Source organism: Magnolia sinica, chromosome 11 (assembly GCF_029962835.1).
Source record: "Magnolia sinica isolate HGM2019 chromosome 11, MsV1, whole genome shotgun sequence".
Lineage (NCBI taxonomy): Eukaryota > Viridiplantae > Streptophyta > Magnoliopsida > Magnoliales > Magnoliaceae > Magnolia > Magnolia sinica.
In genome coordinates, this window is record NC_080583.1 from 27,960,249 (window position 1) to 28,032,337 (window position 72,089).

The 72,089-nt window shown below is 41.2% G+C and overlaps 1 protein-coding gene across 3 annotated transcripts; it reads right to left on the bottom strand.

Annotated features, from left to right (window-relative positions):
- Positions 1-11,710: 11,710 nt before the first annotated feature.
- On the bottom strand, positions 11,711-45,826 carry LOC131218986 (uncharacterized). Of its 3 annotated transcripts, none has more exons than XM_058213922.1 (7): positions 45,590-45,826; positions 21,236-21,473; positions 20,633-20,823; positions 19,203-19,438; positions 14,301-14,544; positions 14,078-14,185; positions 11,711-12,032 (listed from the first exon to the last, which is right to left on the bottom strand). In XM_058213922.1, the coding sequence occupies exons 1-7, from the start codon at positions 45,809-45,811 to the stop codon at positions 11,910-11,912; spliced, it is 1,362 nt and encodes a 453-aa protein (XP_058069905.1). In that variant the 5' UTR covers positions 45,812-45,826; the 3' UTR covers positions 11,711-11,909. The 3 variants fall into 3 exon arrangements, with proteins under 3 accessions (XP_058069905.1, XP_058069904.1, XP_058069906.1); XM_058213921.1 differs by lacking the exon at positions 45,590-45,826 and adding an exon at positions 24,997-25,318; XM_058213923.1 differs by lacking the exon at positions 45,590-45,826 and adding an exon at positions 23,253-23,556.
- Positions 45,827-72,089: the final 26,263 nt, after the last annotated feature.

The following is a 72,089-nucleotide window of genomic DNA, read 5'->3' on the forward strand; positions in this document are numbered from 1 at the left end:
TCCCATTACAAGTGAGCCCTAAATCAAAAACTGAAATGATGAACACCCACCTTCAAAACCACTCCTCCTTCCACATTAGGGTGATCTAGCTCCAAGGAGAAAGAATCAATGGTTAAGATTGGATTTTAGAGGTTGGATGATGGGGTATGAGCTTCAAGGTGGGTGAAAAAATGGAGGAAAGCTTGGACGTTTGGAGTTCTCATGGGGTTGCTTGGGAGTAATGAGAGAGAGAGAGATGTGAGTGATGGGTGAGTGAGTGATGGGAGTACTTGTGTGAGAGAGAGAATTGACTTTGGGGATGGGTAGTTGTACTTGGGGATGGGTGTGAGTGATGGGAGTGATGTGTACTTGATTGATATAATTGATGGGATTGATGTGATGGATTCTCTTGGCATTAGCAACGCGCAGCATTTTCCTCGAATTGAACGCGGACTCACATCTACTGGCCCGAGTATCGCCTTAGCACGCGAGATACGGCATTGGAACCGTGACCACGGTGCAGTCGCAAGGATACAATTTTTGAGTCGAGCCGATTCTGATATACAGGACACGACTAAGGATCGCGCATAAACATCGGTAACAGATCGCGGGTCGCTAGAATTTGACCAGGAGGACTGCGGAAGCCTACGGAACGGTACGGTATAGGATATAGGCCTGACACGGTATGCGTATGATTGATGCATGATTAGACTGTGTGATTCATGCATCTTATATTTTATGATATACCACCGTACGCCCTAGCGACATCAGGGTCGTGGCCTCTACAGGCTTGTTGTGGATGGCCAGATGGGACACCAAAAATGTTTGGTTCTAGCATACGGAGGCTATAGATATCCCCGGGTGAAAATCCTTATACCTCCGTGACCAGGAGACGCCTCAACGTCTAGACTGAGTGGATATACATGAGCGCATGAGGGCCGTATACTAGTAGGCTGCATCTCCCACTGTGTTGTGGTCGGTTGGGAGGGGGTGTGACCTTACCCGCCTGAGTGAGGGGGCAATATCTAAGTTGAGCTTGACCAGCTTGAGGAATGGGTCCGCTATCGACGAGCCAGGCCCGATATTGGCAGGCGGATAGTGAGGTCTCTTCCACTTACCTAGTTGTGCGCTCGAATAGGGGGCGACAAGCTGGCGTAGAGTGTAATAGACCCCGGTGATTATTTCAGAGATGTAAGATACTGATATGTGAACTTATTGAGCAGAAGTTGCATACTCATTCATTCATTCATTCATTATCCACTCGGGCTGGTAGTACGCAACTATTTGTTACGTGTATCTTCGCAATGACCATGATTTCGGTTGGGGCGTGCGACTAACCTGAGATTAGGAGTGTATCACATTGAGTATAACTATCCAAATTTAGGTATAGGACTGGTTTGGATAGAAGTCCCTTGTGATGGACCCCGTAGCTTGTGATATTACGTACTATCATCCCGACTTCACACTCCAGCTTGGTCATTTCATTCGCATCGCATATTGCATCCTCATTACATAGTATTTGGTTTACTATGCTTCTGTATTACATAACCTGATTGAGGTTAACAGTATTCATGGACTCGGTATCTGATATTTGGCTTACTATGTCTCCGCATTGCATAACTGATTTACATTGCTTCCTCAGTATATGATATTGGCTTATTATGTATTTGATTCGCATAACCTGGATAAGGTTGATAGTATTATGGATTTGCCACAATCTGCATTACATACTCTAATATTGTACGATTTATGGATCGCCAGTATTTTTGCTTACTCTGATATCTATATGCTTGACATGAGTATCGCACACACTTACACTACCCTCTAAGCTTTCTATAAGCTTATTCCAAGGCGTTGGTATCCACGAGAGATAGAGGTTTCCAAAGGTATCTTGTCAAGTGGAAGAACAAACCATCGTTTGAATCTACGTGACTGTCAGGTGACGCATTGCAGGGTATTGATCCAGATCTACTTGAGCGCTACAGAAGTGTCAACTCGTCGGAGTCGAGTTTTTCTCACCCGAGGGGAATTGATGCGGACACAAGCGCATTCAAGGTGTACCAACGAAGAAAGCGCCAACCACAAGTGTCGTCCTTTTGGATAGGCGACTATTGAGGAGCTGAAGACCTTTCACATGTGATTGGACATATAGAAGACCCCACTCAGGGAAGACACATGTGAAGGAAGATTGGAGAAAGAAGACCGAGCGCCCAAACTTTCCCGTACTTGTGTTATTTGCGCGTTTTTGACTTAGTTAGGGGTATTTTAGTAATTTTATGTCTTTATTTGCTTATCGTAGGGGTATTTTAATAATTTTATGTCTTTATTTGCTTATTTAAGTGGGCTAAAGCCATAAACTCGAATTTTAACTATTGATTAATGAAAAGCAAACTCTTTGGTTGCCCCCTTCCTCTCTTCTCTCAAATGGTGCTTCTTCTCTTCCCTTGATCTTCTTCTCTTATTTCTTCTTGTGCCCCTCCAACTTCTTCAAGGTAATAATTTTCTTCCTTCTATTTTTTAGTTTTGGCTAATCCTTCTTCGATCAAAATCTTGAGAACCGATCTAAACCTTAAACCCCCAAATTCTCAAATCCCTAATCTGAGAAACTTCTTGGTTCTTCGAACTAGTGATCTTCGTTAATTGATTGGGTGTGACCATGCAAGATCGGGAGGTCTCATCCCTCGCTGGATCCAACCCAAGTAGTAATTGAATTCCATAATCAATAGTTGTGGTGATGCCCGTTCCATTGCATGTTTCCTTTATGATTTTCTTAGTTATGATGAATACTGTTAGAATTTTAGATCATTTGTTCCTTTTATTTTCGCTGTTTAATTGTGTCCGTGAGCATGCATCATAATTAGGGCTGTCCTGCGTCAACCCCCAACCAGCATCTTGCTAGTCTCGAGCAAAGTATGCGAAAAGTAAGTTGAGAATTACAGAACAATTTCTATAAACTCGAGTGATTTTTGCAAAATAATCCAAATACGAGAATTCTAAGATTCATGAATGTTAGGTATTACTTTCTCCTAGACTCAAGCGAACGGTAAACTTCATAATCAAGTTCAAAGTATTAATCCATCAATTAGAAAAATTCTAAGCATTGAGTTCCATGAGTGTATAGTGTAATCTCGGCTTATCATCATTAAAATTCATTTCGCTATTTTATGATACCATTGGTAAGTAACAAGAGTATTTAGAACACCTAAAAACTAAACGTACCACACAGACTATTCTTTCGTCTTTTGAGTCTTTTTTTTTATAACGTCGAGGGGAATCAGATCTTCACCTATAGGGAGCAAACCTATGGTGAAGACTGTACACCCAACCTTTTTTTTACATATCATCCATGGGGAATCGAATCTACACCTATAGGGAGCAAACCTATGGTGAAGATTATTCGCCCAACCCTTTCCAAAGGTATCTATTTTTTTTTTTTTTAGCTAGGTATTTTCTTTTTCTTCAATTGATCATGATGACAAATTTTCCAAGCTGGTTTCTTACATGCTTAGTGATTACCAAGTTAACCCTTCAATATTAAATTGAAACCTTAATGTGAAAGCAAGATGTGACGTGTGAAATCATGACTCAATCAATGTTTATAACTTCTAATTCTAGATTAACAATTCAAACTTAACTATAAAATCTAACAAATACTGAATCTAAGAGTTAGAAATTACTTTTAAGTGCCCTAGATGGCCGTCAAAATCACTTCGAACTCTCAAGAAATTTTAGAAAAATTAAAAATTTTCACAATTTTTGCTTAAGACCAAGAAAATACTAATTAGGAAACCTAATCTCTCACCCCCAACCTAAAATCTACATTGTCCTCAATGTAAAAGATATGAGCATGCAATGCACATGGGACAACGAAAGTAAAAGAAAAGTGATGAGAAGATAGTACCCGGATAACAAATTGAGAGAGAGACTTTCCAAGAGATCGCAGCATGAAAGCCGGTCAGCACGAGAGTGAAGACACGAAAGCAATTATCTTAAAACAACATATCAAGCAAACTAACCTAATGGCATAAAACCGTCTATCTTAAAACAACATAAAGCAAACTACCCTAGTCGTATGAAAGTAGGGAAAAACTACTTGATCATGCCGCAAGGTTCCTCTTCCGGCCAATATCTTGATAAGTTTCTCAGTAAGTTCCTCAACAAGATCATGCAAAAGCCCTTTTTACAATAGGCTTGGACGCCTTGGAGCATGACTTTTTAGATAAACTTATGTACCTCATAAGAAATTTTTCGTTGAATTGCTTGAGGTATCCAGAGTATATACGATTCACCTGTGACAGAAGAAGTTTCAACGTTAGTATCCCATGGTGAATCAGAGACTACAAGTAGATAAAGTTCAGAAAACTTCGCAAGAAGTGATGTAGTCTCAACACATTTCGAAGTGTCAGACTTCGGTTCAATTTTCAGCTCCTCTTCCTATAACGGTAAAAATTCAGGCTCTGGGGAAGGAGGGGCTTCAGAGTAAGGGTTCTCTCGGTCAGTGATGACTACCGAGATGTTGTCTTGCAAGGCATCTACTTTTCCTTTTGTCATGAGATCATTTAAATCTACAAAGTGTACTAAACAATCATTTAAAGAGTTGGGAACTTCAACTGAGAGTGACTTATGTTCCACATTGGAGCTCATGATGATTTGCCCAAGAAATCCATCGTCCTTGAAAGTGGGTAGAGGTACGCTCTCTTGCTCCAGTCCTGTACCGACAGATTGAAGATCAATAGGGGAAGCATCGATGTGATCACTCTGTTCATTGAAACTACTCAGAGGAGGCATTGAATCGTCAACATTCAACAGTTCAGATGGTGGCCTCAACTGGGTGGTTTCAAATTCCAGAGTCATATTGAGTAACTCGTCCATCTCCCGAATCATATTATCATTCAATTCAGGGGAGTGGTCCAAATATATCTCACAAGAGATAAAAGGGTCGGTTATAAGGAGCTCATCCACTTTTGGATCAAACATGTCATGTGAGTGGAGTAGCTCATTATGACCGTTCTCTTCGTGTACTTTTCGATCATTGACCTGGACCAAATTTGAGATTAATTCCAGGGGAACTGTGGCTGCACATTCAGGATCGTCATTCCAATACTTATCGTATTCTAGTTTAGTGCAGTGCACGTTTGGGATGGGATCACTTTCCTCACATTCTACACCTAGAATGGGTTGAGGTTCGCATAAACTAATCTCTTCTTCATCATTGAAATCTAGTGTGTCCTGTGAGTGAAGTGTGTCATCATCATTATATTTGAAAGACACCCATGTCTCTTCCCCATTCTTTTGAACAGTCATTGAGATTGACTTTTCGGAAAATTAAACCACATGCTCGTTAACGTAATTCAACTCTTCATTCCAAATTTCAGAGTTTTTCAAAAGAGAGTGAGGATCACTTTCCTCGCATTGTATTTTTCGATTGGGTTGTGGCTGAGACGAACTTGCCTTCATTAGCCTATCAAGGCATGATTCAAGTGCTTCCAATAATTTCCTCATGCCAGTAACATAGTCTGTGTAACTCGGAGATATCTCCTCTTGGATCAAAAGTGGCTGATCCACGAGGGTTCTTACCATGATGTTTTACTGACTCAACTTCGAAATATTTCTGTTTCCATTGATCATAATCATACGGGTCATATGTCGGGAGTTGATACGCATCATCATTCCAATAATCATGTACTTTTTCTTAACTCGTGAAACGCAATTATTCTCCTGCAGATAATCACCGAAAGACTTCTTAATCGGTAGAGCATCATATTCTGATTGGTTCTCGAAGATATTTTCAGAAAATTTTTGAGGCATAGGTTGTTTTCCATAAGCTATCTCAGCATACGGACGTGCCCACTCATTCATATACATGGTGAAACCTTAACTCTGAATCTAATTCTAAAGGAAAAATCCTACAGCAATAAAGAAAGTAAGTAGAGGAGAAGTTAGAAGGAAGTTACCATATTGGAGTTCCTAAGTTAAAATCCTGCAAAAGGAAATAAAAGAAATTAGTTTCTAAAAATAGAAGAAATCCTAGAATTAGAAAGTTTCTAAAAATAAAAAATAGAAAGTTAGTTTCTAAAAAAAGAAAAATTTCTAAAACTAGAAAATAGAAAGTTACTTAAAGGAAGAGTCTAAATCTAAAGTTAGAAAATAGAAAATTTCTAAAAACAGAAAGCCTAGAATTAGAAAATTTTTTAAAAATAAAACCTTAATTTTAAAAATAGAAAAAATAGAGAATTTAGAAAGGGACTACCAAATTAGAAGCTTATGTCAGGATCCTACAAAATAAGAAAACAGGTTAGTTTCTAAAAAACTTTAACCTAAAGATAGTAAAATCCTAATCTTAACCTAATTCTAAAACTAATTAATCTCAAAAAACATAACCGTCAATCCCCGGCAACGGCGCCAAAAACTTGTTCACTCCCCAAGTATAGGGTTGTGATGTAGTAATAAACTCGGTGAGACCGAGGTCGAATCCCAAGGGACTGAAACCTATACGTAATCTGAAACTAAATTGCACTAAAACTAGAATAAGATGAAATCTAAATCGAATAGAATTTAAGGAATAATGGTGAAATATTAATCTAAAACTTAAAGAATTCAAGGAAAGGACACTAGGGATTCAGAGGATCCACTTGTAAAAATCAGGGAGATCTTATGCCTGTTTCAAGAATTCAACTGGACTTAGAGTCTTATCTTCATCCAGTTGAAGGGTGTAACCATCAAACTGAACTTCCTTTGATATAGTTTTTAAGAGATGAAAGGTATATGAATTATAATGGATTTCATCAGCAAACCATGCCCAGGAGACAAAATAAATAACAGAATTAAACTAATTAACAACCAATCAGATGATTATGAAGGTTAGGAAGGGTACCGACATCCTACCATGCCCAGGAGACGATGGTGAACAACATGGCTTCCTGACGTCATAAACATAAAAAAGGAAAGGAACATGCTTAAAGCTATCGCAGACCCATTGTAATTTTAGTCACAACAGACCATTAAAAACTAAAAACATTCCCATGATCAAACTAATATCAAGTTCAATTCAGTATAAATAAAAAAGCATAAGCAAAGAGTTCTCCCATCATGCTACATGCTTCACCTCTTAGCCCTAGCTAAGAGGTTTAGCCGACCATGATTACGCTATCCTCAAAATTAAGCGTAAAGAAAAACAGTAAATAAAACTAAGAAAAATCTTCTCCAACTCTGTCTCTTCTTGCGTCCCTGCTTGGATCCCCCTTTCCTCTTTTCTCTCTTTCTTTTATAGCAGGAGAGGTCGGTGGGCAGCTGTTTACGCATAGCGTCTGAAGTCGGTGTGGAAAATTTCCGCGCTCCCTGCGTACGTAAGCGTAAACTGACTTGCGCTTGACTAATATTTTTGGACGGTGCACGGCTCACCTTCAGATCTTTCACCATATTTAAGGTCGGCTTGGGCTTGTGCTCCATATGGATGGTCCGGATTTGCCATCCCAGAAAATTTGGTGGGCCACATCTTCCCGAACATTCGAAAATCGCGGGCGTGCGTAACGTACGCACAGGAACTGCGCTGAGCTCTCGGTGGGGCCCACTGAGGCTGTCTTTTGGAAAATCCACGCCGTCCACCAAATTACTCTCGGAATTTCGGTTAGGAAAGGATGGTTTTGGCTGTCCATTGATGCGGCCTACCTGATCAATCTTACAGCCGTTCAACCAGTGTTGGAATGGTTGGGATGCCATTATCGCTGTCTTTTTGAAATTATGTCACCTAGGCTTGGATGATAGGAAGCGTGTACTTATGATGGACAGTCCAGATCAGACTCTTGAAGCACGGTGGTGGCCCACAAGATTCATCTGCAGGCTTTGTTTGTGAAACAGAGCCTTCGTAATGCGTCTTCTGTCATGGCTGTTGGGGCCATGATCGATGTTGGATAGGAAATCCATTTCGACCATTGGATTTTTCTCACAAAACCGGTTGAGATTGTTGCTGTTCGGATCGCATTTGGTGAGGCTCCACAAGAATGTCGTTTTACCGTCCAAACGGCATTTGATCTGTAGTCTTCTGCGTGTGTATGCATGGGTTTGGAAAAACCCCTCTTGTGTGGTCAGTTCTACCTTATGGAACTAATGGATGGTCCGGATCATCCATATAAAGGATGATGGTGGCACACCAACATCTGAACGCAACTCCCTGTTGCGTAAATCCAGATTTTGGATTTTAGTCGGTTTAACAATCCTTGACCGGACTCAATGGTCCGGTGCACATCGAGTGCGCAGGTGCTATGCACGTGTACACTTAGCTGTAGGCTCCATCGTGATGCATATGCCAAATCTTCTCCTTCCATTCAGTTTTTTATCTCATTTAAGCAGTTGGGGCCAAAATTGAGGCATATCCAGATATCAAGTGGGCCCCGAATTGAGGATTTTTGGGCTGATCTGTCCTTTGAGCAACTTCTAGAGGGATCCAATGGCTGAGAATTGACTTGTACGGTTCATTTATAATCTTCAGGCCCTGTATGAAGTTTCAAGCCGAACAGATGGTGGAAACCCTGTGATCTTGCATTGTGGACCAATTTCGGGCCACTTGAGCTTCAGTTTCTTGATTTTCTCGGATCACTGGCGTGTAAATCCATCGACTTGGTCCCCTGGGGTCCTTCCCATTCCTGGGTGAATTCTGAGCGTTAAATCCATACTTTTAGCACCCTTTTGTAGTCCAAGCTCCTAAATGCACCTTGCATCACAAACACGATTAAATTGAGCTGTTAAACAGTACCGTGTTCGTAAATCCCTGTAATAAATGGGGTCTAATATGCAATATTTGACCCTCAACACTTATGCACGATAAATGCGTATAAGTGGTGTTAGGTCACAACAGTGTTGGGCTTGGAGCGTGCAGCTGTCTTCTGAAGCTTTGATTTTTGATATATGTATATTTCCCTTTCGGCACTGTAATCAACTGTTTATATTTGTGGATATGTGATGATGATGTTGCCTTTGTGATTTGGGTAAACTTGTGATTATGCTTCTTATTAAACAAATGTACATTGAAAATCCTCCTTGTAAGATCTTAGGATTGGAATTTGGCGTATGGGCGCTAGAAGCCGAGAATGGGGTACTACGGAGGCTGTTGGCACCGGATTCGACGATCAGAAATTTTGTGGGCCCGGTTTCTGAGTTTGAGGCGTGACACTAGTCATTAGGATCAACCTTTGATGTAGACCATCTATCATGTGGGGCCCACCTTGACGTGGATCATCCATCATGTGGGGCCCACTATTATTAATTTCCCATCACGTGGAGCCCACCTTTGATGTGTATTGTCCATCATGTGGGCCCCACCTTTCATGTGGGTTGCCCATCATGCAAACCCACCTTTGATGTGGACTGTCCATCATTAGGGGCCGACCTTTGATGTAAACCATCCACCATGGGGGCCATCCATCATGTGGGGCCCAACTTCAATGTTCACGGCCCATCATGTGGCTCACCTTTGATGTGAACCATCTATCATGTTGGCCCCGCCTTTAAAGTGGGTCCTCCATCATACTAACCCGCTTTGAATGTGGGTTATTTATCATTATGGGGCTGACCTTTGATGTGGATCATCCATTATTATTAGTGCACTGATTTGTGCACCTATTTGTCAATAGTTTGAGTCAGTGTGTCAGTGTGTTGGTTGAGCCCTTGGAAGCTGAAGATCAAAAACACAAGAGGACATGATGCATCAATGAGAGAAAAATAGGTAAATTGAGGTGCCTTGGTGACCATATCCATAGACCCAAAACAACCTAGCCTCTACATGATCATGCTTTAATAGGTAATCTTTTGTTGATTATCCCTTAGCCTTAAGATCCTAATTAGAACATTATAAGATAACTTAAAATGGGTGCAAATATGTTGTAAATCAAATAGTTCAAAACAACAGTTTTCGAGTGGTTCTCGATCCTATCGACAAATTATTGATAGGTTTTGATGGAATTGAAGGACTGCTCGATGCAATCGAAGAAACGATCCAACAATTAAATATAAAAATCCTGGAGTTTCTTAATGGGATCGATAGTGAGTTTAATCATGTTGAAAGACCTTTAATCCTATCAAAGGGCCTTTTGATCCTATTGAAAGAGTCATTACCTAGCCATTTTATAGCCATTGGAAACTTTTTTTTATAGAATGGACTTTCGGTTATTGGGCATAATGATGAATTTTTGGTATAATAGAAGCCTAGGTGATTTCTCACTTATATTCCTCAAACCAAAAGAAAATAAAATTCAAGTTTTCTTCTTGAGCTTTATCACTCTGATGAGGATTTCAACCTTGAATATGAAAATGAACTTGATTTATCCATTTTTCTAGAGATTAGATATGAACCTATAGTTAAATCATTATCTAAATTTCCTATAACACCTATCTAGGTGATTCTCCTTATAAAACAACCATTCCTTTAGTTGTAGGAGATTCCACTTTATCCCACCACCTTGGTCACCTCATTAGGACATCATATGCAAGGTGTTTGTTCGTGGATTTGAATCATCGACATAAAACAAATGTGAGAGAAATTGAAAAGAAGATTCAAGTACGGGAGAGCATCGAAAAAACATCTCAAGATAACGCACCAATGGGGCTCAATCCGATAATGTTGTCATTTTTAGAGTCCATATACTCTTTCCTTGTGTAAGATTGATTATAAGAGTTTATGACCTAAACTTGAATATGTTCTTATGTATGACCTAGGATCTTGTGTAGGGTTGAATTTATTAGATACAAGTGTGTACACGTTAATCTGTTTGGGGAGTCTCCGATAAGAGTGTACTTAGGGCCTTGGATTAGGATTGTAATCACTAGACATGGATGCGTACGTGTTAGTTTTCATGGGAGTAGAACGTAGGGAATTAGATTAGGACAACTAGTTGTGTATTGGTTAGTTGATAGAAAGCCAACTAAAATCTCTTGCATGATCCATTGACATGGGTGGAAACGTGTTCATCCGATACGGGAGTTTACGTGCGTTAAGTCCTTATGTAGAGTTGTAAAGGTTATGGGTAAACCTATTGAAAATTTCTAAAATAGTGAATACCAGTACACTCGATAAGAGTATGTCTGTCAGAAGTGGAGTAGGAAAACCGAACTACTATATATGCTTGTATTTGTGATTGTCATTTAAATATAATTTTATTTATGTTTATATGTTTGATTAGTTAAATCATATAAATGTTTGAATTGAATTGCATGCTAGTCATTTAATTTGTAGGCACATACAAACTTATTATTTTTTATAAACTAATTGCTTAATTGTTATATCATTTGTAGTATATGTGATTAGAACCACTTTGACTTAAAAGTCTTGGTGTTAATTTACTTTATTAATTTTAATTGATAAATTATTTTAATTAAATAAAAAATTTTAAAATAATCTTATTTACCTATCATTTTGGAGTTAGCCATAACTCTAATGTCCACTAAACTCCCGCATGCGTCTTCCATCTTGTAAGGCCTACCTTTGAGGTGAATTGTACATCATGTGAGCCACATCTTTATGGTTAACAATCCATCGTGTGGTACTTCTTTTGCCATGTACCCTGAGAGAGACTGCTTCCTTTGACATGAACGGTGAGAGAGACTGCTTTTACCTTGAGAAAAGATTGAAAAGTAATGAGTTGAAAAACTTAAAAATAAAAAATAAAAACTTATTATTTTCAACTTATTAATAAATTGAAAATAAGTTACCTTTAACCTTAAAGTGATGCTTACGAAATTAACCTGTGCAAAAAGTAAATTACTTAACTAATGTTAAAAAGTAACTTATTTGGTGGCTTCCAAACAGGCCCTTAACAAGGCTGTTACTCTAAATACTTTTTAACTATATGGATATGCTCATGCATATCGGTACGGGCGCACTCAGTCAAATCCATAACTTCGAATGATGTAATAAACGGTGATCAACGGCCCGATCTTCATGACGTGGCACTTAGGTTCTTGGTGATGGGCAGATTTCCATCATAGGTACATTTTAGCACGTCTGGTTTTCTGATGACACGAGGCCCGATGGGGACTTTGCTTGATTTAGGTCGAATATCCTGCACGCACGCATTATTTCCCTGTCAGTAAGGAGATTTTTGGCGTGGGTGTATTGGGGCAAATTCCCAACATGTGGAAGGTGGATCTACACCGTCCATTTATTGGGTGCTATCAATGGATGGTTTACCGTTGAAACTTGCACTGAACGGACAATCCTATCCACGAAATGACAGCCTTAGAATCAAAGTTGGAGTGATCTGACGGTCAGGATTGTCCATTAAGTTTGATTGTCATTCAGGGGCCATCTACCTACAGGATCCACGAGTTGGACGGCTTGGATCCGAAGCTGGCCACCCAATATCCGCCTGTCAATGCGCATATTTTTTATTTCCATGTTGGCACTTATTCCTAATGTGTGGAATGTGGGGGCGATATACACCGTCTATTTATTGTCCCTGTCTATGAATGGCTTACTGTTGAAAATTGCACTAAAACGGACGATCCTATCCACATCGATGGCAGCCTTCAAATTGATGTGAACGTGAACCGACGGTCTGGATTGTCCCTTAAGTTTGGCTGTCAACCAAGAGTGCGGATTAGCCGTTACAGCTAAGTGGGTGTTACCGTAACCGTGTGGGGCAACCTTGAAGTGTTTTTTTTTTTTTGTATATCTACGCCGTCCATCTGTTTTTACATCTCATTTTAGGATGCGATCCAAATTATAAGAAGATCCATATCTCAGGTGGGCCACACCAATAGCAACAGTGATGTATAGCCATTAAAAACTTTTTATGGGCCAAAATAGTTTTGAATCAATATAATATTTCTATTTTCCATTCATCCAAATCTTATTGACATTATCAACTGGTTGGATTGCAAATAAATAATACAAAAACCTTATTACGTGCCCTCTGGATTTTTTAATGGTGAAGCACTCAATTAACACTGTTTCTTGTGGTGTGTTCCACCTGAAACTTGGATCTGCATAATTTTTCATACCCCACCCTAAAATGGGCTGGAAAAACGGATGGACGGTGTTGATATACAACAGATGATCAAGATGGGCCCTACGGTAGGGGTAACACCCACTAAGCTGTTACCTACGTAACACCTAATTTGCCTCCGTCAACGGATTGGCTACGCCCCCTGCCACCAGATTGGCTGGTGGTCGGTGCTCTGTGGGGTCCACTATGATGTATGTGTCTCGTCCACGCCGTCCATCTATTTTTCTAGATCATTTTATGGTGTGAGACCAAATATGAGGTATATCCCAATCTCAAGTGGATCACATTACAGGAAATAGTGTTGAATGAACATCGACCATTAAAAACTTTTTGGGCATAAAAGTTTTGGATCAAGCTGATATTTACTTTTTTCCCTTCATCTAATCAATAGATAGGACGTCAAATAAACAGCACGGTGGGCCTTAGGAGGATTTTAATGGTGGATATCCAATCACTATTGTTTTCCTGTGGTGTGGTCTACCTGAGACTTATATCCCTCTCATTTTTTGGGATCAAGCCCTAAAATGATCTACAAATGGATGAAACACATACATCATGGTGGGCCCACAGAGAACCGACCACCAGCCACCGGGCTGATGGCAGGGGGAGTAGCCAATCCGTTTCCTCAACCAAGGGCCATCTATGGACAGGATGCATTAGCTGGACGGTCTGGATCCGAAGCTTGCCACCCAATATTCGCCTGTCAATGGGTAGCTTTCGACTTTCAAATTGGTACTAAATTCCCAACATATGGAAGCTGGGCCAGTGGATCTACACCGTCCAATTATTCCTCCATGTCAATGGATGGCTTACTGCTGAAAATTGCACTAAATGGATGACCTTATCCACGTGGATAACGGTCTTCAAATCGACGTCTGAGTGAAAATGGATTTAACAGGAGAAACTGATGTACAGGACTGTCTGTTCAGTTCGGTTTTCAACCATGGGCCATGTACATCCAGGATCCACGAGCTGGACGGTGTGGATCCGAACTTGCCACCTGCCACGTGTCAGCAGTGAGCAACCAGAGAGAGTAGGCCTACCTGTCAATAACATTACCAAGGATACATTCAAAAAACGGCGGGAATGTATATAACTACCTGATCAAATATGGCCGTTGGAATTGCTAGTGTAGCAAGTGCATTCGGCGAATCTACAATCCCTGAGATCCTTCCTTCGCATGGGCAGCACGATAACAGCAGATACATCTGACAATATCAACCGTCGGATCTTTCTGTTAGATTGTCCATTTCTATAATTTACTGAGATTCAGGAAAAAAGTTCAAAAAAAAAAAAAAAAAAAGGAAAAGAGAAATGATGGACCTGTTCTTTGGAGTATCCGAACTTGTAGAGATAGTCAATGGCGTTGAGAACAGCCCGTTTGTATGCAACACTTGCATCGAGATAGTGCTGCCTGCCACTCTCGTCCACACTAATGCCTTCGAAGACTAGCCACTCAGAGAACCTTGGCTCGACGGGGCCTATCTCGAAGATTGGGTTTACATGGAGGGGAGTGGGGCCCATCGGGGTTAGGTATTCCTTCATTCCGCCTCGTATGATGTCACACCTGGGAAAAAAAATTAAGAGAGAAATTAGGGATGATTTGGCAGCTTGTATTTGATATGCAATGTCAACTATCATGGAATTCATGTGAATTAGAATTACTAGTTATGTTTGGCTGCCTATAATTGAAATCCATTGGAATCTGGCAATTCGGTAATCAAATTTACTAAATTATATTTGACAACTTGTATTTGGAAAAGAAAGATAGTGACCTGCGAATTGGTGGTAATTAGAATCCATGTGAAATGAAATCACATATATTTGCTATGATTTCAAAAAAGTACCTTTTCGTATGTTTGATGTGAATTGGATTCCAACACATCAAATACACTAGTCCCAAATGCACCAATTACTACCAATTCATATCTATTCATGTTCCAAAATAACCCCTTAGTTACATGAAATCGTATTGATTAAGAAGAGAAGTTCCTTGTATGGAAGTATGGAACTTTGTTTGGTATAGTTGGAAAACCCATGGAACATTGATAAACTAGAATGTTGAATGAGAAATTCGATTACTAAGCATAGTCTGTACGCTGTACATAAGCGTGTGTGGTGATTGGGACCGTTGATTTTGTGATCCATCATATCCATGCACCATACTAATTTTGTAATCATAGAAAACTTATGATGGGCTGTCCTGAGTCAACTTAACCCATTGAATGTGGACCATTGACTTACTTCTTCCTATTTGGCTCATATTCTGAGCCATCTCATCTACACGAAGGTCAATCAGATCAACAGTCTTGATGGTAGTTATCCAACTCCCAAATTATAGCTGAATGTACTAGAACTAGACGCCTGGGATCGATCATAGAACAACAATGAAAGCCCACACCAGATTTGTAAGAAGGACACAATTCGGTACAATGGACTTTTATGGAGTTCTTAAGAGAGAAGGTTTCATCCATGGAGTCTTTGTAGACGACTTAAATCTTCGACCTATGGCAGGAATACAAATGGGGTGAATTTCATCCCAAATGGAGCTCAGGTTGAAGGAATTTGAATGCAGCAGCCTCCATCTGCCACTGTGGATGAAATCAGCCATAAGTAGGATATGGATTCTTAATTGGTCCCTCAAAAACTGCCAACGATATCTGCAGGTCATACCAGAACAGTGTATTCCAAGGTTTGAAATCGTTCTATTGCATAACATATCCTTCACCACCGATACCACTACGCATCGCCCCATATATCTCCGAATCGGGCTGTTTCAGACAGATATGGGGCCAGCAGTCCCATATCAATCATGGGGAATTCTGTTATGTGTCAGGCGATACTCACCGGTTTCGGACTATACATTAAATCTTGGAGTATTCCTGCCATTATCAATAATATACTTGACGTGAAAACAAAGTAGCATTTGAAGAGTTTCTACACATTTCTTTCCCAAACTACTCTGAAAACTAAGAAAACAACAACTCCTCCAAGAAACTGGTATCAAACTATAAAATCACTCTCATGCCAAAGGACAAGAATACTCATGCATGAGAAAGGTAATCACCAAGACTCAACTCAAGGTGGGGACAAAATTTCAAAACTATTCGCTGTGCATGAACCAACAAATGCTTTCTTTGGTGATTCATGGAGTATTACAGTAGCATTCCTCAAGCTCTGAATTGGCCTTGTTTTGTTGCATAATGCATTACAATTCTCAAGAGGAAGGAAGAGTGAAGAGAGATTTTTAAGGAAATTCCATATGGGTATTTTGGGGTGTTTCGTGATATATGTAGTACAGTTTTGATCCTACTCTAGTTTCATAGTTGGGTGGTTTTGATCCTAACAAAGAGGTTTGCTAGACTCACTTCTCAACCCTCTGCATGCAGCCACAAATGCCAAGCTTGCATGTTTGTTGGACATCCAACCATGTATTAGGTGGGGCCAACATTTACAGACCATTAGAGGGCCTTTCCTATTTTCATCTTTCTCAAAGCTTCTTTCACTTAAGATATTCTAACATTATGAGAGTATCTATGGACTCTGACATCATTTGAGTTTATGGTTCCTTCTATCCTTATGCTCTCAGAGTGATTATCATTTAACAAGTTTTGAAAATTATTTTTCCATCTTTCGTTGATCTCATTGTCTTCTACTAGTCCAATTACCACTCTTAATGCATTTAACATGATCTAAGTCCCTACTCTTCCTCTTTCTTATTTTTGGGAGTTTGAAGACATATTTCTCACCTTCTCTTGTTCCCATTCAATTGTAAAGATCATCATAACCCTTACATTTAGCCTCATTACTTTCTTAGCAATCTTTTTGGCATCTCTATAGTGTTCAAAAATTTCATCTTTTCTAGTCTCTTACTAGGGTTTGAGAACGTTTCTCATAAATAGCTTTTTGTACATCCTTATTCCACTGCCAAGTTTCCTTGTATAATTAGCTTTTTCCTCTAGATACTCCTAAAACATCTTTTGCCACTTTCCTAATGCACTTAGCCATCTCATTCCACATATCATTTACTTCTTTGACATTCAACTTTCCTTCTTCCATCAATTTATTTCCAAATAACATTGTTTTCTCTCTTTTTAAATTCTACCACCTATTTTTGGGACACCTATTAGTTTCACGCCCCTTGTTCCATCTCTTAATGTAAATATCCATAGCCATTAACCGGACTCTCGTTTGGTATAACCTTGTGATCAATACATATTGATCGTTCTATTTTCCCAAGCAAAGAAATCTATTTAGCTTGTATGTAATCCACTTTTGACCATTATTAATTGTCCCTCTCTCTTTTTAAAGTATGTATTTTCTAGAAATAAATTGTATGCCATATAGAAATCAAGGATAATGGACAATCAATGAGTTTACAAAGATAATGGATGGTCTAAACAGAATTGTGAGCTCTTTTAGGCCACCGTTATTTTCTTAAAAGTGTGATGTTCTTGATAGTTGAAAATCATGATCTTTATGCCAGATCATCTATATGTGCAAGATTGGCATGTGTGACTTTGTGTGGAACATGGTTTTTGGGGCTAGCAAATGTCATTTAACAAATTAAAGTAAACCATAAATGCGAATAACATTCAAGAAGGATAATAAATAGTGAGAAAAGACCCACAAGTACTCCCAAAAGTGAAAGAAAATCATGGGTCCAAAGGTTGTCGGCATGGTTAGATTAAGGATATGGTCCTTGATAGAGTGGAATTGCAGAATAGGATTCATGGAAGTGACCCCACTTGGTTGGAATAAGGCTTTGATGATGGTGATGGTGATGATGAAAGGTTAAAAGCCTGAACTCCATGCTCACTTGCAACCACTTCACATCCCTATGAATGAGATGTGATGGACTTGTTGAGGGTGTGTTTGGATGTGCTATGAAATTGAATTGGAATAACACTCTAATAAAGTGGAAATAAACAGATCAAAATTTCCTTAGCATTGATATTGCAAGTCTTAGCATTGAGATTGCAATTACTTGCAAGTTGGACCTGAAAGAACAAAGCTGCAAGTTGGAGGTTGCTTATTATTTCATCCTAGGAAACATAATTAGTTTTACCCATTGTCTCATAATTGAATGGATCTTTTTCTATTCAATTCCTAGTTGAACTGACGAAGGGGAGCACTGTTGGTTGCATACAAAAGTGATGGTCTGTGTCAAAAACTTGATTAAGTACTTGAAAAATCTGACAAGTGTAAACTTAATATATAGTGTTTATAATGCATAGGCATATAAATTTGCTGGATGCAGTATCACACGAGAACCATCTCTAAGGGAAGCAAAATTCCGGCTGCATTTGGTTGCACTATTGAATTGAATTGCAATAATTTGTGTGATAAAGTGGCCTTGGCCAAATTGCAATTACATTAGAATTCATATCAAGGAGCTAGGCTACAAATCAAAATTTTGTTACTTTCAGGTTGGACTTGAGAGGAATTCAGATGGAAATTCGCAGTCCTTGGGAAGGTAGTTGCAATTTGCTCACTTAGGCCTGGGTTTGGATGAACTGGGAATCATTGAATCCTGCTTACCAGCGAATGACTATTTTCTGATGTGTAAGAGTTCATAAATGTTGGTCATTGTCCACTGATCCAAGCCATCAACCTGATAAGATGCACAGTTGATGGAAGTTGGCTTGAAAACATTCAACAAGGGAAGTTCCTAACTCTTTGATCAACAGCCACGAAAAGATCGTTAAGGAGATGATTCACATTCAAAGTAGTTCAGTGATCAAAGCATTGGAATATTCCAATCTGGGAGATTTTCTTGATGTGCCCCATCCATAGCGAGGCCCATCAAATAAATGTTCTAGATAACTGAAACATGTTTCCCCATGTACAGAATCTTTTGAGAAGGCAAACAATATGTCTGCTGATGAATAGGACGCTGTAACTCCTATTGGATGCTCAAGTGAATGGAATGGGCAGAAGTTTATGATGTTTCCTAGTGGTGAGGAAGTAGCCACCAATTGCGGTTACATTTCTTGATGTCTGATTTGAAAGTGATGTAATTGCAATCTGGAGCCTCAACCCTCAGTAGGAATGCTAAGGAAGGAAACTAAAATTTAGTCAACTCCACTTTATCGGACTGAAAATCACAATTCAATTGGATAGTGCATCCAAATGCACAGCTAGTGATTTACCAGCAAAGTTTGCTTTCATAACGCAGTCCTTTAAAAACCAACATGGCCAAATGAGTGATGGAAGGAAATATACTTGAGTTCAAGGAATCCGCTCATCTCTATAGCTCCACAAAATGACACCTCGCCATCGCCCTGAGAAAAGTGCATATCACCCGTGCTAAAATTTGCTCCTTCTATAAACACTGGAAGGTATATTTTCGAACCCCTACTGAGATTCTTGATGTCGCAGTTCCCTCCATTCTCCCTCCCTGGGATTGTCCTTGCAGCCTCGTTTGCAATCCTTTCCCATTCTGGTGTGTCCGCTTTGATCTATAAAATGCAAGTTTATTGGATGCAGAAGAAGTTAAAAAAGAAAAACAAATGCAGGTGGAAGTTATCTGGACACATTAAAAACACGATCAATGAGCTTTAAAAAAAATAAAATTCAAATCTTAGAAGCTAACTGAGACGACTTGGCACCGGTCGCTGTGCTTCAGTGGTAGACTCTTTGGAGTTTCAACACGAGGTCACGGGTTCAAGCACCCCTTGTGGTGCGAGTGTGCGAGAGTGTGTGGGGTGGGTGTGCGTGTGTGGGGGCATGAGTGTGTGAGGGAGGGGTGAGAGTGTGTAAAAAAACAACTGAGATGACTTGATTTCCATGCTGGTGTTGTCAAGAATTTCAAATCAGAACTACAGCAGTAAATCTAAAGTGGTCTTACCATTATGATGTGAATGAATATCCAATTCTATTCATTGACATATAACGACTTAAGTTGGGAATTAAAAAGTACCATGTAGTGTTTGGATGTGGTTCCAAATAGCCAACAAGGTGCAATTTGAATTTGAGCACAGCAGAAAAGGCAACCCACATTGGCGTGCTTCCAGTTTGGGAATCGGGAACTTCCAAACATGCATTTAGATTTGAATTTGGAAAGGGAAAAACTTTGATACTCTGGCAAAGTGTGATAGATGATAAACAGGCACTTAGAAATTACTTAAAAATAGCATACATTGCATACAAGTAAGCCAAATCAAACTGTTCAAATTATGGTTTGCAGTTCAGATGTTTCATTAACCACTAATTATACTTACTTGATTACCTGACTATCAGGTTGGTGGACATTTATTGGACGGCTAAAATTGTAAAACATCCAATGATCTTATTTCAACAAACAAGTCTCCACAAATCAGAAATTAGGATTTTTCAAACACCTGATTTTGGGACTGTGACTCAGCAACAGGGGGGTCTCACAGTCAGTTCAATTCTGAGTGCCTGCCGATCAAGCATCATACGTTGCCTGAGTATAATATAACTCTCCATTCAGAAAATGTTTTTCGATCTACACTCAAAATGCACAGTAAATCAAGATTCTACCATAGGATGTATGTAAGAACACAAGGCACATGTATGAACTATTGTGCATGCAAATGAAAGAAAGAAAATTTGGTATTGTAAATCCATGCAAGAAGAGCTGCTATCTTTCTGTGATAGCTAGAATGTGCTCGGCATGCAATGTGCCCTACCATTCCAAGATGGCAGCCTTTGGTTGTTGGTAGGTTCGCCAATGGCCTTGAATGCAACACCTCACATAGCTTCAAAGTTCCATTGCCAGTTTCTTCTAGTTCTTTCTCTCTTTCATTCCATATTTTTAGAAGTTCCATTGATGGTGCAGTTCCGATTATTCCCGGGTGGGTTATTCCTGGAAATCTTACACCTGCAAAGCAAGTATTAGAACCTCAACAACAGTAACTCGCAAGATCCAATCAATGATAGAATTCATCGATCATGAATGTTTCTGGTGACATTTCCATTCTCTTTATTTGTGATATTATGCACATGAGAAAATTTTCATGAACATGATTGAAGGTTTTCTTCATGGTTCGCAGCCATTCATCAGGTGAGGCCTACTACGTGGGTCCACTCATTAAATAGGCCACATTTGTACATTGGATATGGACTGTTGATCCCTTTTTTTCACTCTAATCATCAAAATTTCTTGTACATGAGTGGCCCACCAGATACGTGGCCAGATTCCTACATGTGTTATTTTGAGGTAGACTTTTTTAGGCTTTGCTCAGGAAGTAGTCCAATTGAAAATATTAGTGAGGCATGTGATAAAGATGTACCTGGAATGTGAGGGGAGTAAGCATATATTCCTTCAAAATACCAAATGGCTTTGGTTGCACATGGGAAGTGGTCGGTCAAAAATCCACCACCATTTTCTCTGTCAAATGTTGCTGTGTAACCCCATTCATCTCCTGGAAGTGGACCCAAGTTGCAGATTTCAACTGAAAGAAGATCACCGGGCATTGCTGGGATCCCATCTTTGTCTGAAACTCTGATTGGCCCACTGAGATAATGCACCTGGGCAGCGTTGGACAGGACATTCTCATTTAGGATTCACATTGCGTAAAGAAAGATGGAACGCATGCCTTCTATGGCGAAGAGAAAGATGTAAAGGTTGAGTAATCCACAATAGAATCTCATTGTATTTATCATTCTAATAAAGTAGCAATACCAAACTGCAATTTTCTTGGCTCTGTATTGTAATTGTGAAACGTTAGTACAAGTTGAGGGCCACTTCCTCATTATTAATAATAGGAGACATGGTTGATTTTTCTCATTTCCTCTTGAGTGAATTGAAAATCAACAGTTGAACTCATTCATGCATCCAAACGCAGCATTGCAGTTTTGGGTCCTATAGAAATAAGGAATTCTTGTCAAGGTGCATTTGGTTGTACTAGGTATCATGAAATTTTATGATATTCTACACCAAATGAGGGTGAGTTTGGGTGCACCAATATAATGAAATTTCATGATTAATCTTTCATGATATTTGGTGCAACTAAATTCACCCTAAAGGTAGATTTATGGAAATTCTTGTTCAAGTAGGCCTAATCAAGGGCTGCACTGTGTCATTTTCAATGGCCAAAGATGTTATATGACTGATCTATGAAGTTCTCAGGAACATGGGTAACACTAATTGCAAACGTTAAAACTTGAATATTGAGATGTCTGACACTGACATTCATAAGAAATTTAGTATGCTTTAAATTAGAAATCAGAAATTCCAAGAAATAATGTTCTCTGAGTAGCTGATTGTGTAAAGAAGTCGGGTAATCTAACACACGTGCTACAAATGAGTACAAGATCCAACCCATCCATCAGGTTGTCTCACAGTCAGTATGCCTGTCCCAAAATTCACTCTCCTGATTCTAATAAAACAGAGGATTCAAGGATTCAAAGGAGACGTGTTGCACAAAACAAGCCTGTTTTTCATTCATGCAATGCGTTCGTCTGGTGTTCCACACCATGAAGAGGACGAGGGGAAAAAATCACGTGGGTCACGTGCTACACTGAACTTGATGGTTGGAAGTTTTTAGACCACGCAACAATTTCGTATATGTGTGGCTTACACCATCTGATGAGTTGATAGGAATGACTTTTAGGCCATCTACACTGGCCCACCAGGTGAACATCTTGGATATCCCATGCACAAATGGGCTACCAATGTGCTGCCATTTTTTGTAGAATCATGGCCATTACAAGTACCGATTAACTCGACAGATTTCGTGGGAAGGTTCTAAGCTGATATGAAGTTGAATCCCGCATGATAGTTTGTTAATTTAGATATCGATTATCCCATACATAATATTCAATTCCTAAATACATCATATGAAGATAACCCAAAACTCAAATGTTTCAGATCAGACCTCGTATCGAAAAAATCCAAATAATCTAGCTCTGGAGTGATCCCCTTATCTAGACATCCTTGACAACTTGAACATCGATTTTACTTCGTTATCTATGATCAGTAATTTGAATGATTGTCGACCATGGTTCAGAGACCCAGATGATCAATCCGATGGGCCTCACCTTGGATGGGCTTTACCCTGAAAATCTCCCTGATTGAAAGATCCTAGCCACCAGACCTTTCGCTTTTCTCATCGAATTTCTATCGTTTACATATGAATGGTCCGTCCACCATGGGCCCATCAAACTAACAGCCTGGATCACTGTCATGGGCCCCACTTGTACAAAATGAAGATTGGTAATCCTTGAAAGGGAATAGCCAATACAAATCAGCAGATCACTTACAACTGTTTGTTCTAGTCAATGCTGGGGGACTAAAAATATACTTACAGTAGAAAGATCGATTGATTTTATGTCCACTGCCAAATCATTATCTCCAATGCTACCACCAGTCCAATCTACTATTTCAATTCTAAAGATCTCTCCTGATCGAACGTCTGCGACCGCAGGTATGTGAGGATGCCAACGGTTGTGAAGTGGTAGCTTTTGTTCCCATGGCTTCTTCTTAAGGTCTATGGACACTACAACCTTAGGAGAATGAGGAGCCATGGCTGACCCAAATGAAGGATAGTGTGTAATTCTATCAAGTTCAGTGGAATCAATGGAAGAGAAGAAGACTGAAAGCACTACAATAAAGTATTTGTGGAGAAAGAGGAGTTAACATTGTTTTCTTCTAAAATGTCCAATTGGATTGTGTGGTGATATGGTTAGACATGTTTGGCTGGACAAAAAAGAAAAAAAGAAAAAAGAAGCATCCTGATAGGTACCGTATAGTGGACCCCACCTGTTTGGTGTGGACTGTTTTGGTTGTATTCATGTCAGTGTCTGACTGAATGAGATCATTGAGAGAAAAACTTTTTGTGGGCCACCAAAGTTTTGAATCAAGCTTATATTTGTGTGGTCCTTCATCCATCCAGGTCTTAAAAAAAAAAAAAAAAAAAAAAAAAACCTTATTAACATGTTGGATGGCAGATAAAAATTTCCATAGCCCCCAAGAAGTTTTTAATGGTGGGTATTTAATCACCACTGTTTCCTGTGGTGTGGTCAACCCGAGATTTGGATCTTCATCATTTTTCGGATTAAGAAATAAAATGAGATGTCAAAAAGAATGGATGGCGGATGTAAGGAACATACATCACAGTGGGCCCCACAGTCAAGGATCCACCGACCTGGGAAGACCAAAGCCGCTTCATTTAGGACGTCTTCCCAAAAATTTATATTTGGATGTATTTGGTTGCTCAAAATTCTTATCATGAAAATTTGTACTAAATTAGATTGATTAATTATGAAATATTATGATATCTAGTGCAACCAAACATAATCACGAAATACGAATGATATATATCAAATAGGTCTCGGGTCCAACCGGCTGGACCATATGTTACCATTCACCTAGATAACTTATAACTTGTTTTGTGCATGAAACATCCGTTCCTCCCAATAGGTTTTACCTATCGTTAAGGACTACCTATCAGTAAAAAACTGCCCACCCACTCATCAGGTGTGCCACAGTATAGCAGACAAATGTAAAATCATTGAAAAATAATAAAATACAAATATTGCCCACATGATGACTGGATAGGGCTTATTTTTGCACAGGGTGATAATCTTGATGGGCCCAATTCATTGGATAGCTTGGATGTTGCACACACATGGTAGGTTGGAAGTTATCATGCCCTGAAATGATCTAAAAAACAGATGAAAGTGGATATAAAATGCATATATCAAGGGGAAACCGTAAGGGCATCATGACCCTTTATTCCTCCCAATTAACAAAACATCATCCATCCAATACAACTCCCATGTATCACGATAAACATTGAGTCTGCTTACACAGGACCCCACTTGATCTATGTGTACAATGGATTGCCCATGGCCGAAATTTCTCCAACGTGGAGATCCTAACCATCCAACCGTTGAATCCAGATCTCAACCTACATATTTTTGGACATTCATTCGAGCTATGGATTGGACGGTTATGATCGCCCAAATAACTAATAGGACCTCCACATTTTCATAGCCTAAAACCAAAGTCATAAATAAATAAATAAATAAAAAGAAAGAAAATCCTTACAATGGAAAGATCAAAATGTTTGATGTCATGGGCAGGGTCACCCTGTCCAATACCACCTCCAGAAAAGTCCATCATCTCTACTCTAAACACCTCTCCAACACTCACATCTGCCACATGGGGTATCTCTGGGTGCCAACGGTTGTGAAGAGGCTGCTTCTGTTCCCATCCCCTCTTCTTCAGATCAACGGCCACTACCACTCTGGGACTCTGATGACTGCCCATGGCTACTCACCACACCATATGGATGGACACAGATTGAATTTTAAAGAGGTGAGCCATCATGCAAGCGTTTGAGTAGCTGTGGACTTGTTACTGGTGTTGCAAGTTGTTTGATGTTAGTGTTTTCAGCATTATTGGTACTGAGAAAAGAGCTGGATTATATGATAGGTGGTCCACATTTTCAGGAAATGGACACTGGTTTCCTATTCTGGCAAGTTTTGACCATTATCCTGTAATCTAGACGGTTTGTCTGTTGTGCTCCTTCGTATATGAACCATGTATTGAAAATCATCCGTGATAAACGGTTGAAGAGAGAAATATAATGATGATAATTATTCGACTGAAACAATTTCCTAAAATTAGACGATAGGATTTTTTAATGTGGAAGATTTTTGGAAAGTGGTTTATAAACAGTAAGATCGGATGGATCAAAGGTCTGGATCAGGAAACAATGGGAAGCACTTATATAAATGAAGATGGTGTGTATAGTTTGAAATGATGCTAGCCATGTGTATTATATAATTCCTAGGAAAATGTCATTATTTGTACACATCATATGATGTGAAATGGTATTAATCTATATTTTTATCAAATAATTCCTCATCGGTTAGAATTTTTAATGAGGAGGTTTTTGTTATGAAATCCACGTGGTATGCATGTAACATCCAACCTAGTAAGGTATGCATTAATGTACCACGGTGGTACCACGAACAAAATATCAGGTCCGCCAGATCATAAGATGGGCCACACATGCTTTTGTTTTTTCTAGTAATAATATTGGTTTGCATTAGTTGGATGGGTTGAATGCGAGAAATAAGCGAGATGGGTCCACAGCTTTTGACCTTGTACTGTGGGAAAGAAAAAGCAAAGCAAAGGGAGGCCGTACCGTAATTTCCCATCTTAGAAAGCACTGAAATATCACTTACTTGAGGAATTATTTGGTATCATCCAACTCTTCGGGTTATGAGGAATTATTTAGTAATATCCAATACTTCGAGGAGTTTTACCGTAAAAATCCATTTACCGCTTCATTGGGCTCGGGACCACTTTTCTACGTGCTTAGGGCCAGTGTGGTCCGCGGGATTTTTTATTAGATGGTATTGAATTGTAAATACCGTTTTAGCCTCACATGCAGATTTTTTTCACTCCTGGCTGTCAGCGTCACGAGCTTTGGAAAAGGAGCCTGTATCATCGCCTCTGGGAGGGTGATTTGGATATCAGGATTCCTCTCGGGCTATACCGTGTGCAAATCTGAGATGCGGCTCTGTTGTGTGCAAATCTCAAGAATGGGTGTGTTGACGTGGGCAAGTCCTGTGGATCCCACCAATATGTATGGGCTATATCCACACCATTTATCTATTTCTAGAGATTATTTTTTGTATGGCCTAAAATTCAGACACATTCAAAGTTCACGTGGACTATACAAAAAGCAATGGGGATTGAATGGGTACCATTATAAACTTACCGCAGATTAGATGGATGATGTGGTTATAAAGCATACGTCATGATGACTCGCAAAACTTAGTAAAGCCAATACCCTGCCAAAGCATTTCACAGGAAGTTCCCGTGCAAGGATGCTGGATGGGGCCCACCTAGATGTTTTTGAGAAATCCTTTCTGTCCGTACGTTTTCCAAACTCATTTTAGGATGTGTGGCAAAAAATTAGGTGTGTACAACACTAAAGTGGGATACACAAGAGGAAACAATGAATATTCATTGATCACCGTTGAAGCATTCTTATAATCATAAATTTTCTGTATTAGGATTTTTTTTTTTTGGAGTTTTCACTTCATCCCATTGGGAATAACCTTATAAACGGTCTGCATAATGTATAAACATCAAGGTGGAGCCTAAGAAAGTTTCAACGGTAGTAATTTCTTTCCCTTATTTTCTCTCTAGTGTGACTTACTTGAGTTTTATATCCACTTGATTCTTAGTCTCACGTTCTTAAATTCGATCAAAAAATGGATGTACGAAATCAATTTCTCACATACAATGCAGTGAGCCCCATCCAGCATTCTTGAGTAGGAACTTCCTGAGAAAGCCAGATTCGCGTCAAGCTAGGAAAGGGCGGGATTAGGATTGGCCACTCCCCCTGCCACCGGTCACGGGCTGGTGGTCGGTACTCCGTGGGCTTCACCATGATGTATGTGTTTCATTTATGTCATCCATCTATTTTTCTACATCATTTTATAGTATGAGACCAAAAATGTGGTATATCCCAATCTCAACTGGATCACATTACAGGAAAAAGTATTGAATGAACGTGGACCATTAAAAACTTTTTAAGGGCCATAAAAGTTTTGGATCAAACTGATATTTATTTTTTCCCTTTATCTGGGACCGTATGACTTAATAAACAGATTGGATGTCAAATAAACAATGGTGATTGACCATTAATGGGCCACACAAGTTTTGGATCAAGCTGATATTTGTTCTTCATCCAAACTTATGTGACCTTATCAATAGGTTGGATGGCAAATAAAATTTATAGAAACATTATGATGTAAAGCGGGTCGCGGACACTTTCATGGCCAAGATGTATCAGAAAAGGCCCGGTCGACGATAGAAGTGATCCGGACCGTCAGACCTTAGATTGGGCGTATCTCGCAATCCGAAATGAGTTATCTAATGTAAAATATATGATTTTGGGGTAGAACGAGCTACTTTAGCCAACCAACCCCGCTATGCCAGGTTGTGCAACCCGGAATTGCAAAAAACCCCTGGATCGACTGTCGTTTTCCTGTTTTAATTTCGTTTTTACTATAAATAGTAAGTTTTAGTTTGATTATAACTCTTCATCCGTCGGGCTTTAGGAGTTGCGCCCAACGTGAAAAGAGCTTAGAATAATTAGGAGAACGGTTTGGTGAAGTCAAATAGGACACTTACTATTTTTGGCCGAAAACCTTGCGCACTAGTAGACATCACGACCGTCTATAAATAGTAAGTTTACTATTTATAGTAAGTCACGGATTCTAGGAGTGTAGCTGTAGTTTGATTTTGATTTCTTTCCCATTGCTTGGTACCCCTATTTAAAGGGATGTGAACTCGTTTTTATGCATCAATTAATCAATTTCGAATTTGTTAGAATTTATTTCTATTTTCTGCTTTCTTTCCTCGTGGATTCGAGAAGTCTCTGTGAGGAGTCCAGAGAGCTCCGTGGATTCGGAGTAGTTATCCTCATCACGTTCATCCCTGCATCACATTATGGAGAGCCCTAGTAGTTTTTAATGATAGGTAGGGTTGTACACGAACTGGGCTAGCCCGGTTAACTAGCTCGACTCGGCCTGAAAAAAGCTAGACTCGGCCTGACCCGGAACTAAGTTCGGTCCAGGACGGGCCATTTTCTTTAGCTCGAAATTGAGTTCGGGCCGAGTTCGAACAGGTCCCAGTTCGGCCCGACTTGGTCCGAAACCCAACTCGACCTGGCCCGACTCGGCTTGACCCAACCCGACTCGGCCATATATATATATATATATATATATATATATATATATATATATCCTAAATCCTTACCCTAACCATTTGAGACAGAGAAGTGAGAACGTAGCCCGACCCTAAACCCTAAAACTCTCTATCTCTCTCTCTCTCTCTCTCTCTCTCTCTCTCTCTCTCTCTCTCTCTCTCTCTCTCTCTCTCTCTCTCTCTCTCTCTCTCTCTCTCTCTCTCAATCTCTCTCTTGACTTCTGGGATAGTTCACCGCTCATCTTTGAAGTGACAGTGACTCATCCACCTCACAGGTGTCATAGATTTACAGCAATCTAGGCCGTCCAAATCGTGGGTCCCTTTGTAGATGGAGCAGAGTCCAAAAATCACGTAAATTGGAAGGTCGTAACCATTTAAGTTTGACGATTAAAACATTTTAACCATTCATTTGATAGCCGCTGACTGGATAGCCTGGATAGTTTGACATGTTTCAAGTTATGCACCGTCCACAATGAGATGTATAACTTGAACGGCCTAGATTCACCCAAATACAAAAAGGAATTATAATGTCCTGACTAGTTAGATTTTTTGTGGAGTATATATTTCAACTATTTAAACCGTTGATCGAGGGCCTTGTAATGGGATGCGGATTACCTGCCAAAGCCTTTCCCATGAACTTGCTGTAAGGTCCGAAACTGGCCCAAACTTGGCCTGAACTTGCCCGATTGCTGACCGGGCTGAGTTCGGGCTGGACATGTTGGCCCGGTGACCGGGTTGGGTTTGGCTGGTGACCGAGCTGGGCCGGGTTAAGCCTAGTTCGACTCGGTTCGGTCCGATGTACACCCCTAATGGTAGGGTGTTCAATCACCACTCTTTCCTTATGGTACGATCCACCTGGGAATTGGATCTGCTTCATTTACCATTTCATGGGAAAATGGATGAATGGAGTGGACCCTATCTCATGACATGAACGGTGGTAAATCTTCTTAGTGTTCACACATGGCTTTGACCTATCATGATTAGATTAGATGGCATAAAAGATGTCAAGTGGCAACCATGTACATCACATGGTAAAGATGGATGTCAAAACCAAGAAACTAGAGGCATGTTGTATTGGGAAGCATTTTATGTAAGAGTAGCATAAAAAATAACTCTATAGGAAACATTAAATGTTAGAGGCTAATAAAAGCAGCTTTCTTCAAAGGCAAGAATCTATCAATGAAGACTCTTTAGTGAGACTTCCTATGCACGTTCCAAAGCTGAAAGAGTATCATACATCGTCGGTTAGAAATATGATTGTACACGTGGTGTAATTCAATGGGCTACATTTACATGGAGAAACAAGGAGATTTGTATGACCAACTATCCAAATATCTCACATTGGCGAATCATATGCAAAGTCATCGTATCTTTAAGTTTATAAAAGCAATACAAAAAGAAGAGCTCAAGGCCCTCGTCAATATAAATCAATCATTTCTCTTCAGCTCAATGATGCCTATCTATTCTTCTTCTCACATGGATTCTTATCCTTTCATTTCATTCTATTTTAGCTCTCCATCGCTCATTAGGACAACGCTGCTCATAGCATGGGGTCGTAGTGTTTTTTTATTCTTAGTTTATCTCTCTATCCTTCATCCATGGCATCCCACTAGATTTAAGGAGGATCACTCAGTTTCGAATGAAAGACTGCGAGACTTTTCTACTACATGTTAGGTGATTCCGCCGACCATCTTGCCATGAAGTTTGGTTCACATAAGACCATAAACAAACAGTCGAATCATGACCATCTCGCTACATACTTAATTTCTACCAAGTCCTTAAATAGATTATCACCCCACTAACCATCTCGCTACAAAGCTCGGTTCTGACCGAGTGACGAATGAATTATTGAAGATCCACCCTCAATCGGCCATCTTGGCATGAAGCCCGATTTTTAATCGAGCAACAAACAGACAACCATACCACACTTCACAACTGTCCAGTTACGAATCTCAATCTATGTTGGGCGATGAATGGATCATTGTTCCTCAAGCTGATCATGAGTATCCATATTTTAAAATCATTAATAAAATGCTTTCAACTTTTATCTTTTTTTTTTTCTTCTCTATTCTTTTGTTATTAAACCATTGTTGCAATCACGTGAATATATAAAGTCTATGTTTTTCAAGGTAAAAGGCACATATCTAAAGGACTAACAATTCTCTCTGTAAGTCGTCTAATTACCTTATCAATCATTAGTTGAATAGATGATCGATCTTCACAAATATGGTTTTAATTAGTCTATCTCGACGACTATGGTCATAAGGTGTTCAATTTGATTCGAGTTGAATACAACTCTAGCACACCCAACACTTAACATAATCGCATACGTCTAATCAAAATTGAGTTGTTCATTACACGTATGGCAGTATTTTTGGATTACATAACAACACCTATTTTCTAGCATGCCTAGTGGGATACATGTGCAATTACAATTTCAACAATTTAATAATATGGTTAGAAATTTATACTTACTAAAAAATAAAAACTTAAGAAAAACATGTGCAGAGAATTTGCCCTTTGAAGCCAATCATCCCCCAACACCTTCAATCCATGAGACTGGACCCTTGTCCAAAACAATTCATTGGAGTGTATTATAGGCCTCCTAGATGATATGCACGCCATCCTATAATAAATTTAGAATAGAGAAGAATACAAGTTGAGAACATTGACCGGTTGATGAAAATTCTTATATAAGGAATACCACTTCCTGACAATAAGCCTAAAATACTATTCATTGAATGAATGCAGGATTAGGAAGAATGACCAAGCCTTAGTTAAGGCTTAGCTGATTAAATCAAATCATCGTTTCTCAAGTTGATTGAGAAATGACGACCAACAACTGAACATACGCCCAATATAACTAGTATGATTCTTATAACTCATACCCTAGGGGGTAGCATTACATCGGTGTCGACCAGCTCAGGGGGCAACCTCTCGTGCCTCTAGTGCCACACCCTTACTATACATGTGTCAAATAGCCCGTGGCAACCTCCTGTGTCGTTGGCACCTCAACAAAACTATGTAGGGGCAAATTCACTTCGAAGACAACCTCCAATCTTCTCGAGCCTATCAACAATGAATCCTACGGCTCAAAGTACATTGCTCGATGAACAATGATGATCGATTAAACCAGAATGGCCAAATTAACGTCTGATTTTCATGTATGAAATAATCGACCTAACTACCAATTTGACCATAATGACCATTTTATCCGATTTCTTGAATAAAACAATTGATCTAATGACCAATTTGATGAATTAGCAGTCAAAAGATCTGATTTAATGAACACAATGGCCGACCCAATGACTAATTTAACAAGTGTGTCCTTTACAACAGGAATCCTGAGGAATAACAAAGGAAACGCCCATCCCAACGACTAATTTGATAAATAACTACCATCACTGATTCAACGTCATGGGGGGTGTGTTGTTTACACTAACTTGTTATGACTAAATCAAATAGCTCAGAAGATGCCATGTGACAATCATGTACACCTTGTGATGAAGATGGATGTCAAAGCCAAAAGGCTAGAAGCATGTTATATTGGGAAGCATTAAGTGCAAGAGTCCCATTAAAATAAACTCTTTACTAAAAACTAAATACCATAGACCAACAAAAGTAGTTTTTTTGTAAAGGTAAGAGTTTACCAATATGAAGACTCTCCAACAAAGCTTCCTAAGAACATTCTAAAGTCGAAAGGGTAGCATATCTTGCTGGTTAGAAACATGATTGTATATGTGTCGTAATACAATGGGCTATGCTTACGTGGATAATCAAGGAGATTTGTACAATCAACTATTCAAATATCTCATGTTGTCAAATCATATGTAAAGTCACTGCCTCTACAAGTCAATAAAAGAAACATGAAAAGAAGAGCTTAAGGTCCCCATCAACACAAATCAATCAATTCCCTCTTTAACTCAATGCCGTTTATCAATTCCTCATCCCCCATGGATGCTTATCCTTTCATTCTATTCCAGTTTAGCACCCCATTACTTGCTAGCACAACGCTGCTAATAGCATGGGGTTGTAGTCTTTTTGTTCTTAATTTATCTTTCCATGCTGGATCGTAAGGAAGAGTTCTTAGTTTCTAGCATAAGGTTGTAAGGCTTTCCTACTACGTGCTACGTGATTTCTTCGACCATTTCACCATGGAGTTTAGTTCATACCATATAATGAATAGATAGTGGAATCATGACCGTTTCACTTCATTCTTGATTCCTACTAGTCCTCGAATAGATTGTCACCCTACTAGCCATCTCGCCAAGAAGTTTGATTGTGATCGAGTGATGAATAGATTGTTGAAGATCCACCCTTCATCGGTCGTCTTACCACAAAGCACATTTTTTATCAAGTAATGAACAAATGACCATCCCTCACTTCAGAACCGTCCTACTATGAAGCTTAGTCTATGTTGGGCGATGAACATATCCCTGTTCCTCAAGTTGATCATGAGTGTCCATATTGTAAAATCATTAATAAAATAATTTTAACTTCTATCTTCTTTCTTTGTTGTTCCGATGTTAAATTACGGTTGCAATCACTTGGATATAAAAATTACTTTTTTCAAAGAAAAAACCTATTTGAAGGACTAACCCTTCCTTTTGCAAATCGTCTGATCACCTTATCAATCGGTGGCTGAATAGATGACCGATCTTCACAAATCTAGTTTTAATCAGTCTATCTAGTTGCATGGGTCGTAAGGAGTTCAATTTGATTCAAGCCAAATATGACTTTGGCATGCCCAACACTTAACATATTCACCCATGTTTAATTGAAATCGGGCAATTTATTATATGTATTACATGTCCAGATTTAACCACAACACTTATTGATCCATTAACTCTTCAATAGTGACATATTAAAGTTGCATTAAACCTGAATGATTGAAAAATTGGATAGATGCCTCTTCACTGACAACCTGAGTTTATGGTCAAACTTTCAATAAGCTCTAAGGAATGGACTCAGGTTGCGGAGGTCATGACACATAATAACCACATGGTGCTGTATGGTGCTTGAAAAGCTCTGTAGGCTCCACCATGATGTATGTTTTTTATCCACACCATCCATCCATTTTTCCAGCTTATTTAATGGCATTAGCCCAAAAATGAGGCAAATCGAAATCTTAAGTGGACCACACCACAAGAAACAATAGTGATTGAATTCCTAACATTAAAATGTCCTTAGGCCCACTGTATGATTTTACGTTGAAATCCTTCTATCGAGTCTTACTAGCCTTATATTAAATCTACTTTCCACATTGGCCCAATTTAGGGGTACCCCCCCTCCCCCTAAAGTGGTTGCATTTCACTTGGCTTGCTAGGAGAAATTGAATCCTCATATTGGATAATCTACGCAAGAGAGGATTTACTCTTCTTAACTTCTATGTCTTATGCCTTTGGAATAAGGAAACAATCGATCATTTGATCCTCCCCCGAGAGTTTGCATCAAGCGTTTGGCATGAGATTCTATCTACCTTTAACATGCACTAGGTTATGCCAAACTATTTGTACCAAAATATTGTAAATTATATCAACAGTGCAGATCATGATAAGTGGCACATGTGCCATCTCTAAGGCATGTGCTGAGTGGACGACTCTAAGAAGCCTTAGCTTTGCATTTATCTCTAGATAAGAATGGACGACCATTACAGTCATATCAGCAATGAAGAGCGTTTGATGAAAGCATACCACGATAAAAAAGGTGTAACCTCTCTTTTTCAGCTAATTGCATGAGAAGATGCCACATTGGATGATCGATTATTTTTTTCTCTATTAGATAAAGATATATACAGGGAAGATGAATACCAAAAAACTCTCGCACTCACCAGAATAAACAAACTGTCTCTCAAATGAGGATCAACGCAAACGCGCCTATCTTAGTATAGGATCAATCCCTCCACTGCTCATCGGCTGTGGACCCTTAATTGATTAAGAGTATCGTAATCAACCTTTGTAGCTAGCAACAATAATTCTGTAACGTTCTGTAAAATTTTATATAGAAACCTCAGCACGTACGCGAGTGAAGCTGTTAGACGGTCGTACTAGTCTAACTTAGTACCCTAATTATGCTAGAAATAATGTATTTAAGGGAATTGGAGTTGAACGACCATTTTCCTCTCATCGAAAATAGGTGACACATGAATTTAGAAATTCCACCACCTGTTGACACCCACGAGGAGTCTCAAGAGTTAACATATTCCATAAATGCCCAAGCTAACCAAATTAGGGCTAAACTGCACGTTCTAAGTCTATTGGTCTCAAAATTAGAGATTAATGTCCGTTTGTCGAGCTTGATGTCCATCGTGGATATTGAGCCAAGGTGAAACCTTGGATCGTTCAACTTCAGCTCCCAAGTTGGGCACATGAGTTGTGCGAGTAGCATAGTTAATAGCCTAAATTTAAGTGAAATGGTCAACCTGCATATTTTACCGAAGTTGTTACTTTCGGACCGTTAGATCATGGCCAAACTAGGGGCGCCGACTTAAGACATTCCCCTACACATATCCGTATAGTTGTGGGCCTGATCAACCAACGGTGACCATCAAACTGAGTTTAGGATCATATCTATTGATCAACACATCCGATCATTGGATGGCTATATCCAAACATAAATCCCATAATGGGGCACCTGTCCCTTGACTTGAATTGACCCGTACACTTTCATATGTGCTCCCGTGGTTGGGAACAACCCCTAATAAGGTGAGTATGATGAAGATTTAGCCTTTGGGGCCATTTATGTACATTTTGGTACTATAAATACCCTTTTATTCATATCCCCTCCCCCATATGAATTTTCATACCCTAGCCTTGAGAGAGAGAGAGAGAGAGAGAGAGAGAGAGAGAGAGAGTGGAGTTGTGTGAGAGAGAAAAATCGATTGTTAAGGTTTCCTCCTTTCCATCCGATTGGCGATATAGTTGCGATCGAATCCTTCATCGAATCTCCGTCCACAAGCATTGAAGGTAAACTTCAAACCTAGATCCCCAAATCATGATATTATGGTTGAATTTTTCCAAACCTTATAAGGCTTGTTTGAATCATTTAGGTTTAAGTGATTCTTTCCAAAACCGTAACCTTAGGAGCAAATCCAAGACAGGCGAGCTAATGCAAGGTATGAACTATCCTTCTATGTTTCCATTTATCAACCCTTGATGGTGATAGCCTATGAATCCTTTTACTTGGTATAAATATTTAAGTCAAGCATGCCCCTATCATGATTAGTATTGGTAGCTAACATGTATGAAAAAAATGACTACTCAGTTTTAATGCTTGCTTAGTTAGTATTTGATTAGGGTTGTAATGGTAAGGGTAGCTTTCAAGGGTGTTTAAATGCATATTATATCCTAGGACATGCTCTTTTCATATTTTGTTGCGTATTGAATGTTTGACGTTTGTAAAAGTTGCCCTACGCTTGTTTTAGAATGAATCGAGAAATTAAATTATGTTTGAGACCACTACTGTTATTAAATGAATACTATATTACTGATGTAGTCATGTTCCATAAATTTTGTCCAAGATAGAAAGAGGTTAGGCCCTGCCAAATATTGAAACTAGGGGTTGCCTGCCAAACCCGACCACCTCGATGTATGTGGCTGACTGAGGCAGAACTTGTACGACCAATAGTAGTTGGAGCTACATGGGTTTCTTGCACCCAATGCTATCTTGTCTAGGGTTGCCTTTAGACAATCAGATTAGTCCCTTGCATGGCCTGACCGCATGTACGATAAATGTTTAAGACACATTGTGGAATTTGGGGTACCCTCTCACCAACGAATGAGGTTATTCATGACCATTAGTGCGATACGATCCGTCGATACTGGAAGGCTAGACATGGTGGTATGGGATACTGTGCCTGAGCTGTCTGCCTATGCTGGGCCGACGAGATTGCCACATGGGCAAAACATTGGCTGACGAGCCTCCTTGTAGTGACTGACGAACACGTAGGAAGGACACAACCTTATCATGATGTTGATGATATGGGTGGCATGCCTTCTCCACACTGGGGTCAAGTGACGACCTTTTCCCTAGTTGTGGCCGTCCTCGGGCGATTAGCCCTACTACAAATCCATTTTAAGTATAGAGACTAAAGGGAATGAAAACCCAAAATGGATCAAGGGATATTGACGAGGAGTCGCCTAGTGCCGCAATGAACCACGTAATACGAATTGAAACTCGAGATTCGACAACGGTATCTTAGCTTCGCCAATTGGCTATTTGAACTAAACATTAATAAACACTTGGCTAATCATGCACTTCATGACATTTTTTTGGTTGCGCTTCGGGGCAACCATTGCGCATATGTTGAAGTCCTCACTAGTGATAGCGATGATGTGGTTCTATATTGGTATCGTTGAATCCCGAGTCATGCATATGCATATCATGTCATTTATACATAAAAATAATTAGATTTAGGACTCCATTTTCTGTGTTTTGATATGCTATCATCGCCTATATCTGTATTTGTTTGATAACATGTGAAACTTCGGATAATTATAGTACTGAATTGATCACTCACTCCTATCTGGGACGGTGTTTTAACATACCAACAAGGCAATTTTATCAATGTAGGTGCCCTAGAGGATGATACATCCGTTGAGGAGTATGAGGACCCTATCGAAGAGTTTTCATACTTCGAGAGCGCGGCCGATTAGTTATAGAGTGGCGTCTTGGGACCACCAGTTTTGTTTCCTTTTGAGGACGAGGACACTCATTTCACTTTATGTTCGTACATGTATATTGAGTCCCTAGCTGGGTGGACTCTATAACTTAATTGGACTTATGCATGAATGTATGGAACTTGTTTCTTTTCCTGTATACCTACAATAATAATGATATATACTATTTAGTTCACTTCTTACACATGACTATGATACGCTTGGTGAACCGCTTAACTAAAATTACATTTCCGAAAGGCCTAAGTAATACTCAGAATATCAGGATTGAGTGCATGCTCGACCCTTGAAATTCGGGGCGTTACAAGTTGGTATCTGAGAATGAGTTTGGGATTAAACTAGACTGTGGGGTAAGGACTTACCATAATGCATTTGTTGACGTATAGTGACATGGATCCTTAGGGCAACATTCCCGATTGACTTTGAAACACAAACTTGAATTTAGAAATATGGAACTTAGAAATGTCATGATCGGATGTTATGGGTGAGGAAAAATCGAGTGTGGGAGATTTTGACTCGGGATTACTTGAACCACTGAGTTGAGATGTCGGAAATAACTTGTCGTATTGTCACAAAAACCATCGAAAAAATTACCCTTACTACTTACGGGACAGGCGGATAGCTTGGTAGAGGTCAGAAATGGGCTACCATTAAGCATGAGTGCCCACTCAAACTATGTTGGGGGGGTCATGTTGAGAAGAGTGTCTGGTTTTTCCCTTCTCAATATATGAGGGAGAAGCTGTCAGGCGAAAAAGGGGGTGTTTCGACTTAAGGGATGTCGACCGCTATCAAAAGGAAGCCTAAAACCATCAAAGGGAGGTTTGTAGGCAGCTTGCGGCAGTGCCACCACCAAAACAACAACACCACTGCGAAAAACCTTGAACAACAGGCAGAGGGCTACAACATCATCGCCACATCGAGGTGCACCACCAAAATCCAACAGACGGTGGTGGTTTCATCGCTAGAATGATGGCACCACCGCCAAAAACCGACAGAGAATCATGGCACCATTGTTGAATCGGCGGTGCATCGTCGAATTTGGGCAGCGTCCCGCAGCGCCGCTGTCACCCATGGACAGATAGCAGCGACACCACTGCCTGCACTTAAGTGTGCTCTTCTTCACATGTGTAATGGGAGCTTTAAATGCCCCAAACCCCATTCTTCCCCCATTTTAAGCTCCAAACCCCCAACTCCATAAAAACCCATCTTCTCTCTTCCAAATCCTCCATATCCTTTATGAAATCTTCTAAAGTTTCACTCAAACCTTCCATTTCCAAGCCTCTAAACCCCATTCCATTCTTTTTTCACTCACTCTCCTTACTCTAAAACCCCATTCCTAAAAAAGCCAAGGTTTTCCTCCACTTTCCAAGCTCCTAAACCCATCCACACTTGAAGAGGCCATTCCTTTCTTCTTCCCAAACACTTTTTCCCTTTCCACAACTCCACATTTCCTTCTTCACCCAAGATAAAAAAACCTTAGCAAGGAAAATGGCTTTCCTTGCAACTTTTTCCTCATTCTTGGTCATTACTTTATTTCTTTCCCTCATGTGGAAGAAGAGAGCGGCCCCCGATGAGGCGAGGCCGAGTCGTGAAAGGAGGATAGAGACGGATAATGACCGACAGCGGGGCTTTTGTCGTGTGTCCTACTAAGAAATACATCGAATCAACCAACTCGACCCATCGTGGATTCGGGTTGGTATAGGGGCAGAACGTTTGTCTTCGAAGTTGTGGTAGACAACTGTCTGCTTGGTGAGTATGAGGCGCTAGACTGACTTGCGCATCTTGGTTGGGGCCCCATATTTGAAGGGAATTATTGAGCCAATGTGGGACAAGTAAGGTTGTTCTATGCCCAAATTTGAAACCCTAAGTTCGACCCTATGGGATTTGACATTAACTACGACGGGCAAGTAGTCCACATCAATGTAGAAGCAATCTCGTGAGTACTTAACGTGCCGTAAGGAAGGGTCCAAATTGATGAGGGAAACTTGAAGACAATGCAATGCCAAGATAAGCGTACCACTGGTCTATGTGGCAAGCTAGTTGAGTGTAGGAGGAGTAGTAGCATACTCACCTCACGTATGATAGCAACGTACGTAGTGCTCCACCACATATTCACATATAACATGTATCTGAGGGTAGAAACTGTATGGAGTGCTCCGACTACATGGTAGAGCTTCTCTACTAGGTAGGGTGGGGGGAGAGTGTGTGCCTCCCCTCAATTGTCTTTTACCAAATTGTGAAGGCTACGATGTCAAATGGCGACACGTTGAGCCTCCCATTTGGCCGCCTTATTTGCAGGATGGCCTAACAGTATGAGCTCGGGGGATCTAACTGTGAGCTTAAATCGGTCAAGTTGATAAGCGACAAAATGTTAAACCACATGGGAGTGGCCCCCAAGTAGCAGAGGGCACGAGTTAAAGAATTTAGGGATGAGATCGATGATAAAGAAAAGGAGAGCAAGGAAGAAGAGGAAGGTAGAGATGAAGAGGGCAAGGATGGGGAAGAGACTGGAGCTGAAGTTGAGAGAGCCTACGAGGTGCCTCTTACACCTTGGGGCATATAGGAGCGTCTAGGCACATTCGAGTCCAAGGTGGCCGAGATTAAAGAGGATTAGTAGTACTTGAAATGTAAAGTGTGCAAGATATACTTCACGTTGAAGACAGTACTGTGTTGTGTGCAAAAGGAGGGAGCACCCCCTCCCTTTCCTGACTTCGTGGATTAATAGATCTTAGTGGACGTTTAATGTAGCTTATGCTTTTTTGTGTGATGTGTAGGGTTTAGCTTTTTTATTTCCATGCACTGTCGTGTTGTAGCTTATGTGTGATCAGGGTGTTTGTAAAGGAACAATGTAATAGATGCGTTTTTTAATATTAATGAAGTTATTTCCTGTCTTCACTTCAATTGCACAACCGTACTTAGATTGTAAGATTGGAATGGATGTTTTCACACGCCTTATGGAATTAGAGTGCGTTAGACCGCATAGTGGTACATGTTTGGATTATGCATCTAACATGCCCTTATAATGCAATTACAGGATATGCCGCCCAAGGGGAATCGACATCTAGTAGGCCTCTTGCATGGCGGACTGATCAACAAGAGGCTCCTCTCTGCTAGTGGCCACCAAGGCCCAACTCGGGCCTAAGAACCGATGCCATGCTCGAGTATCTGTAGCCTGCCCCAGGGAAGGACCACTCGACAATCCCAGATATGCCACCTGCCGCTAGTTAGGCCGCGTGGCGAGGCTAAATCCACCCCCTGAGGTAGGTCAAAACCATATTGCATCGCCCTCACCTCAAGCTGGCCCAAGCTCGGACATGATGGGGTAAATGCTACTCTTAATGTAGCAACAACAACAGACATTAGCCTGGTGGACACGATCACCCAAGGTAGAGTTGTCGCCCCAACTGTGGCTCCGATGAACGATTGCTGGCATTCCAAGATGAAAATATCTTCGAGTGGTTCTAGAAATTAAGACCGGCGATGTTCCCAAGAACTCACAACCCTCGGGATGCCGAGCATTAGCTCCACCGCATCTCCAAGATGATTCAAGCGTTGCATTGTATCGAGGCTGAACAAGTGGAATTAGTCTCCTATACATTTGAGTAGGAGGTTGACTTATGGTGGGATAACATCCTTTGGATGGTCCCTGAGGCATATATGTGGACCTGGGACAACTTCGAGACCAGGTTCTATGACAAATATTTTCCCCTCACTTACCGATGGGAGAAAGAGAGCCAGTTCAACCGGTTGTAGCAGGGTAGTATGAATGTAGCCGAGTACGAGAACAAGTTCACTGAGCTCTCTCGGTATGTGCTGATGGAGGTGGTAGACTAGACATCCTGAATGAAGAGGTTTGAAGACAGGTTGCAGGCTAGGATTCTAACCAAGATATGTTGCTCTCGTGCCACCTTTTATGCTGATATTATGGATATGGTGCTCTGGTCGGAAACGGACGGAGAAGGGATGAACCGAGCTCGACTTCAATTGGGTGGTTGGACCAGGCCGGAACTCCCCCTGTCTCCCCGACCCATAAGAGGCTTGGTTTGATGATAAGCCGATCTACGCTTCACCCCCTCCAACACTAAGGTCGGGCCCCCATCAATATGGTCCGAACCTTCTTGTATTGTAAAAAGATTGGTCACTCGGTCCCGTATTGCTTTGCAAAGATGCAGGATAGTGTCATCACTCCCCCACAATAGTGCTTCATCATAGCTCCTCCACTGTAAGTAATGTGCTCTCCGCAGCAAGCAGGTTGCCCTTCCTTGCACTCGAATCACCTAGTTCAAAGACCAGTTGCCATGGGGGAAAATAAGGTGCAACAAGTGAGAGTACACGTGCTAGTAGTACAAGAGCTGGCTGCAATCGAACCTCTCTTGTCAGCGTTCAAAGGTATGATATTCATCTGAGGCATTCCGATATACTTGTTTATACATACGGGGGCCAATGCATCGTTTATTTCTTGGGGGCTTACGAAATGCTTGAAGTTGGATACAATAACTATACTGAGTAGGATAGTGCTAGCTGCCACAGGGGAGAGCTTAGGCATGAATAAGTTGTGTCCCCGATGCCCCATCACTCTGGGGAGCAGAGAAATCCTAATTGATCTATTGGTTGGGAGAATTTACCACTTCGACATCATCATTGGCATGGATTGGCTGACGTTGATGAGGGTCGAAGTTGATTGTGATGCCAAGGTCATCACTGTGCAAATAAAAGGGGAGGCCCCTTTCATTTTTCTAGTAAAGGTGAGATTCGAACACCGTGAATTTATATACATCATCCATGAGCAAAGTTGTGACCGACCAATAGTATCTGAAACTTCGTTAGTAAATGAATACAAAGATGTCTTCCAACCCTTACCAAGTCTATTGCCTCAATGCGAGATTGAGTTTATGATCAACCCCATGCTTGGTGCGATTCTTGTCGTGCAATCTTCATATTGGATGCCTCCATGTGAGATGGAGGAGTTAAGGTCCTAGATCGACGGATTGTTGAGTTGTGGATTCATCCAGTCTAGTGTGTCACCATGGGGAACTCCCGTCCTATTCGTTAACAAGAAATATGGGTCCCTGCGATTATGCATTGATTACCGCAAGTTGAACAATTTGACAGCGAAGAATAGGTATCCATTACCAAGGATTGGCGACTTGTTTAACCAACTCTAGGGTGCCTACTACTTCTCCAAGATCGACTTCTAGTCGGGATACCACCAGTTATGTGTCAGGAAGGAGGATGTATAAAAAACCACATTTACGACAAACTTTAGACACTATGAATTTCTTATGATGTTGTTTGGCCTTATGAATGTCGCAAAGGTATCATGGATCTTATGAATAGGGTTTTTAGGTCATACTTATATTGGTTTATCGTAGTGTTCATAGACGACATACTGGTATACTCTAAGAGCCACGAAGACCATGGAGAACACTTACGGATGGTCTTTGATACCCTTCGACAACATCAATTATTTTTCTAGTTTAAAAGTTATGACTTTTGGAAGGAGGAGGTCAAGTTCTTGGGACATGTCTCAAGTCAGGACATCGCGGTGGATCGCACCAAGGTCGCGACTGTGTGAGATTGGGAATAACCCACCTCAGTTACTGAGGTGAGAAGTTTTGTGGGTATGGTTGGGTACTACCGATGTTTCATCAAGGACTTCTAAAAAATAACATGACCCTTTCTCAACTGACCCACAATGATATTAAGTTTGCTTAGAACAAGAAAGAGGAGGTGGCTTTTCAAGAGATGAAAGACAAGTTAACATCTGCTCCTGTACTTATTATACCTAAGCAAGGAGTTAAATACAGGATATATATGGATGCATCATGTGTAGGTTTGAGTTGCTTCTTCATGCAAGAAGATAAAGTGATTGAGCTCGCTTCCCGACAGCTAAGGAAACATGAGGAGAATTACCTAACTCATGACCTTGAATTGGCGGTGATCGTCTTCGCTTTAAAGCCTTAGAAGCACTACCTCTATGGAGAGGAGTTCGAGCTTTTCTTCGACACAAGTGCCTTAATTACATATTTACTCGGTGAGTTCTAAATATGCGGTAGCGACATTGGATGGAAACACTGAAAGACTTCAAGTTCAACTTGTCCTACCACCCAGGCAAAGAAAATTTGGTGGCAGTCGATTTAAGCTGCAAGAAGGCACATGAGTTTGTTGCACCCTTAATGCTTAAGGAGTGGGACATGTTGGATTTGTTAATGACTTCGAGTTGAAGCTCAATGTCGAGGAGCCCTACGAGATGATATCCCATCTCTGCCTTGAGTCGACCGTCAATAGTCAAATCATTGTGGCGTAGGGCCAGGATGAGCTATTGATAAAGATGAGGGGGAGGGAAACCGAAGAAGAAAACTCTAAATGGTAGGTTAGTGCTAATGGAGGACTATGTTTCCATGGGTGCTTGTGCGTTATGAGCGTTCATGAGCTTAAAATAAGAGTCCTAAATGAAGCCCATTAGTTAAAGCTAGCAATTCACCCCGGTAGTACCAAAATGTATCAAGATGTCAAGCGCAAGTACTGGTGGGACAACATGAAGAGCGAAATCGCAGACTACGTGTCAAGATGTCTCACGTGCCAACAAGTGTAAGCTAAGTATCACAGACTGCTGGGGCTACTGCAACCCATGTTGATTGTTGAGTGGAAATGGGATTTCATTTCCAGTTTGCTAAAAACCAGGAAGGAATATGATTCCATTTTGGTGATCGTGGACCATTTGACAAAAATGACCGATTTTCTACCCATCCGTGTAACAACCTCCATGGAATGTTTGGCTAAAATGTACAGAAAGGAGATCATTTGGTTGCATGGTATTCCACTGGATGTGTCGGACCAAGATATGAGGTTCACGTCTGTCTTCTCGTCGTAGATCCAACAAGTGATGAGTACAACTCTTAAGTATAGTACGACATTTTACCCTCAGATCGAGAGGGTGAATAAGGTTTTGGAGGATATGTTGTGAGCTTGTGCCTTGGATTTCAAGGACAGTTGGGAAGACTATCTTCCGTATGCTTAGTTTGCACATAACAACAACTTTCATGCCAGTATCGGCATAATATCCTAAGAAGCTTTATATGGGCATCCATGTCGCGCCTTGTATTATTGTGCTGAGGTTGGAGAACGGACAGTGGTAGGGCCAGAGTTAGTGCAGCTGACATAAGACAAAGTCGAGTCGGAAACAAAAAGCTATGGAGACACTTAAGAGTTCATGCTAAGAGACTATGTATTTCTAAAAGTCTCTTCATAACAAAAAGCTATGGAGACAAACGGAGGAGACTAGAGTTCATGCCAGGAGACCATGTATTTCTAAAAGTCTTCCCATGAAAGGTCTTCTTAGGTTAGGCAAAAAGGGAAGCTAACCCCGCGTTTCATGGGCCCATTTGGGCAATATGGGGTGAGTGTAACAGTTGAAAAAAACGCAGCTGCTCGGGATCCATTGGGGGGAGTACTCTCCAGGGACTGGCTTACTGCTGTCTTGTTCTCTTTTCTTTACGTTTTGGCTTAATAAAATTAACATGCATTTCAGAAAAACTTTTGTAGCCCCGGGCAGTTTTTAACGGTGGATGTTCAATCACCATAGTGTAGTCCACCTGAGATTTGGATGTCTCAATTCTCGGAATCATGCCCTAACGTGAGCCGGCAAAATGGATGGATGGCGTGGAAAAAATACATGCATCACGGTGGAGCCACGGAGCTTTTCCAGCACGGACCGGTACCCAGGTTCGTGTTGTGTGCTTCACTCCTCTCTCCGGGTCACTTTTTCACTTCTAGAACTGCCTATTTATAGGCCACTGGTTGTAGGCTCACGATATTCCAATCTGGTATATTACTGGCGCATCCCAAAGGTGGGGCTGTCAGATTAATGGTCTGGATCAGTGAATAATGGCTCCCACTAGTGCATATCAGGTGCATCATGACCCTTTGTTCCTCCCAAACAAAACATCATCCATCCAATACAACTCCCATATATCACAATAAACATTGAGTCTACTGTACACAGGACCCCACTTTATCCATGTGTACAATGGATTGCCCACGCCCTAAATGGCTCCAACGTGGTGATCCTAACCATCCAACCGTTGAATCCAGATCTCAACGTACATATTTTTGGACATCCATTCGAACTATGGATTGGACGGTTATGATCGCCCAACCAATGGGATCACCACATTTTCATTGCCTAAAACCAAAATCATGAATAAATAAATAAAAAGACAGAAAAACCTTACAATGGAAGAATCAAAATGTTTGATGTCATGGGCAGTGTCATTCTGTCCAATACCCCCTCCCGTAGCGTCCATCATCTCTACTCTAAACATCTTTCCAACACTCACATGTGCCACATGGGGTATCGCTGGGTGCCAACGGTTGTGAAGAGGCTGCTTCTGATCCCATCCCTTCTTCTTCAGATCAACGGCCACTACCACTCTGGGACTCTGCTGACTTCCCATGCCTACTCACCCAACCACATGGATGGACACAGATTGAATTTTAAAGGGGTGTGCCATCACGCAGGCATGGACTTGTTTGTTGCTGGTGTTTCAAGTTGTTGTTGTTAGTATTTTTAGGATTCTTGTTACGGAGAAAGAGCTGGATTATATGACAGGTGGTCCACATTTTCAAGATATGAACATTGATTTCCTGTTATGACAAGTTTGGACCATTATCTGGCAATCCAGAATGTTTGTCTATTGTGTCCTACTGTATATGGACCATAGATTCAAAATAATCCATGATAGACGGTTGAGAAGAGAAATTTAATGATGATACTTATTCAACTAAAACAATTTCCTAAGATTGGTCAATAGGATTTTTCTATCTAGAATATGTTTGGAACGTGGTTCATACACAGTAGGATCGGATGGATCAAAGGTCTGGATCAGGAATCGACATGCAAGACTTGTATAACTGAGGATGCGCGTATAGGGTGAAATGATGAGAGATGTGTATTATATGATTCCTTAAGAAGGTCATTGTTTGTACACCTCATATGAATATGATGTGAAACGGTATAATTCTATATTTTTATCAAATAATGCCTTTACAATTAGGGATTATAAGGAGGTGCTCTTTGAAATGAGTGAAACTCAAGAGTAAGGAGGCTGCATGGTGTGTATATAACATCCAACAGGTTAATGTATTGCACCATGGTTATAAGGCGAACAAAACATACTCAATCATATCATAATCATAACATAGGAGACACTTGAATTGGAATATTTATAATTTCCGTCACATGACAAGTAATAAGTGCAGACGTGCTAGAATTAAATGTGCGGCTCAATTCAAATGGATAACTATGACCCCAACTATCAAGATAGACAGATATGTAGTATGGACTAAGATCGAGCAAAGATTAGTCGCCTACTCAACTACTTGCATAATATATTAAAATGATCAGGTGATAATTAGAGAGTAAGGTTCATCCTCTGATGATGGGTTACACCCTTGCCTTTCATACAAAATGACTTTTCAATACGGATAAATGAACAAGATGAGTTTTTTTTTTTTACAGTCAATTACAAAGAATGGCTCTGATTGATGCTTGGACTGAAACCATTGTGTGAGCGTAGATCCGAATTACAACTAAAATTAACAACTACTTGATCAATGTCGTGGATTAAACTAAGAAATGTAAACAACAGGCAAAAGTAAAAGATTATATTAAGAAATGTAATTGGCTGACAGACAAGTAAATGGATTACACTAAGGAATGTAAATGACTGATAATTGAAAGATAGATTTGGTTTGATTGGATTGGTAAGAAACAATTTGCTTTGCTGAATTCCTTTACTATTTATAGCCTTAAACTAGTTACCTGAATGCTTTCCACATTTTGATAGTTGTTATAACCGTTCAATATGACTTGGCCTTATAGATGCTTCACACGTTCTGGCGGTTGCTATAACTGTTTCAGCACTAATAACCTTATGTATGGTTCCTTTTAAACTCTTCACCTGTCCTACTAAATGCTCTAGACTTACTTGCAAACTCGATTGCATTCCACTCGGCTGTTTGGTTGAGCTCCTAGATGACCATCGATCGCTTGATCGAGCTCTCGAATGACTATTGGCCGCTTGATCGAGCTTCCGAATAACTATCAGCTACTTGATTGAGCTTCCGAATAACTATCGGCCACTTGATCGACCTCCTGAATGGTTATCAGCCGCTTGATCGACCTCTTGGATGACTATCGGCCACTTGGTCAACCTCTTGAATGACTATCGATCGCTTAGTTTGTTTTTTAATTCCTTTCAATTGCTCCATGTCATGTCATCATGTCAGCTATGATTTTGTAAAAAACACTCCAATTATTCTTGGAGATCTTTAGCATGCCATATATTTTCCTTGTAATAATACGTATCCTTTTCAATTGAGTTTTCCAAGAATAGTCGGGAATAGGGTACAAAAGTGTCCCCCACATCGCTTTGTCTTTGGTAAAAGGTGAATACGATATTAATTCATTGTTTGATGTAATAAATGTGATTGATCGACCGTATAAAAACATCAATTTCGACCATCATAGTTGAACTCGACCATCTTAATCGGAAAACATTAAAGTTGGCTAACTTTCGAACTTAGCCATCTTGGTCGAAAAATAATAAATTTGGCTATCCTGGTCGAACTTGGCCATCCTAATCGAAAATATAAAAAACAACCATCTTGGTTGTACTCGGTTGTCCTGATCGAAAAACTAAAAAACTGGCAATGACAATGGAGCCTGTTAGTTAATCTATTCTAAATAGGGCTCATGGTTAAGTGAGGTAGTAATATGACTATAAACTTGGCATGTTACTTTTTGAACCATTTGAATAATTTGGTTATGATTCAAATGGCGTGATTCGACCATTAAAGGTGGTTCAGGGTCTACTCGGTTTTGTCCTCCATAGTACGGTGGATTCCGATGGAAAGGTTACCCCTAGGTATATCTCGATTTCCTTCTTCAGGAATAACATTCTTGAACTCCTACTATGGTCATCCGAACTCAGCAGCTAGTGAAATGTTCCATATCTCCTGGATTGGAGCTGGATGAATATTCTGATGTGAAAGAGGTAACTGCGGTGTTAATGGTACTGATGCTAGCTTTTTGATATAACTAATATCAACAATTGACTGAGGCACATTTTGTTGCGGCATGATAAGTGTTCTTTCAGAAAATATCATATTTATGCTTCCGGCCTAGCTGGCCATCTATCTATTGTAGGTTTTAGCCTGAGCTCATAACTGCTCTGCTATATTCTGATTCGCCATTTTCATATTATGTAGCCCAACAATTATTATCTAAAAAAAATTTATCAGCCATCTCGCGTTCTCATTACTTTCACACTAGCTCATGTTATTAGTTCCACTGGGCATGCCAAAAACATGTGGTTCGATTTACAGTTTCTATCATGTGACAGGTGTGGGTGTGCCAGAATTGAATGTGTGACTTAATTCAAATTGAACAATTATGGCCCTAAGCACCAAGATAGGTAGATACATAGTATGTGATTAGGATCGAATAAGATCGGTCGTCTATTTAGCCACTCGTGTAGTATATTAAAATGATTAGGCGATAGTTAGAGCGTAGGGTTCGTTCTTTGATGATGAGTTACACCTTTGCCTTTTGTATTGTAATGCCCTGAAATTCGGGGGTCGAGCATAACTCAGCTCCTGAGTCCCAAAACATCACTTATGCAACATATTTAATGAATGATGTATGTTGACTGTATTAGTGCATAAAACATGGAATAGATTAAGCCAAAACACAGATATGATTCAGGGATAAGTGAATAAAGCAAGCGGAAGACTTATAGGGAAATATGTGTACAAGTGTAAACCCCTGAATTACATATACAAGCCAGATCGTATGAAAGTGTTATTTAACAAAATTATAAGTATCAATTACATCATTTCAGTTCCCAAAAATAATCCCAGAGATCCCGCACATCAGACCGAGGCTCGCTAGAACCCGTCTGAAAACTGCATATAGGAGAAGGCAGCCTCGTCATCATCCAGCTCTCGTTCTGCCTCAGACGTCGCATCCACATCTGCAACATCAGGGCCTAAGACAGAGTCTGGTGGGTGTGTAACACCGCCCCAGAAACGTGGGAGTGAGTGATCAACTCAGTGGAACAATAAGGCACTGGTTAACATGTTATCAGTTCAATCAAACAGTAATGATAAAGCAGAACAATTAAATAAATCCTAAGTACTCTTGTTAATGCAAGGATGTATGCGAAATGATGCGTGCCCTCACGCGTACACCCTCAGCGTCTTCATCTTACGTTACGCATGACATCGCCTAAAAGTGCGCCACATCTACAAAGCACATGCAAATGCGGTGCATGGATATGATTACCAAGTTGTTATTAGTCCATTTCACACAGCAGGATTGGGAAGCTAAGATACCTTCCTCATATCGCCATCCAAACAGTGATCCATACTAGGGTCGTCAATCCTAGACATCTCATACGATCATACATTTAAGGTCGTAGCAAAGGGCTCGTCACCAATCAATGCACGCCTTTCATGCCCTTACTACCACAGATCGGCTCGTCACCTCCTTGCGGTATCCAGGTATGCTCGAGGTCACTACAAAGGGCTCGTCACCAATCAATGCAGGCCGACAGCACGAATATAGTGTCCCATACCACCATAATCGGCTCACGAGTTTAGTTGCTCACTGGTCACTACGGGGAGGCTCGTCACCCCAGCGTAGGCCGACAGCTCGACCACGGTGTCCCATACCACCATGTCCGGCTCATGAGTCTTAGCGGATCAAGTACCATAGTTAATAGGATTTCACTGGTAAGTTCGGTACCCTAGATTCAAGCAATAACGTTCATACATGGTAAACATACATCGGACAATCGGGTTACTTGACGAACTCGACTAGCACGAGCGCACGTTGAATTGAACGACATAGAGTGCGCAAACACTCCGCGTGGCCAAACCACTGCCGACAACTCTAATACGACTCGGGTTCATCTAATACGTCCTACGTGGCGAAAGCAATCTCAACCACGAACATAGGGTCAATTACCGATTTCCTGGACTAAGGTATAGTCCCAAACACCTTACGCTACTACAGATACTCATATGGAATGTAAAACAGTAATGGAACAACAACTCAAATCATGATACATACACATCTGAAGAATATCAACTTAACATAAATGTAAGCATAGGAAATGCTTGAATTTAAATAACTTGGAAAGTAACTTGCATAAGGGAAATCATGCGCATCAATAGGAGTATTGAGAATCACTTCTCAACGCCCACAATTAGTGTAATAAGTTACACTTAGATCATTCATGCATTTCTACAAACACTTAGTATACATGGAACAACATACATGACGTATGTTGAAATACATGCACTTAGACAATTCCTTTTACCAAGGAGTTGTCATACATGCATCTAGCACACATACATGACAAATAATCATGGCAAACATAAGTGCATATTTTATACGCATACGGTACTTTATAAATACACAGAATACACAAATCTCAATATAGCACATGCATATCAGGAAAGCAACGTAAACACAACATTTGGCATGTGAAATCTCATCCATAACAAGAATAAATCACTAACTGGCGTTGAAAGCCTTGAAAACCATAACCTATACACTTAAAGTCCGCACCTTAAGCAAGGAATGAACACCGAACTGATTTAGACGAGTTGTCTTCGTCAACGGCGATAGAATACCCTAAAATAAGGATAGAAATGAGATACAACAACACCAAGACTAATCTAAGCTCTAACACAGGTTAGGGTTAGGTTAACTTACCCTAAAAGAACTCAGAACCGTCAGAAGAACGATTCAAAGTGAAGGTTCAAAGATGAAGCAGAATAAGGAAGAATCCAAGATGATTCACCAACTTATCTCTCTCACTTTCTCTCTCTTTTCCACTCTCTTTCCAAGCTAGGGTTAGAGAAAAATCGTATGGAAAAGAGAGCTAGGGTTTAAGGACTATAAATAGGCCTATTCTTGATGAAAATAACCCCAGGGTCAAGGTATACTTAGGTTATAACCAAAGTAAGCCTTTCTTGATCCAACGAAGCACTTCTGGTGGGCCTATAACTACGAAAGGTCGGACTTAAGCTCCTTGACCATGGATCTAGGTCAAGCTGAGTTTTCATACTGACCGGCTCTTCAGATCAACCGTGGCGGACCACATACAATTTAACGGTCACGGAATCTCGATCAGGTCCACAAACACTAGGATATGCCTGGGCCAACTATCCTGATCAGAGGGTGAAATTGGGTCAGAATCCAACGGTCAGATAGCTTAAAATCGTCGCGCAAGCGACACGACTCAGATTTCATAAAAGCTTAATAAATTCTAACCGTTCTCACACTCTTCACTCCGAGCTCAAGCAAAACGACCCAGAACATCACATAGACTTGATTTTCGAGGAGATGGTCAAGTCCAACTCGGTGACCGCAACAGCCTAAGATCATCGTCATCGGACTTTCGACGCGCGGTCCAGGTCCGATCCAGATCTTCCAAAAATTCTCCAGAACAACTGGACTTAGCGATGGATCCCAGATTTCAGAGTAACGTAGCGCTCACTAGTCTACACGTTTAGAGCCATGCAGATACAATTTAAAGTGATTGATGCGAATTTCATAAGCAATCGAGTAAAGCGCTAATTACCCCAAAACAACTACTTAAGGAAAGATTAGCACAGAAAATCCAAGGTCGTTACAATCTACCCCCCTTAAAGAAAATTTCGTCCTCGAAATTCATACCTTCATATAATCCTCGAGGATCAGAGGGTAGGTCTTTCTGACATCAGCTTCAGATTCCCAAGTAGCCTCTTTCACACCATAATGCGTCCATAGCACCTTCACAAGAGGGATAACCTTGCTACGCAATACCTGCTCCTTTCTGTCGAGAATACGCGTCGGTCGTAGTACATAAGTGTCATCCTCACTCAACTGCACTAGCTCCCAACTGATAATATACGAAGGATCAGGAACGTAGTTCTTCAACATAGAATCATGAAATACGTTATGCACGCCCGCAAGAGGTGTGGGCAAAGCAAGGCGGTATGCTACCGCTCCCACTCGATCCAGAACTTGAAATGGACCAATAAATCTCGGCGTCAGCTTCCCTTTCTTACCGAACCGCAGAACTCCCTTCATAGGAGAGACCTTCAGAAACACATGGTCCCCCACTACAAACTCAAGCGGTCGACGCCTCGTATCAGCATAACTCTTCTGCCTACTCTGCGCTGTCAGAAGTCGACGTCGAATGATGTCAACCTTCTCAGAAGTCACCTGCACCAACTCTGGGCCAAGCAAACTACGCTCACCAATTTCTGCCCAACAATGTGGTGCTCTGCACGAGCGACCATACAACGCCTCATAGGGAGCCATACCGATACTCGCCTGGAAACTATTATTATATGCGAACTCTGCATACTGAAGACAATCATCCCAACTATCCTTGAAATCCAAAACACAAGCTCGCAACATATCTTCCAGGACTTGATTCACGCGCTCCGCCTGCCCATCTGTTTGCGGATGAAACGCGGTGCTGAACTTCAGTTTCACACCCATTGCTTCCTGGATACAAGTCCAGAAGATAGATGTAAAACGCGTGTCTCTATCAGACACAATCTCCAGGGGAACTCCATGCAGACGCACTATCTCCTTGATATACAACCTAGCTAACTCGTCTGCAGAGTAAGTGACTCTGATCGGTAAGAAATGCGCCGACTTCGTTAATCGATCGACGATCACCCAAATAGAGTCAAATCCCTTTCTCGTCCTCGGCAACCCAGAAATAAAATCCCACTTCCATTCAGCTATGGGCATGGGCTGCAACAACCTAGGAGGTCGGCGATGCTCTGCCTTGACCTGCTGGCACGTGAGACAACGAGAAACAAATTCAGCAATCTGGACCTTCATATTGTCCCACCAATAAGACATCTTCATATCCTGATACATCTTCGTGCTATCTGGATGCATCGCAAGTTTAGAACTATGGGCTAACTCGAGAACCTCACGTCTTAAGTCAGGGATGTCAGGAACACATAACCGGCCACGAAAACGTAGGCCCCCATCAGAACTAACACTCCAGTCGGAGTTCTCATCAATACCAACCCGCTGCCTCATCTTCACCAAAAGCTCATCATCTGCCTGAGCTGCAACGATCCTCTCGTCGATAATGGGCTGTACACGAATGTGTGCGATAACCTCATACGGCTCAACCATCGTAAGCTTCTGCTCAAAATCGCGCACGAACTCCAACATATCCCACTCTGCTATCATCAGCGGAGCCGCAAACTCAATAGCCTTCTTGCGACTCAATGCATCTGCTACAAGGTTCGCCTTGCCAGGATGGTAAGAAACATTGAACTTGAAGTCCTTCAATCTTTCCATCCACCTGCGTTGCCTCATATTCAAATCACGCTGCGTGAAAATATACTTAAGGCTCTTGTGGTCGCAAAAGAGCTCGAACTCCTCACCATAGAGGTAATGTCTCCAAAGCTTTAATGCGAAGATGACAGCTGCCAATTCCAGGTCGTGCGTAGGGTAATTCTCTTCGTGTTTCCTCAACTGACGCGAAGCATAAGCAATCACCCTGTCCTTCTGCATAAGGACACAACCCAGACCAACGCGAGAGGCGTCAATATATATAATATACTTAACCCCTTGCTCTGGCAATACTAGCACAGGGGCGGACTTCAACTTGTCCTTCAGCTCCTGAAAAGCTAACTCCGCCTGCTCACTCCAAGCAAACTTCAAATCCTTCCGTGTCAGCTGCGATAACGATCTGGCAATCTTCGAGAAGTCCTGAATAAAGCGTTGATAATAGCCTGCAAGACCTAGAAAACTCCTCACCTCAGTAACTGAACCAGGCTGCTTCCAGTCCTGCACTGCAGCTACCTTGGCAAGGTCGACGGCTATTCCTTCCTTGGACACCACATGTCCCAGGAACTTGACTTCCTCTCTCCAGAAATCACACTTCTTGAACTGTGCGAAAAGCTGATGCTCCCTAAGAGTATCCAAAACTGCTCTTAAGTGCTCCTCGTGCTTTGCCCGGCTCGCTGAATAAATCAAAATGTCATCGATGAAGACAATGACGAATCGAAGCAGAATGGCCGAAACACCTGTTCATCAGTCAGATCCATGAACACGGCGGTGCGTTGGTCGAACGACATCACAAGGAACTCATAATGACCGGAGCTGGTCCTAAGCGGTCTTCCGCACGTCCCCATCCTTGACGCGCAATTGATGATACCCGTGCAGATCAACCTTCGAAAAGTACCGTGCCCCTTCAACTGATCAAACAGATCATCAATCCTGGACAAAGGGTACTTATTCTTCACAGTTACCAGATTCAGCCTGCGATAATCAATACACAATCGCAATGAACCATCCTTCTTCTTCACAAACAGAACAGGTGCTCCCCAAGGAGACACACTGGGCCGAATAAAACCCAATTCCAGCAAACTATCTATCTGCTTCCTCAACTCCTCCATTTCACTTGGAGGCATACGATAGGTGGGTAAAGAAATGGGCGCCGCACCAGGCATAAGATCGATAACAAAATCAATCTCACGCTGAGGAGGTAATTCAGGAATCGACTCAAACACATCTTCAAACTCCTGAACTACCGGCGTACTAACTAACGCCGATTCGGCCGAACTCTCCAACAGAGAAGAATAAAAATCAATACGAAGAGGGTAACTGACCTGAACTGGGAAAGTAACAGTCTCGCCCTCAGGTCCATGGATCGTCACTGATCTTGCTTCACAATCAATCTCAGCTCGCATCCTTGTGAGCCAATCCATACCCATAATAACATCGTAGTGATAAAGCGGTGCGACTAGCAAATCAACACGGATCGATCCACTTCCCAGATCGACCAAACAATCCATACAACGCTTGCCCAAAGCAGAGGACATCTCCGTAGCGGTAGTAAGCGTCACTCCTTGCATAGGAACAGATCTTAAACCCAAACGCCTAACTGCCGTATAAGAAATAAGAGAAGTAGTGGACCCTGTATCCATTAGCACAGAAACGAGAATACCTTCAATATGCGCTGTCACCTCAAAGGACCTCGGCACCAAGTCAGACATAGGCGCTTCAGCTGAAAGCGCATGAACTCAAGCCTGCTGCTGACGATTCGGCGGAGGAACCATGGGCCGCTGAGGTGGCCTGAAACTAGGAACTGTAGGTCTGAAGGATGGATGAGCTGGCGCTGATCGAAGAGGAGGAGGAGAAATGACCTGAGGCATCAGACGGCTAACCCTCTGCGGTGGAGTAAAACCACCAGCTCGCATACGGGAGAAGCAGAAATGGTCCAAGTGCCCCACCTTCTCACAATAAGAACATCTAGGATCAGCTCTCATCTGCTGAGCGGGCGGCGCTGAACGCCTCGGAGGAGAATTAACTCGCGGCCTCTTGCTGAGGAAAGGTGCACCCTGAAAGTCCGGTCGCGGCCTAGGAACCATCGGTGCTCGCATGCGGGACGCTCTATCTCCGTCCTGCTCTGCTCGCAAGGACATGCTCACCAGCTCCGCATACGAAGAAATGCTAGCACAGTAAATCTTCGATCGGATCTCAGGTCTCAGTCCCTCAGAGAAACGCCGCATCCTCATCGGCTGATCACCCAGGATCAAAGGAACATACCACCCCAACTCAGTAAACCGGTTCTCATACTCCGTAACCGACAACCCTCCCTGGCGGAGGTGAAGGAACTCACTCTCCTTCTCATGTCGGTACATTACCGGGAAATACTTCTCGTGGAAGCGCGCCTCAAACGCCTGCCACGACCAAACAAAGTCCTCCTCGACAGTGCGAAGCACACTGTCTCACCACAAACTGGCCTCCTTCTCAAACATGAAGGTGGCAAGCTCAACCTGCTCGACCTCAGAGCAGTGCAACGGTCTCAGCATCTTAGAGATGCGGTCAATCCAATACTCGGCCTCCTCGGGTCTATGAGAACCCGCAAAAGTAGGAGGTCGCAAGCGCTGGAATCGCTCGAATGTGCCGCTGGCACTGACACTGACACTGGCACTCCCAGATGGAGGCATAGGTGAAACAGGTAGAGTCGCCCCCACTGACTGAGCAAAGATGCCAGCCATGGAAGAGAGGAACTCCTGCTGCTGCTGAATCTGCTGCTGCTGCATCAACAGCATCATCTGCTCAAACCTATCAACAGGTGGAGTAGATGAAGGTGCACGGCTCGGCCCAGGAACCGAGGGTGTGACTGGAGGAGCCATAGGTGTCGACCCAACACCGGCACGAGATGGACCCGCCTGCGGATCCGACTGGCTATCGCTCAAGGGAGGAACCCCAGCAAGCGACTCAATCAGAGAGAGACGGGCCGAAGTCTTCGAACCCTTAGGAGGCATCCCTACATTAAATCAGAGGATGCAACCTGTCAGATTCTAAGTCACATAATCCATCCACACAACAACACAGCACAACACAACTCCAAAAACAAACAACATGCATTCCATTAACCAAAATCGTCGCAATACAAGTAGTGCAGCAATACATGAATCACGACTAGGAAAGCATGAAAACAACAACATCTAACACTTCAACAACCACAGCAACTACAACAACCACAAACAACTACCACAACTACAACACTCCAACTACAAGCCAACAACGGCTACACATAGAAAGAAAACACAAAAAAAGTAAAAGACGGCCACGACGATGCTACTCGTCGGAATCAGGAGATGGAGGCGGAGCACCCTTATCCTGCAAGCAGCACAGGATAGACTTCAAAGTCCGAGACATCTTCCTAAGCTTATGCTTAACAAAGCCTCGAAGATCAATCATATCCTGGCGTAAAGCAGCTTGCCCTTCTTCAAGCCGTGTAAGACGGGCATCTCTGGCAGTCTGCTCTGCGCCCTGCTCTGGCACCACAGGAGGAGAGCTATCACTCGAATCCTGTGCCTCAATCTCTTCCTCGTCTTGCTCTGCTTCTTCCTCAGACTCCGCACCACCTTCAGCATAACTCTCATCATCACCGCTCTCAGACTCAGCCTCACCCTCTGAGGCAAGCCGACCAGAACCAACCTCCATTAGCTTGAGAGTCCTCAAATTGATATAGCGAACAGGAACCGGCTTCTCAGCCCCAAGCCTATAGCCAAACTCATGTGCGATCCTGCAAATGAGGCGGCCAAAGGGAAACGACTTGGTCCTTCTACTCGAACGAGCGATGAGAATAATCTGGCGCAGGACGTACGTCGGCACACACAACTTCGCTTCCTGCCCCACCTGATACAGAAAATCCACCATCAGGCGCCTACACTCGCTGCAGTTGCTCCACCTTGGATACACATTGAACATAAAGATGTGGTGAAGCAAATGGAAGTCGTTCGTCATGAAAGAAGCCAGAAGACTCCTATTTGGCTGCCATTCAACCAGACGACCACACAAGGATCGGGTGCGACGATCCCTCTCGCGCACACTGTCCACATTCTTCGCGCTAGCATGCACTTCACCAAGTGGCACTCTCAGGAGTCGGGATATCAAAGCAACATTGACAATACCAACCCGACCGCTACCACAAGGAATCTTGAACTGCAGAGGCTCCAGCGAAGGCTCCAGAATGTTGGCATAAAAGGCCCGAACAGTGCTAGCATTCGTGCGATACTCACCTTCGAACAAGGGACCCCAACCAGCCCCTTCTAGGCGCTCCAACAAGAAGAACTCACCAAAGAGCCGCGGGTCAACATGAGCCTCAAAAAGGACTCTATGCCCTTCATAGACTCCATGCGACAACTCCGCCAACAAATTCCTTCTAACGGGAGCTCGAGGATCAAGGTCCCGCTTCGTCTGGAACTCGCGTGTGGCGGACGTGCTAGCGGCGGCACCTCTCGGCCTCCGTGCACGGGTTGGGCGGCTCGGCCCGGCTTCATCCACGGGCGCTCTCTTCTTCCCCATCAAGGAAAGAAGGGAAGAAATGGAAAAGATGGCCGTCACAATCTCAAAGAGGGCCATGAGAAATGAGAGAAAGAGAGAAATAGGAAGATGGTGAAGCTTCCACACAACTATTAGCCAAATAGGGAAAGCAAGGGCTCAAATGAGAAGGAAAGAAGGAGAAATCAGCAATGGGAAGGAATATTTGAAGATGGGGTGATGGGTTTGCACGAAAAATAGAGAAAGATGAAGATTTGAGAGAGATTTGAGAGGGTCTGGAGAGGTTTTTGAAGAAAAGGAGAGCTTGGGAGTGGGTTTTGTGAAGGAAATAGGTAAAAGGAAGGGTTTAAAAGGTGGAACCGTGGAGAGGTGGGCCACATTAAGCCTAGGGACGATCGGCCCGCGTCGGCCCACCCCGTCAGGCTCGCTGACCGGCGATCCCTCGCCGAACCGGCGATGGCATCGCCGGTCTCTGGACATATCGGCGATGCCTTGCCGTTTTGGGGAGTCCCTCCTGGTCCCCCTTAGTCCAAAATGAGTGGTTCCCCCCTGGGTCCCACAGAAAATGCCCCGATTGGCCCCTTGCGTAGATTGACGCCTATCGGGTCATTTTGACAGAAATCTGGTGCAAACAGCGATTTCTGAAAGGTTTAAAGGTGAAAAAAGGGAAGATAGACCGTCTAAACTCATTAATAGAGGGTCTGGGAAAGGTTTCGGGTCGCTGTGTGTGATCAGGTAAGAGTACAGACTCGATCTCGGTGAAGGTTTTCAGGAAACTTTCGCCGATAGAAACTACGAAGCACAAACACAACGCGATGATAGAACCGCACCCAAATACACTAAAGTGGCGACAACGTGCAGTGTGTGACCATAACCCAGGTCCGGTTTAATTCAGATCATGCTTTGATACCAACTTGTAACGCCCTGAAATTCGGGGGTCGAGCATAACTCAGCTCCCAAGTTCCAAAACATCACTTATGCAACATATTTAATGAATGATGTATGTTGACTGTATTAGTGCATAAAACATGAAATAGATTAAGCTAAAACACAGATATGATTCAGGGATAAGTGAATAAAGCAAGCGGAAGACTTATAGGGAAATATGTGTACAAGTGTAAACCCCTGAATTACATATACAAGCCAGATCGTATGAAAGTGTTATTTAACAAAATTATAAGTATCAATTACATCATTTCAGTTCCCAAAAATAATCCCAGAGATCCCGCACATCAGACCGAGGCTCGTTAGAACCCGTCTGAAAACTGCATATAGGAGAAGACAGCCTCGTCATCATCCAGCTCCCGCTCTGCCTCAGACGTCGCATCCACATCTGCAACATCAGGGCCTAAGACAGAGTCTGGTGGGTGTGTAACACCGCCCCAGAAACGTGGGAGTGAGTGATCAACTCAGTGGAACAATAAGGCACTGGTTAACATGTTATCAGTTCAATCAAACAGTAATGATAAAACAGAACAATTAAATAAATCCTAAGTACTCTTGTTAATGCAAGGATGTATGCGAAATGATGCGTGCCCTCACGCGTACACCCTTAGCATCTTCATCTTACGTTACGCATGACATCGCCTAAAAGTGCCCCACATCTACAAAGCACATGCAAATGTGGTGCATGGATATGATTACCAAGTTGTTATTAGTCCATTTCACACAGCAGGATTGGGAAGCTAAGATACCTTCCTCATATCGCCATCCAAACAGTGATCCATACTAGGGTCATCAATCCTAGACATCTCATACGATCATACATTTGAGGTTGTAGCAAAGGGCTCGTCACTAATCAATGCACGCCTTTCATGCCCTTACTACCACAGATCGGCTCGTCACCTCCTTGCGGTATCCAGGTATGCTCGAGGTCATTACAAAGGGCTCGTCACCAATCAATGCAGGCTGACAGCACGAATATAGTGTCCCATACCACCATAATCGGCTCACGAGTTTAGTTGCTCACTGGTCACTACGGGGAGGCTCGTCACCCCAACGTAGGTCGACAGCTCGACCACGGTGTCTCATACCACCATGTCCGGCTCATGAGTCTTAGCGGATCAAGTACCATAGTTAATAGGATTTCACTGGTAAGTTCGGTACCCTAGATTCAAGCAATTGCGTCCATACATGGTAAACATATATCGGACAATCGGGTTACTTGACGAACTCGACTAGCACGAGCGCACGTTGAATTGAACGACATAGAGTGCGCAAACACTCCGCGTGGCCAAACCACTGCCGACAACTCTAATACGACTCGGGTTCATCTAATACGTCCTACGTGGCGAAAGCAATCTCAACCACGAACATAGGGTCAATTACCGATTTCCTGGACTAAGGCATAGTCCCAAACACCTTACGCTACTCAGATACTCATATGGAATGTAAAACAGTAATGGAACAACAACTCAAATCATGGTACATACACATCTGAAGAATATCAACTTAACATAAATGTAAGCATAGGAAATGCTTGAATTTAAATAACTTGGAAAGTAACTTGCATAAGGAAAATCATGCGCATCAATAGGAGTATTGAGAATCACTTCTCAACGCCCACAATTAGTGTAATAAGTTATACTTAGATCATTCATGCATTTCTACAAACACTTAGCATACATGGAACAACATACATGACGTATGTTGAAATACATGCACTTAGACAATTCCTTTTACCAAGGAGTTGTCATACATGCATCTAGCACACATACATGACAAATAATCATGGCAAACATAAGTGCATATTTTATACGCATACGGTACTTTATAAATACACATAGAATACACAAATCTCAATATAGCACATGCATATCAGGAAAGCAACGTAAACACAACATTTGGCATGTGAAATCTCATCCATAACAAGAATAAATCACTAACTGGCGTTGAAAGCCTTGAAAACCATAACCTATACACTTAAAGTCCGCACCTTAAGCAAGGAATGAACACTGAACTGATTTAGACAAGTTGTCTTCGTTAACGACGATAGAATACCCTAAAACAAGGATAGAAATGAGATACAACAACACCAAGACTAATTTAAGCTCTAACACAGGTTAGGGTTAGGTTAACTTACCCCTAAAGAACTCAGAACTGTCAGAAGAACGATTCAAAGTGAAGGTTCAAAGATGAAGCAGAATAAGGAAGAATCCAAGATGATTCACCAACTTATCTCTCTTACTTTCTCTCTCTTTTCCACTCTCTTTCCAAGCTAGGGTTAGAGAAAAATCGTATGGAAAAGAGAGCTAGGGTTTAAGGACTATAAATAGGCCTATTCTTGATGAAAATAACCCCAGGGTCAAGGTATACTTAGGTTATAACTAAAGTAAGCCTTTCTCGATCCAACGAAGCACTTCTGGTGGGCCTATAACCACGAAAGGTCGGACTTAAGCTCCTTGACCATGGATCTAGGTCAAGCTGAGTTTTCATACTGACCGGCTCTTCAGATCAGCCGTGGCGGACCACATACAATTCAACGGTCACGGAATCTCGATTAGGTCCACAAGCACTAGGATATGCCTGGGCCAACTATCCTGATCAGAGGGTGAAATTGGGTTAGAATCCAACGGTTAGATAGCTTAAAATCGTCGCGCAAGCGACACGACTCAGATTTCATAAAAGCTTAATAAATTCCAACCGTTCTCACACTCTTCACTCCGAGCTCAAGCAAAATGACCCAGAACATCACATGGACTTGATTTTCGATGAGATGGTCAAGTCCAACTCGGTGACCGCAATAGCCTAAGATCATCTCCATCGGACTTTCGACGCGCGGTCCAGGTCCGATCCAGATCTTCCAAAAATTTTCCAGAACAACTGGACTTAGCGATGGATCCCAGATTTCAGAGTAACGTAGCGCTCACTACTCTACACGTTTAGAGCCATGTAGATACAATTTAAAGTGATTGATGCGAATTTCACAAGCAATCGAGTAAAGCGCTAATTACCCCAAAACAACTACTTAAGGAAAGATTAGCACAGAAAATCCAAGGTCGTTACATGTATGAAAGGACTTTTCAATACAAATAAAAGAACAAGAGCAAGATTTTTACAATCGGTCATGGAGAACAACTGCAAAATACCTTCTTGGATGGCAAATTGATGCTCGGACTGAATCTATCGTATGAGCGTAGATTCGAATCATAGCTAAAGTTAACAACTACTTCATTAACGCTACAGATTACACCGAGGAATGTAAACAATAGGTAAAAGTAAAATATTATACTAAGAAATGTAATTGATTGACAGAAAAGTAAAAGGATTATACTAAGGAATGTAAATGACATATAATTGAAAGATAAATTTGGTTTGATTGAGTTAGTAGAAGACAATTTGCTTTGATGAGTTACTTTGCTATTTAGAGCTTTAACTTGACCATTTGGATGCTTCTCATATTCTGACAGTTATTATAACCATTGAACACTACTTGACCTTTTGGATGCTTATTATGTTCTGACGGTCATTATAACCGTTTCAGCATCACTAACTTTCTGGATGATTATTTATAAACTCACTATATGTCCTAGTAATCGCTCTATGTCCTAGTAATCGCTCTATGACTCCTTCTCGGAAATTTGCGGTAAAAATCCCTCCACCACTTCATTGGGTTCAAGACCACTATTTTATGTGCTTAGATTCTTATTTATGAATATCTACAGTAATCTACACCGTCAGAATCGTGTGCCTCATTTTGCATGGAGGATAGCATGAAATTAATTGATGAGATAGGCATCACAGACGGCTGGGAAGGGAATGATCACGGTCCAAATTTCACCGGTGAAATACGACGGTCAAGATTGTCAAATCAGTGTGATTTTTCAGGTTGAGCTGCATGCATAATGCGTCAAATAGTTTTGATGGTTTAGATTGGCTTGCGCACATGCCACGTGTACCGTGATTGATTTGGCATGTTTTAATATTTTGTGACAAACGCACATAGAAGCTTGAACGACGCGTAGGTGACGCTGGCAATTGCCGTGCAGGGCCAACTCTAGATGGAACGTGCCCAAAAGTCAATTCGAAACGACAATTCTGCCCTTTCAATTTGTGGCCCACAAATAGACGGTTGAGATTTGAGAAGATAGATACAACTATACACATTCAACTAAAAAAGGCCCAGGCTTGATGGCTGGGATCTTATAATCTAGGACCAGTTTGGCGATGGTCCATCCAAGGCGGGTCTCATCATGGCAACGTTTTGGATCACCCAACCATGGCTCCACTGGTACAAACTGAAACCCGAGTATTTTTCATGTACTTGTAGGGATTATATGATTCTACATTTTTGTCCTTTGATTCTAATCTGGTGGGCCCTGACGCGTGAGAACGTCATCCAGTGGCAACATGGCATAAGCATGCAAGATCTCGGCCGCTCATCAGGCTGGACTCACCATCTATTAGGCCGATAAGATATTAAGGTGGGCCACCTGATGATGAAATTTGGGCTGATGTTTGAGATGACGCATCTACGAAATAAGACCCATTCCATCTTGCACATGCAGTGCCATGTTACCACGTGTGAGGATGAGTGCCAAAATATGAACCGGAGTAAGGCTGCCAACTACCACAACTGGTCGGTGGGTTTCCCAGAAAGGCTCATTGTATGCTAGGATTGGGCTTGATCTGTCGGCCGCAGGTCATGTCACGGCCAAATCTCAGCACATAGACCTTCTCATTGGCATCTCTTTATTGAAGCATGTACCTGGCAAAGGTCCAGATGCATTGGTGGCCGTTAAATACTGGGTCTTGGGCGTGAATATGAGGGACAATGGATCAACGGTCTGTTTACGTCCATTTTGTGCCCTAACTTGGCCCAACAACAAGCTGTCACAAGTTGTCGCTACGTGTTTAGTGCACATCGAAAGCTTACTTGCGCTCAAAGAAATCTTCAATTGATTTTCTTTCAGCATTATGTATTACATTATTAATGTGATGACACAAACCCTTATGCATGCCTTTGAAATTGTGAATCATCACATGTCACATGGCCATGATCACCATGCCCATTAATGAGGCAAGGTGCCTACTACCTCTATAAGAGAACCATCAAGAAAGTATATCTTATTACCAATCAAGCTATGATATTCTCGGTGAGGTCATCTCTCATAGTCATTCCAAAATGGGAGATCCTCCCAGAGACGTTTTGAGAAACTGTAGCATTTAAGAAGTTTTCAAAGATCCGAAGATCAGACTGACGTCCAAGTGAACCCAATCATGGTTTAGACTCAAATAAGGAGAAATAGACAGATCATCCGAATTAGGTCTGCAACTATGCCCCGATGAGAACGGAAAGAATGGGCAACGAGCTTAAAGAAGAATATGATTTGCCTAATAACAGATTAATATCGCATGGGTCAGGGCCACTCATCAAGGAGATCAAAGGAAAAAGAGAGATTACCCAGAGGTCATGGTGGATGATCATATCTAATGATCCTGGTCCCATTAGAACCAAAAGTGTGGAAGATCTTAACCCGAAGGATCTATCCCATCACCAATAACAGATTCTGAGTAGGTATTAAATATTACTCTAGCGGTTAGAAACAGAGTGATATAAACTAGGTTGCTTAGATGAATAGCTGTTATGGATGTCAAAGAGGGATGCACCTTTGGGTAGTGCGAGTCCTATAGGGGAGCATCTACGTATAGGAGTGAAAATATGAGATCTGACATCCACAAGCTTTTTGGAGACCTTTCTAATTAAGAGTTTCCAGATCTTCTGTAATGCTATGAATTTCACTTAAGGGCCCACGTGGTGGAAGTTCCGAGAGTTACTATGTGGGGTGGTATACGTGGAAGAATTCCTACGTGTCTACATGGTTAAATTCTCCCCAAGTACATCAACAATTAGGGTCGTGCACATCAACAAAGTGAGTATTAGAAGACAAGTAAGGATGGCTACGGCACAACATAACATATCAAGGCAACATCCAAAATATCACATCCAAGCATAATAACCCCATCGGGGTATGTGCAAACCATGATATCTAAAAAAATGAAAGAAAAGAGATGCAACTAATCTGAACAAAATGCTAATGGCTACTAGTTGAGCTTGTAGAGCTCAGCCACACTCTCCACAAGCTCGACATGTCCTGGCTCCTCACTAGCTTATGCAAGGGCGCTCTCAACAGGGCTCGGGTCCTGAACTATGGCTGAGTCATCTGCATATATCAAATAAAAGGCGAAAACCACCAACACAATGAAGATATATCCTCGAGGTTACATTAACATGGTAGCAAATACAATATCACTAAGTACACTAAGCATGTTATACTTAAGCAAGTGATGTCTACGCATACAGGTTCTAAGCATGTTGTACCTAAGCTCTAAGTATTGAGCATGTTATTTCTAGCATGGAAGTCTAACCAAGTTATACCTAGCATATAACACTAAGCATGTTATTCCTAATAGACGAGTGCTGAGCATATTGTTGTAAATTTACAAATCCTAAATATTTTATATACTCCAATTATCTTGTTTAGATACATTAATGCATGAAATGTAATCAGGCTGGGGATGCACATCCAGCTCATAAGGACACCCATATTGAAGTGACCAGCTAGTAAAATACACTCAAGTACACCCATACTAACTAGTCACTTAGTAAAATTCATGTAGAAAGGACACCCATAGTAAACTGATCACCAGTAAAATACACTTTGTTATACCTATAGTGATCAGCCACATGGTAAAATCCATGCAAAATGGAAGGACAACAAGGATATTACACATACATCAAGATGGGTCTAGACTAGTGAGCCCGCTAGCAAATAAGAAGAAAAATAATGGGTTGATTGAACCGTTGCACTCACCAAAGCTTCTCATGTCCAAGGGGCCTCAATCAATGGTCTGAATAACCTCTATCCCACCTCCAAGCCTTACAACTCTCTCTTAGGGCCTATTTGTTAACTCTGAAAAATATTTGTTAACTCTGAAAAATATTACTAAATGCGGAATAGAGAAAATGATCCGTGCTAAGTGTTGTTTGTTAACGCTAAATTCGAAAAGAGCTATGGGATTTTTCATTGATTTTTTCTGTGATAGGTCTGGCTTAATGGTGAATACAGAATGCGTTCCATGAATTCTTATATATATATATATATATATATATATATATATATATATATATATATATATATGCCATCTATATTGTTCACAGGGCTCCAAAACTTCTGTAACCCACCAATGTTCACCAGCAGACATCCATTCTTCACTATTTCCTGTCGTGAAGCCTACGTGATTTTCGGATCTGCCCCATTTTTTGTCTCATGCCCTAATGTGAAATAAAAAAACAGATGGATGGTATGGATTTCTCAAAACATGATGGTGGGCCCTAACTAACTTTCTATCACATTAAGCTTCCCCGAGAAGTTGTCGCCATCTTCCCGCGCATTTTGAATGTTTATCATCCAACAGCTCACACTAAGACACGACTCGATCGTATGTTATGGTTCTATGCGCTCGACCTTATAGTACCATTTCCCTATATATATATAATTTGCTTCCAAAATTACCCATCATTAAGCTTCCCCGAGAAGTTGTCGCATCTTCCTGCGCATTTTGAATGTTTATCATCCAACGGCTCACACTAATACACGACTCAACCGTATGTTATGGTTCTATGCGCTCGACCTTATAGTATCATTTCCCTATATATATATAATTTGCTTCCAAAATTACCCATCATTAAGTTACTTCGAAGATTTTTTCTCTTCTGAATAATTTGCATAATACATAACCCAACTTTTAACATGTGGAACTTCTTTAGACCCGCTATAATTTATGTGTTAGATCCACATTGTCCATCAACTTTTTCAGATCATTCTAGAGCATGAGCCCAAAAATGAGGCACATATAAAACTCAAGTGGCCCACACCATAAAAACCCATGAAAATTGAATAACTATTGTTGAAACTTTCATAGAATCCAATATGACGTTTATTTCCCATATAACCTCTTCATAAGGTCACACAGACCTGGATGAAAAAGAAAAAAACACAAATATCAGCTTGATTAGGGCCTTCTATGGTTCTAGGAAATTTTCAGCAGTAAGTACCCAATTTTCACTATTTTCTGTAGTGTGGCCCACTTGAGCCTTATATATATATATATATATATATATATATATCTTATGCCCCAAATGATATGGAAAAGTGGATGGACGATGTGGATAAATTATATACATCGCATTAGGCCCCACAGACCCACTAACTGGGCCGCCCTTCTCCCGTCGGTGTGGGATGCGGATTTCCTGTTAAAGACTTTTTCCATGAGGTTCATGCGCTGGGATGCAAGGTGGGGTCCACTGTGATGTTTATGAGAAATCCAACTTGTCCATCCATTTTTCAAGCTTATTTTAGGACATGCGACAAAAAATGAGGAGGATCCAAAACTCAAGTGGGCCATACAAGATGAAACAGTGGGAAAGGAATGTCTACAATTGAAACCCTCTTAGGCTCCATCTTGATGTTTATATGCCATCCAAACTGTTTATAAGGTCATTTTTCACTGAGATGAAGTGAAAACACCATAAACATAGACAAATACAAGACTTTTTTGGCCATATAAATATTTCAATGGTGGTCACTAAATCCCCAAAGTTTCCTCTCGTGTGGCCCATTTGAGTTTTGGATCCACCTTATTTTTGGTCGCATGTCCTAAAATGAGCTCAAAAAATGGATGGACGGGTTGGATTTCTCACAAACATCGTAGTGGGCCCTACCCAGAATCCTAACGCAGAAAAGATTTTGCATGAAATTCGCATCCATGTAGATTTCCCACCGACTCCGCCAATGGTGAGGAGGGACTGGGCAATGCTTTTTGTGCCCCACCATAATATATGTGTTTAATCTATAATGTTCATTTATTTTTTCTAGATCATTTTAATGCTAAAATGAGATAGATTCAAATCTAATGTGGACCACTCCATAAGAAAACAATGGTGTTTGAATGCACACCATTAAAAATTTCCTAGGCCCACTATAATGTTTATTTGCCATCTAACTTGTTGATTAGGTCACACAGACATGGATGAAGGGAAAACACGAATATTAGGTTCATCCTAAGAGCTGTTTTTGTCCCCACAAAGCTTTTAATAGTGGGCATTCAATCACCACTATTTCCAATGGTCACGTCCATATGAAATTTGGATCTTCCTCATTTTTGGATCATTTCCTAAAATGATAAAAAAAATAGATTGACGACGTGGATAAAACATGTACATTATGGTGGGGCCACACAATACCATTTAATAGCCATCTCAATGTGGTAACATCTGCAGAAGCCTTTTTCAGGAAATTCCTGTGCTGGAAACGTAGGGGGGGCTCACCTTGATGTTTGTGAGAAATTCACCCTGTCCATCTATTTTGTGAGTTCATGTTAGTACATGGGACCAAAAGTGAGCTAGATCCAATACTCAAGTGGGCCGAAAACGTGAGGATTGAACGTCCACATTTGAAATATTCGTGGGGCCACAGAAGTTTTGAAGTTTTGAATTAGGGTAATATTTGTGTTATGAGTTCATCCCAATAGGAATGACGTTATGAACGGTATGGATGGCATTTAAACATCACTCTCGATCCATGAAGGTTTTAATTGCAAGAATTTCCCTACCCACATTTTCCTTTAGTGCAGCCCACTTGAGTCTTGGATCCTGCTCACTTTTGGTCTCAAGTCCTAAAATGATCTCACAAAACCGATGGACGGGGTATATTTCTCACAAACATCATGGTCAGTCCAACCTATGTTTCCAGGGCAGGAACTTCCTGCAAAAGGCTTTCTAGGATATCACTATCCAACGACTGGCTAAAGACGGATGGTCATGTCATCGGCTCTATGAGGGCCACTATGATCTATATATTTTATCCATAACGTTAATATATTTTGAAAGATCATTTTAGGGCCTGATACCAAAAATGAAACAAATATAAGGCTCAAGGAAATCACACCACATGAAGCAATGGGGATTTAAAGCCTGCTGCTGAAAATTTTTGAGGGCCACATAAGTTTTGGAACAAGCTGATAATTATTTATTTTTCCTTCATACAACTCTACGTGACCTTATAAATAGGTTGGATGGAAAATAACATCATGATGGGTCATAGGAAGTTTTCAATGGTAAGAGTTCAATCTCCACTGCTTCCTCTCATGTGGCCCACTTGAGTTTTTGATTCACCTAATTTTTTATCCTAATTTTTGGTTAAAAGTCCTAAAATGAGTTCACAAAACAGATGGATGGGGTGGATTTCTCACAAACATCACAATGGGCCCCACCTTGCATCCTAGCACAGGAACCTTTGGTTGGAAACCTGCATCCTGGTAAAATTATAACTTGAGTTTAATATGTTTTTTCATATAACTTGGTAAAATTATAATTTGAAAATTTGTTTAAAATGTTATTTGTTTTTATGTAGATAAATATTATCTGATTGATGCTGCTTACACTCACACGAGAGGATTTATGGTACCATACTATAATATTTAGTATTGGTTGGGTGACTTTCATAGTGGTGGGTAGCCTACTAGTAAAGATGAGGTTTTTAATCATATGCATGTGAAGTTAAGGAATGTAATCAAAATGGCTTTTGGCATGTTGAAATCTCATTTTACAATTTTAAAGCAGATGACACTATATTCCTTCTAGACGCAGAGAGAGATAATTATTGCATGTATGACACTACATGACTACTTCAGAAAAGAATCCATCTCCGATCCACTCTTCCACCAATACAATGATGAAAATGTTCTTTTGGAGATGAATATTGAATCAGAGAATGATATGCCTGAAGTGAAATGAGTATTTGGAAACTTTGAACAAACTATTATGTCCAATATGCGAGAAGAAATTGCTACCATACTTATACATGTAAATCATTGATTTTTAAAAATCTTTTTTTAAATAATGATATTTTAATTTTCTATTAAGAACTTTAATTTATTTGAATTAAATAGAATGATTTTATTTTTATTTAATAAAAAAATAATTTTCTCATAATGTAAAACATTTCCAAACAGTAGATAGGGGCAAATGTGTCAAATTAATAGATTTCAGACATTTCAGACGTTTGTTAATAGACATGTTGTTTCAAATTTATTAATTAATTTTTAAACTTTAGTAATACTTACCAAAAAAGTTTTTTGACTTTAGATTTAGACTTCATATTTAGATTTTAGATTTCAGATTCAGGCTTTAGACTTCAGATTTAACAAACGGGGCCTTGGTCTTTCTTAGGGGTGTACATCGAGTCGAACCGAGTCGAGTTGGCCTCAGCTCGACTCAGCTTGGCCACTAGCTGACCTTAGCATGAACTCGGCTTGGCTCGGTCCTTGAGCCTGACTGGCCAGCTCGGCTCGGTTCGGTCAGCAGCTCGGGCCAGTTTGAGCCGAGTTTGAGCCAAGATCGAGCCGAGTTTGTTAATGTAATATTTTCATAAAACACTTGGATTGCACCTTCAAAATCTCACTGTATTTGAGATAGTAGCAATGGTTTTACAGGTATTTTATCAAACACCTTCTAAGCAACATAAAAATCAAGAAAAAAAGGGTGTTGGTTTCATATACATACCTTCCTTGCCACCAGCCACACTTCTTTGAGTCATTTTATAAAACACTTGGAAAGTAACATCAATATCAAAGTAACAAAGTTACCGAACTGGTTCGATCTGAGTCGAGTTGAGCTGGGGCCAGCTTGAACTCGGCTCGAACTCATTTTTAAGCTCAAAAAATTAGCCGAGTCTAGTCGAGCGAGCTAACCGAGCTAGCTCGGTTCATGTACACCTCTAGTCTTTCTTCTTTTCTCTTAAACACTCTCCCTTTCTCTCTAGAAAACTCTCTCTCAATCTCTCTCCTTTTCTCCTAATCTTTCTCTCTTTCTTTTCCTTTTTTTTTCCTCTCCATTTCTCACTCTCTTTGCTTTCCTTTTTTTTTTTTTTCCTTTTTGCTAGTTCGGCTTCCTACTTATGGGGCTTGGGGGTGCTTGTAGCATGTAGTGGGATAGAGGGAAGGGAGGAAAGGGTGAGGGGTAGAATGGGGAGGGTAAAAGAGAAAATGGAGAGGGGTAGCATAGGATAGGGAGTGGGGTGGCACAGGCTAGCATGACTTGAGGGGAAAGGGGTATGGTGTTCTTTGACTAGAGTGGTATGAGGGCTATGGGCATATGGGTATTTTAGGAATTTTAGGTGGTATGTGGGGGTAGTATAGGGGTAGTTTAGGTCATTTGCATGGGGGGGTTACTGTGGTGGTTGAAAAACTTGTAAGGGAAATTTAGGTATTTTAAAAATAAACCTTTTTGAGATTCTCCATGATCCTTACGAGTGGGCCCCACGATACGCATCAATCTATGATGATGTATGTATCTCTTAAACCAGGTTTCGCAATGGGGTGTGTCATGGGGTGTTGGAATCACAGCGCCCGTGTAGTCGTCAGGTATAGGCCTCGATTTATTGCAGTACTAAAACAAGGTACATGATCGATGCTCGCCAATCTAATTCATCCTTGGTGTATTGGCACTGGAAACTAACCTTATGAAAGGTCTTATAGGGACATGGGTCTAACATTCTATGAAACTAAAAAGATAATAATGGGCATATGAGCATGAAGATCAAACTAAAAAATGCAAAGGTGAAGGCCGAAGACTGACAAAAGTGAGACGAAGGTGATTATGCCTTCAAGAGGGTGAAGGTGTTATCTTCTTCTATCAAGCACACACAGTTGACAATATCGGAAAATTAGAATCGAGGTTGATACAATGGAATAGCATGGATTGCTTATACCAATAAGGAACTAAAGAAATTCTACATGAACCAAAGCCATAAATAAAAGAGTGAGTAATCAAGCCTAAA

What these genes read in the sequence shown, in the direction of transcription:
- LOC131218986 (XM_058213922.1), bottom strand. Translation starts at nt 45,811, where the DNA reads ATGGGAAGTCAGCAGAGTCCCAGAGTGGTAGTGGCCGTTGATCTGAAG. An exon ending in TCGGATACTCCAAAGAACAG is followed by an intron (nt 14,186 to 14,300) that starts GTCCATCATTTC and finishes TGATATTGTCAG; the next exon opens with ATGTATCTGCTGTTATCGTG. An exon ending in CAACGGCCATATTTGATCAG is followed by an intron (nt 12,033 to 14,077) that starts GTAGTTATATAC and finishes GCGTGCGTGCAG; the next exon opens with GATATTCGACCTAAATCAAG.